Genomic DNA, 70,782 nt, shown 5'->3' on the forward strand with positions numbered 1-70,782 from the left:
TGTCACACAACCATCTGGAACTCCAGTCTCAGGATATCCAACATCCTCTTCTGACATCTGCATGCATGTAGTACACAAACTCACACAGACACACAGACCACATACACATAATAACTCTTTAAAAAGTAATAAATAAGAGAGGATACAAACACATGGGGGACAGTGGAGCTACTATTAGCTGTCTAGTATCTGCATACCAGCAGATTGTAGCATCTTCCAGTAAAACCAAAAGATTCTACTCAGACCCATGGGTTTGTATCAAGATCGTCACTGTCACTTGGGATTACAGTGTTGAGAAATGATGCCATGCCAGCTCCAAGCTTGTGCTTGCTTCTTGCCTTGCTTAGCCATACTGAGAACGAGCTGGGACAGCTTGTTACACAAGCAAACACATGAGGTAGTCAGCCTTTGTGTCCTAGGTGCCTCCAGCCAACTGTCAGCTGCATGAGTGTGACCTCTGCGAAAGCCCACCTTCGCCTGTCCTGCTATATGTGACCTCAGCAGGACCACTCAACTGGCAGGCTGACTCTGAGAAATACGAAGCACTGTTTCACTGTTTTGTTGCTGGGTTTGAGGGCAGCCTGGTACCCAGCAGTAGCTGAGTGATATGCCACTCAGCTTGGAGACTCAGGTCTGGATTTTGAGACTTCAGTTTGTGAGCCCTTTGAGTCCCCAAAGGCAAAGTGCTGGGCTTTTCTCTTTGGAAACTGGTGAGAAAAAGAATGGTTTTCTTGGCCAGGATTTCACAGAATGAATTTTACTGTTGGCAGCAGGAGATATATGACTTCTGTGGCTGGAGAGATGGCTCAGCAGGTAAGAGCACCTGCCACTCTCGCGGAGGACTTGGGTTAGGGTCCCAGCGCCCACATGGGAGCTCATAACAATCTGTAGCCCCAGTTCCAGGAGATCTGGTACCTTTCTCTGGAATCCATGGGCACCAGGCACACACTGAGTGCACTTACAATACATGTATGCAAACACTTACTGACCCAAATAAAATAAAAACATCTCAAAAGAAAGAAATACATGGCTTCTGATTTACATAAAAACATTTGTGATCAAATACATTTAAAAAATCCTTTGCTCTAATTACAAAAACTTATCTGGTGGCTGACTAATCAAAGGAAGGGGTTAGCTAAAGGCAACTGTAAAGACAGAGCATGAGACTATATGAAAAAAGAACACAGTAAACACTGTAAGAAAACGACAGCATGGATGACAGACCCTGGAAGCTGGCAAGGGGACTGTGGTGTTCATGTCCCTGGGCATTCTGCTAACATGTGTAGGAGGATTTACCATCTCTGCTACTAGAGCGGATGGCCAGCACAGAAGAGGACAAGCCTTTCTCTCCTGGGAGACCTCCCATTCTGACAGAGAAGAGGGAACACAAACTATTTATCAGATGGCATAGTGGGTGGAATCAAAACCTTTTGATGCCCTTACTGGGTGCCTGAACAGCCTTATAAGGACTGATCTTTCTTTGCAGATGTTCTCAGGTTATGATGACGTTGTTAGGACACGCCCAATCCAACATAACAGGTGTCGGAAGGAAAGAGACAGACGCAGGGTAAGAGTCATGCAGTGATGGAGACAGGTTAGTGCTGTGGCCAAACAAGCAGTGGCAAGGACTGCCAAGCACAGCAGACGCTTAGAGGAGGGCGGGAAGCAGGGCAAGTTTGCCTTGTGCAAACTGAAGACAACATCACGTCAAATGTCCAGTCTCCAGGACTGTGAAGGAACGGACTTGTTTTTTGGGCGCTGGACCGGTAAAATCAGGGCATGAAATGGGGGGGAAGCAGAGGACAAAGCTTTCAATGTAAGCAGAGCCCCCTGGAAGCTCTGAGGATGTGAAAGGGGGACAGAGCCAATGCCCCCACACATGCGGCTGGGGAAAGTGAGGATATGGGACTTAGGGGACGACCAGGGAGAAAAGATGTGAAAAGGAGGACGATGATGAAGTGGAGTCTGGCAGGTTAGCAAGGCTGGTACACTTTGATCAGCAAGAAAGCAAGCTCTGTAAGATTCTGAGGAGACAGATGAACTGATTTCTTAGAAGTAACAGCTTAAATATGTATGCATGCATGTGTGGACATATATGCAATTGAATCACTTAAGTAATCCACTGCTGTGGGGTTAAAAACTAAAGGGGGCAAGGATGGAATACGGGAAGCCACTTGGGAAATAAAATTATAAAATAGTTTGGCTTTGGATGCTCCAGGCACTAGTAGAGCCAAGAGGGCAGAGGGATGGAGAAGACAATGGCTTGAAGGATTTCACCCTGAACCATTTAAAATTGAGCTCCAAACATAAGGGCTGCTCCCCCACCCCCGCACTATTTAACGTAACACTCTCTTTCTTTGGGACAGGGTTTCTTTGTTTGACTCAGACTTGGTTGTACTGTTTGCAATCCTCCTGCCTCAGCTTCCCAAATGCTGGGATTACAGGTATGTAGGACCGACCGCACACAGTTTAAAGCACAGGCTCTCCTGATTGGCTGGTATCTCCATAGATACAGGTGGTCAGAAAACGCCACGGAGGAAGCATTCCTTCTTAACACCACAGTGCAAAGGCACTAAACTAAACGATACGCAGTATGGCCCTTCCACGTTGGTGCTGTATTAGAAGCGCCAAGTACACGGTGGTACATAGACTAGGAGGGGAGCTGCTCCCTCATGCTCAAAAAATAGCGGGGCCCGGGGCACAGCGGGCACCTGCCAGGCTCGCCCCGCACACCAAACGCACAGGACACCGGAGCCGCTCCCGACCTCTTTGGGCCCGTGGCGCATCCCAAACAAGGCGTACTGGCGGAGCGCTCAGGACAGCGGCGGGCCACGCGGATCTCGGAGGACATGCTCTGCCCCGTCACAGAACACGCGAGCAGACGGCCGGAGGGCGGCGGCTCCACCCGCAATCCAAACTCGGCGCAGTCGCAGCGGTTTCGTTTTCCCAGACGGCCGGGAAACCGCAGCTCGCCAGCCGGCGCGGAAACTTCCACCCGGAGCCCGCGCCCCCCCCGCCCGGTGTTTCTGCGCACGCGCGGCGCGGCCCCCACGGCGCGTGCCCGCCCCCCGCCCCCTTCGCGGCCCCGCCCTGTCTGTCTGGTCCGCAGGCAGCCGGGCAGCCGTCTCTCCTCCGCCGCCCGGAGCGCGTAGTGCGCAGGCGCGGTAACCAAGGCGGCGCTGTCTAGTGAGGATTTGAAATCCCCTGCGCGTGCGCAGTGCGGCGCGGCCCGCCAGGGAGGCCGCGCCTCCGCCCCCGCCCCTCATTGGAGCGGAGGCGGCAGCCCCCGTCCCTCCTTCCCTTCCTCCCTCCCTCCTTCCCTCCCTCCCTCCCTCCAGCGGCCCCCACCCCCCCGGCCGCCGCCGCCGCCGCCGCCGCGGAAACGCTGCCGCGCCGCAGGAGCGCCGTGACTGACTGACGGCCCGGCGCGCTGGGCCCGCCCCCTCAGCCGGTCGCCGCCCCTCCGATGGCCTCTCCCCGCCGTCCGCACGCAACGCCGCCGCCGCCGCGGCCCCCTCGCCCTCCCCACGCCGCCTGAGCCAGCCGGACCGCTGCTGCGCCCGCGCGCCCCCACCGAGCGCCACCCGCGCGCACCGGAGCGCGGCCCAGGCCCGTCCGTCCGTCCGTCCGTCCGTCCGCGCGGCCGGCCCGGGGCGCGGCGGGGGCGGGGCGGGGCGCGGCGGGCGGCGCGGGCCCCGCGGGGGCGGTGCGTGGATGGATCCGCGCGTGGCCTGGATCCAGCCCGAGCAGAAGGGGCCGGCCAATGCCCTGTGGATGCAGATCTGGGAGACCTCGCAGGGCGTGGGCCGCGGCGGCTCCGGCTTCGCGTCCTACTTCTGCCTCAACTCGCCGGCGCTGGACACGGCGGCCGCGCCCGGGGCGGCGGGGCGCGGAGCACCGGCAACGGGAGGCCCGGGCCCGGCGCCCGCCGCGTCGTCCCCGCCGCCCGCGCCCGGCCCCGCCGCGCTGCCGCCGGCTCTGCTGACCGCGCTGGGGCCCGCGGCGGCGGACGGCGCGCGGCGCCTGCACAAATCCCCGTCGCTTTCGTCGTCGTCCTCGTCGTCGTCGTCCAACGCCGAGTCGGGCACCGAGAGCCCCGGCTGCTCGTCGTCGTCCTCCGGCAGCACCTCGCTCGGCCGCGCGAACGGCGGCCGCACCTTCTTCGGCTTCGCCGACGGCGCGGCCCACGCGCACGCGGGCCCACGCGGCCCTACGCCCGCCGGCTCGCCGCCGCAGCACCAGTTCCACCCGGGCCGGCGGAAACGCGAGAACAAGGCCAGCACGTACGGCCTCAACTACCTGCTGTCCGGCAGCCGCGCGGCCACGCTGAACGGAGGGGGCGGCCCCGGGGCCCAGGCGGCGCGGCCGGGCACGCCGTGGAAGAGCCGCGCGTACAGCCCGGGCATCCAAGGGTGAGTGCGCCCCAACCCGCGGGCACTTAACAAACTCCGTTAGATGGAGACCTCCAGGCCTCCGCTTGACAGTTCGGGATGTATGCCTGGGGCTAGACTTGAAAGCGGTCCTTATCCTTCTTCCCCCTCAGGGCAGGGAAGCCAGGGCTGGGTGTCAGAATGGGAAGCGAAGCGTTTACGAGTTGTTACTTGTAAATTAAATCGTGTATTTTAGTGTAGACAGGTTGAAGGTAATTTTTTTTCTTCCATTTTTTTGAGACAGTAGGTTTTTGGTAGTGATACAATTTAACCATCAGGTGAGGTTTAGAAGTTGGTATTGTGTGTGTGTGTGTTTGAGGTTACCTAGTACGTTTTGATTCTGGGCAGACATTCACAGGAAGAGCATCACCTGGCATTTTTAAAAGCTACCTAACAGCACTCAGTCTTTTCTGTACACTCACAGGAAGGTGTCATTTTCATTTAAAAATTTTCCACACAGCCCAGAGGACCTTTAGAGCTTTAATGTCCCCAATGACAGCAAGGTGGGGGTGTTGGTCTAGAATTGCGCCAGGTGAGACTGCTCTGGTGTGAAGCTATTCATTCAACTCCATTGGCTTTTCTGAGCATCTGGAAACAAAATATTCGGTTATAGTTCAAGACTGATGAGCTTGGTTTGCCTCAGTTCCTGCAGATCTAAAAGGCATCGAAGCCGCCCCACCCCCACCCCCTCTCAGGGAGCTAGATCCCCAGTTGAAGTCTGCCCCCTAGGTTGCTAGGCCCCAGACTGCCTTGGACATAATTTCTTAGGGCGCTGTTTGCCATTTGAGGAACGTGAGGAACACTGATTCTCTTTAGGGTGAGTATGCGTTACATAGTAACAGTTGGCCACCCTGCAACTTGTTTCACCTGGGTCCAGTTGGGAGTCCTGAGCATGCACTACAGACCAAAGAGCAGGCTAATATCTTCTGCTGTTTCTCCATAGTGCGTGCTTGTAAAACTTTCTGAGGCAGGTGTTGAGGAACACAGATTTTGTGTGTGTGTGTGTAGCAGTAGACCTGAGGGAGGTTTCTAGACTGTTACATAACTGTAACGGACATGGTGTCTCTGTTGTGAGACAGGGCTTGACCCCCGACAGAGTTCCACTGTGTGCTTCTTAGCATCAGCAGCATTATCTGCCCCTCAGTTGTGGCTGTTGAAGTGGTCTCTCTGGTGGTTTGTAAGCTGGGCAGCTTCTGCGGTGTTCTACTGTGGCTTTTGTTAGTGTGTGTGCCCCTGGGGCAGAATTGGGGTGGATGGCATGTGGTCCTGTTGATCCCCCAAACCTGGAACTGCTTTTGCGTACCCTTTCCTGGTACACATAAGCGTTGCTACCTAGGCGCTCAGACTTGGCTCCTGTCACCCCTTCTAGCAAGTCTAGTCACTGATTAGATGCAGTCCCCAGGGCCTGGGCGTCTCGTCTCTTCATACTTCAGGTACATGGCTACTATCATCTCTGGTGGAGGCTACACAAGCATTGCAAGATGGGTGTCTTCTGTGCACTGTGGCCTGTGTCAGCACTGTCAGTGGGACAAGGTTCTACCAGCTCCCAACTCTCAGAAGACCCCCCCCCCATTGCCTTCCCCATCCTCCAAGAGAGAGGAAGGCTGAACTCAGAGGTGCTTGGGCTCTGTTACTCTGCTTGCCCTGAACCTCCCTGTTTAGCTCACCTTCGGCCACTGTGATGTAGGTCCTAAGAGGGCTCTGAAAACCAGTTGAGAAGTTGGCCTTGATCCTCGCGGGACCAGGAGATGCTGCCCACATCTTTTCCCTGTGCCTGGTGACTCTTCCTTGTCTTTCCAGGTGGCATGTGTCATGATTTTGTTGGAGGAGGGGCTTGCCTGGGAGGGCAGGGTACCTCAGTTTGGTTCCTACTGTGATTGACCTTTCAGCAGGGTTGGGGGAACTAGGAAACCAGGGCAGCAGGAGAGCTGTTAGGAGTGAAGGTGGCTCCAGTGACTGCTTGCATGTGGCTGGTTGGTCATGGGAACTGACCTTGGATGGCAAGAAAGAGACCTGTGTGAAGCTAGTCTCGGCCATCAGCTGGCCTGTGTGGGGCCAGCACCAAGCCTTCCTCGCGTTTAGTAAGAGACAGAAGTCAACAGTGAGGGGCCCGGTTAGAGAGAGGCTGCTGCCTTGGGGATGTGTTTTTCAGAGACACTCTGCAGACCTCAGGAGAGAATGGGTGGTTTTCTGGTAGTGTGGGAGTATGGAGGCCCTGCCGAACCCAGCTGTGGCTCTGCCGGGTGGACACGTGGCACCTGCACCATCCAGCCTTCTCTGGGAGGAGTCTGCCCTTGGAAACTGCCTCTTGGCCTGGGTCCTTGGGACTGCTAGGCTGCCTTCCACGGTAGGTAGAGTGAAGAAAAAGGAGGTGAAAGAGGACAGGGCTTAGTGCATGAGCTTGGAGAGCAGAGAAGGTGAGTCTTGGCGCGTGGGAGCTGTTCTGAGCACAGGTTTACGTTGAACTCTGAAAGCTTTGTTTAGGACATGGCATGCATAGTGCCAGGCCTGGCCAGGCTCCCTGGACCCTCCCTTTCCCTTTTTAACCGCCTCTGCCCTCTGAGGTCTCAACTCTGACCCACAGTAGGATTCTTTTGCCCAGGTCAGCCTCAGTGGTGTTAGAAGCTACCTCAGGTAAAGAAAAGTCCTTTGAAAGTGAGGGTGGGAGTGTGGACCTCATACATTCAGCCAAATCCTTACTGGTGTCTTCCAGCAGGAGTGCAGTTGGACATGGGAAGGCCCCAGCCCTTGCATACACCTGCAGCCCCATGACCTGATTGGCTTTGTGAAGGTTGTGTCCTTCCAGGTGTGCCTGCAGTGGGCATCAGCCATGTGCAGCTTCTCTGCAGGCCTCTTCACCATGGTTAGTGTTTTCATGTGCTCTCTGCCCTTGGTGATGGGAATCCCATTGTCTGTCTGAAGCCTGAGAAGCCTCTAGTGTCAGCAGTGACAGTGTGGCTGTGGACAGTAGCGCTGGCAGGGCTGTGGGGTGGGTCCCTCCCTCCCAGCTCCATGCTTGTTCTTCTTGCTGGTCTCTTGTGACGGGGTCAGAGCTTGATAGAGCGACCAGGTTCCCTTTCTCCCTGCATGGTTCCTGCCTGCTTTGACAGAAACAGTGGGCCTTTCCTCAGAACTTTCTTGGGAGGCTCTACTGGGAAGGCACAGGTGAGGGTCCAGTGGGGTGTACTGTGGAACACAGTAGGCACCGATGCGACCTCTTTCTTCCTCCTCGTTTTCCTGTGAGCCTCAGGATGTGTGGAGAGTTTAGGCACTGCCTGTGTAGGTACCATGGCGCAGGATCATGCTTTATGGATTTTGTTCACAGAGATCCTCATGTTTGAGGAGGGCGGTGAGAAGGTCACATCACACACATGCTTCTCGCCATACTGGCCGTTTCACCTCCTGTGCAACACGTCTCCAACTTCACAGCATCACTCTCTTGTCATGGTCCCATGGCCACTTCCACACAGACCTGGAAAAGCTAGTGTAGATGCTGCTGCTGCAGGCGGCTGAGGGAAAATGGCTGAGCCACGCTTGCTCAGGTTGGAAAGCTGACTCTAGAGAAGGCTGCCCAAGGAGGACAAGGCCAGTCTTCTTCTTGGACTAGAATATTAAACAGGCTGGCACAGTCCTTTGGAAAAATGAGAGGCCCTAGGGTTGGGGAGGCTTCTAACACCAAGGAGAAAAAGGGGAAAAAAAAAGGAGGAAAGAAAGAAAAAAGAAAAGACAAAAATAAAAATGGAGACCCTGAGTAATTTTGAAGAAAAAAATGCTAGTGCTTAGGCTGTGGAAGTTAGAGGGGTCTGGTATCTTGCTGCTGTGATCTTTGGGGGAAAAGCTATGCTCTATATTTATTTATTTTTGATTTTTGTGTATGTGCTTGTGAGAGTTTCTGTGCATCACATGTATGGGTGTCTACAGTTGCCAGAAGAGGGCATTGTATTCCTCTGGACCTGTAGGTACAGCTAGCTGTGAGTGTTGAGAACAGCCTAGATGCTCTGCATGAGCACTAAGTGCTCTTAACTGCTGGGCTGTCTATCTAGCGCCTTATGTAGACATTCAAAAAAAAAAATTCACAATTTTAAGACTTGTGCTTCAAAATCTTTGCTATTTTTGATCACATCTTGAAAGATTTCATACCTTTGGGAGCAGGGTACCAGTGCGCTGTGGACATAAGGGTGCTGTGCCTTAGTGAGGTGGGGTGGTTTGCGCTCAGAGTATGCGTAAGAAGGTTATCCAGGGTGCTCAAGTTCAGACATTTGTGTTGACACTGCAGCTGGAAGTCAAGCTGCAGGAGTGACTGCCTTTCCCGCCTTGCCATGGCCGATGTTGCCTGATGAGACCAGGTCAGATGTTGTGCCTGGCCTATCAGTATTTCTCTTCACTTAAGGAGAGCTGGATGGGATGCTAACCCCAGAAGGCTTCCCAGGAGAGTATGGCCTGCTCATGCTTTGTGTAGAGCATGCCTCTGAGTGGAGCAGCCTCGTCTTCTCCCCATTTGGCGTGTGCACTGATTTGGCAAGAGCACTGTGGTCTTGATTTTTCTCATTAGCTCTCATTTCTGTAGTCGGGTAGCAAAGTACTGTGAGCTGTGATTGGGAACAGGTATCTCCTCCGGCACATTCTTTGGGTCTCATTAGGATGGTTTGGGTGGGTTCTCCACTCAACAAGGCAGAGGTCTAAGTGTCTGCTGTTTGGTGTCACCAGGGCCTACCCTTAAGCACATTCCTGCAATTATAGCACTTGGGGAGACTCTCTCCTCTTCTGTCGGCTCCCTGTATTTTGGGCTTTTGGCCCTGGCCGTCTTCAAGCCTACAAGATGCCTTGACTATCTGTCTCTTGCCAGTTAGAGTAGACCCTTTACTTCCAAAGGCTCACACGAATATGTAGGCATTCAGATGGACTGTCTTCATGCCGCGCAATGCTATGTGACTCATGGACTGTTTTATCAGAACCATAGGTTTGGGCATGGCATGCTGCCTGCCACACACACAGGCAATGTTTAGTGGGAAGACAACACTGTTGTAGGAAGAGGAAGCCCACTCTGTCCTTTCTTGGACATCAGCCCATTGCAATGGCTCTTGCATATTTCCAGTTCTGTCCTCTGACTTGATTGTCACCCTTGAAGCTGGGGTAGGAGACAACAAGAACAGTGGGAACTTTTCTGTGCCTCTCACAGATGTACCATTCTTTAGTCTGCTAGTTTAAAAGAGTTTACAGAAGAACTACGAGATTGCACAGAAAAGTCCCAGCCATGAGGTGCCCTTCATCGATCAGATTGTCTTGGTGATCCACTCAAGTTGCCACTTGATAATTACAAAGCAGCCCATTATTGCTTTGTATAAGCTGTGGGCAACACCTAGTCTGCAAGCCAGGCTCATGGGAGTGGTGGCTTGTCTGTGGCCTCATTACAGAACATGTGTCGCCTCCTGGAGGAGCAAGACAATCCTCACCATTCTTGCAAAGTCTCTTTCTGAGCCTCTTACCCGAGTGCTAGTTCCTGTGGAGTTAGTGTCCACTTCCCCCGCCCCCACAGCACCAGATAGACTAAGAAAGATGCAAGTAGACTTCATGTACAGAAGTCAAGAAAACTTTAGTTGTTTGTCGTAGGCATTTTAAAGATTTGACTGAATTTTGCAGTGATTTTTTAAAAAATGCAAAACAGTAATTTAGTTTGTCTCGGAAAACATGGCTAAGGCTTGTAGTGCACACACAGGATGAAAACATGTAGAAAAGTCTTTTGTTGTGCATCTGAAAGGCACTCGTTTGGTTGTATCATTTTTCTTTTAAAAACTGAATACCAACAGAAAAGTTAGAAAACTTGTAAGTTTGAGACTGTCTGGGCCACTTGCTGTGTGTCCTTGGTCATCTGCTGTTTGCTGGCCTCCAGCATGTGCTGGGCTGTGTTGAGCTTGACATGGGGGTTCTGCAACTGAAGGGGGAGAGTTCAAAGGCAGGAGCAGCCTTTCTCTTGTGACTTGTGATACTCCATTGCCAGTTCATAGTTGCTGCTTTATACAACTCTTGAGTTTCCCAGTGCTTGTTCCCTGAGGAACAGCAGTGGCTATAGCCTTTGAGTTCTAGTCTGGGACCAGTTGGAGTTAGGTAAAGGAAGTACAAAGTTGAATTATTCCATCTTTGCCTCAGTTTGTTTCTCATATTGGGAGGCATGTGGGTGGCTTTGAGAATCTTCTGCTTCATTATTTCAGTCACATACTCAGGGCTCTGGTTCTGGCTGGTTTTACCTGGGTTCTAACTCCCACACCTCAGTTTTCCCACCTGAGATGTTGGGCCTGTGACATAACTCAGAACCAGTCTGTGAGTTGGTCGGCCTGTGTGACAAAGGCTGCTCCTTCCCCCTTTTCTCCCCTCAGGAAATGGAAACCAAAAATGGGCTTCTTGTTGCCAACAGGAAAAGCACCCCCATCCTTTAAATAGGCAAAACTTCAGACCCAAAGCTGCAAGTCTTAGAGAGGGAAGGGGCATGTGGGCTCAGCTGAGACCAGTGTTGAAACTGGGGAGTTCTAGAATACCCCTCCCTCGAAATCCTTCTATTTTAAATGCAGACAGCATCTTAGTGAGTTTGTTATGCACTGTGTGTGCATGTCTTGTAGTGTAGCTGGTTTAGGTTGGTTCTCGTTCTTTGTTTTTTCCCACACAGTGTTAGTAGATTTGGAGGGCAGACACAGCAGTGGGCTGGGGAGCACACAGCACCAGGTGGCAGAGTCCTGTGCAGAGGAGGGCATGTGGTGTCTGTTCTGTGTAGTGGCCAGTGTAGGTGAAAAACTGAGTTGAAATTTAATTTATTGATTTGTTTTGTGGTGTTGGTAATCAAACTGAGCACCTAGAGCGTGTCAGACAGACATCCTACCACTGAGCACCCTCCTGAGCCCTTATTTAATTCTAGTTAAAATTTAAGTGTCTCTGTATTTGGACAGTGCTGACTTTGTGCAACTTTTTGTTCTATTTGAAGTAGTTTGATTCAGTGAGTTGCTGAAATACATTGAAACTCAACAGCAGTAAAAACTGTGTTGCTCAGCAAGCTGCTATGGAGGAAGCACTGGAAATCATGTTTCTGAGTTTCCAATGCAAATCCTTATGAAAGGCTGATGTCTGCACGACTCAAGCAGCACGGAGCAGCTTTGAGGGTGGAGCATCTCTGGTCAGCATGCAGAAGATGCGCTGTCTGCTAATAGGTGAGCCTGGCTCCACTTTCCTCTTTGACTTCTTGGTTTAGAGCCACAAAGAAGCAATATTTCTTGTGTTTTACAGACACAAACCCAGTCTAAATTGGCTAAGTGGTCTGGCAAAGAGGTCTGCCCTTGTGCGTGCATGCCAGTGCTGTTGCTGAGGGAGATAGCTTCCAGCAGAGTAAAGACTTAGCAAGGCACTAGGGAAAGCTGAAGATAACTTAATAAGGGGCCTTTACGGTGCCAAGGATTCCCTTTGCTAATGAGAAAGTGTAGAGTCAGACCCTGCCTGTGCTTGCTCTGGTGTGGGTCCTTGGCTGCAGAGGGACGGAGGAACCCCTTTGGGACTGGATCTTGCTTTGCAGTCTGTCTAGAGGTTGAATTCTAGGAGAGGTGGAGAAGCTGTGAGGTGCTGCCCTGTAGACCCTTACGTGACTTCTGTGGGAAAAGCCAGGTATACCTGCAGCCCCCACAACAACTCATTTTAATGAGATGAAAGCCACTTTCAGGAGATGCTCAGATCTTGTCCAAGGGTCACTTAGGAAATGGTAGAACTGGGCTAGGATGCAGGCTTCTTGTTCGGCAAGTCCATGCACTCTACCATGCACGTCTTCCAGAGAGGGCATGGGGACATCTGACTGAGAGCCAGAAGGGTGCTTTGGTGAGATGGCAGAGACAGGAGGTGTGGTGAAGTGTAGTGAAGAGTATTCTGGTTGCGGGCATCTTCTTTAAATTTAAGTAGTATTTTAAAAAGTGAAAAGCTTTGATATGGAGTCCAAAAAAGTGAAAAGAACACTTGGCACGGCCAGGGAAATAAAAAGGAGTTCTGAGTATAGCTACCAGTTACCTTGTGAATGAGTCACCACAGACTAATGTGTGCGTAGAAGCAGGGTGGCTGCAAGGAAGTCCACAGAGCTGACATGACACTGAGCTACAGGGTGGGCTGGACACAGCAGGGTGTGAGGCGTGTGGCGAGTGGGCCTGTGTCTGGGAGGGAACTCACTACACAGGGCTTTCCTTAGCGTGTGTGCGCTGCGCCTTCCGCTCTGTTCCCATTTGGCTGCAGCCCTCTGTAATAGCCAGTTGGAACCATTCCTGGCCTGGCTGACCCACACCTGGGCCAGGCCCCTGTCTCTCATCCCTTTATTATGTGTTTCCCGCTGCTCTCCAGGATACTCCCTGGAGGCATGACACTAAGAGAAACAGTCCACAGCTGGTAGGGGCAGGGCTGTCAGTGGGGCTCAGGCCCTGTGATTCCCTGGCACACTTGTTAACTAGGAACAACACTGAGGAACTTGCCAGAGAGCTAAGGCTGATAGGAGCAATGCCTGTGAATCCCAGCTCTGGCTCCTTCAGAGAGAGAGGGGTGGGGGGTGGGGTGGGGAGGGGGAGGGGCTAGATGCCGCCATGACTCTTTGCCTGGTTTCTGAGGACAGGGCTTTGAATGTCCCCAAGGAATATGAGTGAAACTTCTCACAAATACAACAGCAGGAAGGACCTGGGGCTCTGTCCTAGCTAGAGAGCGGCTCTTTACATGGCTGGTGATGGTTTGCTGGAAAACGAACGCTGTGTCTCCTTCCTTGCTGCATACAGATGACTTTAGAGCATTTATTCCTGTTCGCCTACTCATTGATTTTTGAGATGGGGTAGCCCCTGCGAATGTCAAACTTGGAGCAGGACTCCTGCCTCCCAGATGCTGGGAGTATACATGTGAGCCATCATTTCTGGCACCAATTTTAGAATAATGATGTATTTGTGAAACCGGTTCATTTTCTTAAAAATGGAAGCTTTAAAGTAATTCAGCCCTATTCCAGAACTCTCCAGGATAATTAGGGGACTACACTGTGGATAGTATTCTCTGAGACACTATAGATATCATTTGGAGCCTTCAACAGACACTTCACTAGCCTCTTCAGTAAGAATTGTGCAGTTTTAGATAGAAATACAGCCTTCCAAGAGCTACTGCCGCAGCAAAGACTGTAAAGTGATGAAAACTTAAGTGCAGAAGATTTGCTCAGTGTATGGGTGAGAAGTCAGCCCTGCTGTCTTCCCTCCCTGACAGCACATAAGGCATTGATGAGAGTGTGCTATTTTGTTCTATAGTTGTGTTCACTAGCTTGTGGGGCCCCTCCTGAGAGGGCATCCCAGGCCCTGTTTTCAGGACTGCCTGTGTGGATTCTGGGCGGTTCCCCGAGGGCCATGCTGCTCCTCTGCTGTCTGGTGTGCTCTCATTAGCTCTGCTCCACCAGCCCTGCTTTCTCTGTCTTCTGGCTGGCTTCTGGCTTGCTCTGCTCTGTTCTGATCCTGAGGTGTGGCTTGGTGGTTTTTCATACTGCATAGCACTGCTGCCAGTACCTGTTTGTGCAGGGAGGGACTGAATAGGTCTGTCCTTGTGTAGTGGATATGGGCTACACTCCCTGAAGCCTGTTGTGCCCCCGCCCCCCAAATGGTTGCCTGGCTGGCTTCTTTCCATCTCAGAACAATGCCACCACCACCTGTCCAGGGTCTTGTCTCCACTGGTCTGAAGAGTGAGACTAATTGTCCACATGTGTAGACATCTCTGTCCAAGTGGTCCTTTCTGTGTGGCAGACTTTTCTGGACTTCAGATGCTTATGTACTGCAGGCTGAAGTTGGTTCTGCCATGTCCTTGCTCCTGGATTGTTGGCTTCACCTTCCTGGGGTGGATGCTGCTTGCCTTGGCTCTGTTGGTGACTTCCAGCAGCACCCTCCTGGCCCCTGGCTTCCCTGCGGTAGTGATGTGTTCTCTCTGATTTTCTTCTGTGGGACTGGCAGTGACATGGCTTTCTCTTTGACCTAAGTTTTCCCCTTCTGGGTTTATTGTTTTCATGACACACTGAGTTCCTAATGCCATCCCTCTTTCCCTACCTGTACACAGTATATTTCCCCCTCTGCTCTTTATGCTGACTTGCTGTGCATATCTTCCTATGGGAGCCGCCCACCCCCAATCCTTCTGCAGTTCTGAAAGTCTGCCTCTTCTCTGGGGATGTCCAGTCTGTGGCTTGCTGGTACCAGAGAGTGGGAGCAGAACACAGACTGAGCTGGCTGGGGAGCTTTGAGTTGTTTTAGCTTTCCAGGGCTCAGTGCTCTTGGCTTACCCTAGACTTCCTAGAAGGTCTGGTGGCCTCTCAAACAGTCAGCCCTGGGGACTGGAGTGAAGCTCCCTGGCTCCAGCACTGTGTGCTGCTGGGTAGGATGCTGCCTCCTTCCAGGGTGCTCTTGCCTGGAGCCTGCTGTTCCTATCTGGCTGCTGCTGGCTCTTCCTCAGCCTCAGCACCAGCTCCTTGGAAGGTGGTCCCTGACAACTTGTCCTGAGCCACATGGCACCAGTTCGAATTTTTTCACAGCTCTTGCTGTTTATTCATTTCTCCTCTCCCTGGGGAAGACCCTTTTAGTAGAGCAGAAGTGACAGCAAAGGCCTCATTTTTTCCCCTGTCTTGCTCACTGGGTTGTCCACAGTAGGTCCTTAGTGAGTAACTGGAGCATGCAGGTCACTTCTGCCCTCTGTACTGAAGTACTGGCAGAAGCCTTTGGGCCCTCTTCATTCCTGCCTTTTCTTTCCAGATTTTGGTAATTTTATCCTCTGTTAGGGTCCCTCTTTTCTTATAGGATAGGATACTTTTTGTCCTCTTGACTCTTGTGGATGAGGGCTGGAGGACAGGTACCAGTGCCCTGGCCCCAGTTTCTGTATGTGGGGCTGTATACAGAGAGGATGACAGTGTACCAGGAATCTCCTTGGTGACCTGTGTCACACAGGCCTGAGCAACTGTCATGCGCAGCCATGACTCTTTCTTTCTCCAGTCTGGATGCAGCTTCAGAGCTCTCTGCATGGACCCTGGGCTTGTGCCCCTAAGGAGACTGGGGGGCTGGGCTGCTGTGTGGAGCTTCCTCCCTTACCCAACTACCTGTTCAGGGCGTGGAGTTGTGGGATAGGTTTTTAGGGGCTCTGGCTTTACAAGTAGGGTGAGGATCATCCTGGAGATACTTCCTATAGAAGAGACCAAGTGATACTAGAACCAGAACCTCAGAACTAGGCCCAGGAGGTACCGAGTACCAAGGGCCCACACACAGACTGGCTGCCTAGCCAGCAGGAACCGTACCAGGTTAGTGCTAAGGCTGTGAGAGGCAGTGTTGACGGGGACTCAGGCCTAAGGGTGCCTGCTGCTTGACTTTGATGTGCCACTGGCAATAGCTGGTAAGGCTAGGGTTCTGCTAGTGTTTGAAGGGATCAAGATTATAAAAGCAGGAACTTACTGAAGAATGTTTAAGAGACTACCAAAAGACTGCCTTTGGCTCCCTGCTATTGACCTAAGTGTGTTTGTTTCTTTCTTTTTTTTATTTTTTATAGTGGCTTTACTCTTGTAACACATGCATCGCTCTGCACTTGCTCATTACAGTCTAGTCGTAGATAAGCTGTCATGTTGTCACAGTTGTACAGTGTTTATTTTCTAAATCACTGGGGCTGACACACCCTTTGTATGGAAGGGTTCCACTGAGGTGGTATTTCTAAGAAAGGGGAGTGTGTGTGTGTGTGTGTGTGTGTGTGTGTGTGTGTGTGTGTGTGTGTCACAGTAGTCCATGGCACAGAGTGGATCTGAGATGTGGCCCTTAAATTTAGTGTAGAGTGGCCCAGTCTGGTCCTGCTGAGAACATTCCGGTATGCTCAGTGCCTAAGTACTGGAGCTGGCTTCATCTGGTCGAGGGCATACTAGACTTCCCTCTGTAGAGATGAGGGGCTATAGCCATCCCTGCTTTTTTTTTTCCCCCAGCACTGTGGTAGGAAGTACAGCCCTTTCCATGAAATACTTTCTTCATGGTATACCCACTGTTGAGTTGTTGAGGCTCTGGCTTTGCCTTCTGAGAGAAAAAGAAGGTGCTGAATGACTCCAGGGCTTTTTCAGTGCCCTTAGGTTTGCTCTGTCTGAATGACAAGTCTTGAATCACTGAACACTTATATGGGGGCTCTTTTGTCGTCTTTCTGTTCAGAGTCCATGATCAGATTGGCCTGTGGGCATGGCATGTCTGTAGAGGCATGTTAATGAGAGGGAGAGGGACCCACCCTGTGGGACAACACCGTTCCCTAGGCAGGTGGTCATGGGCTGTAGAGAAGTCGGGCTAAGCATGAGTCTGCAGAACTGCAGGCACCATTCATTCCCCTGCATGTTTGCCGAGTCCCTGCTGTTTGATGTACTCAGTGATAGACTGGCCTGCAAGTGCAGGCCACATAGTGCTGGGTTGACTGTGACCTGGAAGTGTAGCCACATAAACCATTTCCTCTTCAACTTGCTTTTGCTCAGAGTGTTTTTATCACAGCAACACCTTTTTAACCCCAGCCTTCCGTGGCTGCCCCAGGGAGGAGCTGCTGCATAGAAACCTGCCTTCTCTCCTTGGCTTTCTCAGGGCTGCCCTTTCTTGGGCAGTATAGCTGCCATCTCTCTCCCTGCTTGTGTCTCTTTTAGAGCCTGGTGCTCTCCATTCCACTTAAGAGCTCTGTGTAGAAGGTAGGTACCAGAGAGGTTCTTGCAGCTAGTCAGAGAGCAGCTAGTCCTCCAAACACCTATGAACACAGTTCCAGGCTACGTCTCTCCACCTCTTTTGACTCTACATTTAAAAAACAAAAACAACCCCCCCAAACATTTGCTAGTCTGATTCAAGTTTTCCAATTTGTTCAGATACCAGTTGCCTTGTGCTATAATTAAATAAGAAGTGATTTATAATTAGTTCATTAGCTGTGTCAGTTCGCAGTGCTTTAAAGGTTACTACCCTCTGCATGTGGACACTGCACTCATCTTGAAAGTGCTGGTGCTTGTCACTTGCATAGAAGCCTATCCCTTTCTGCTTAGTGAAGAGCTAACTGCAGCTCGGTCTAGTGGGAAGTAAGTGTGTGTGTGTGTGTGTGTGTGTGTGTGTGTGTGTGTGTGTGTGTAAATTGTATCAGTTCCAAATATTTTTACCACGGCATTGTTTTCCTGAAAAAATAGTGCCTGAAGTGAGGGGTTCTGGTCTCTCAGGAACTACAGAGTTTAAAATTTTTTGAGATGTGGGAGGCAAGAAAAATGAATCTATGTGAGTTGAAGGCCAGCCTAGTTGACAACAGCGTGTTTCAGATCAGCTGGACTTACGCAGTAAAAACGTATCTGAAGCCAACAACAGTAAACCCCAAAACAAAGATTTTGAAGAAAAAGTTGGAGGAAAGGTGAGAAGAAATTGACAGTTGAGGACAGGTTTTTACTGTTTTATATTGGAAAAGACTGGAGGGAAATCAGTACTTGAAGTCAAGTCCAGGTCCTGCCTAACATCACTTTCCCATAGAATTGGGAGCTGATGAGATTAGGGGGTGATTTGTCTGCAGGTAAAGGAGGTGAGTGGAAACAGTTGCAGAGCTGTGGGCCTGGGACATGAGAGTTGTACCTAGACAGGTTGCGAAGCCAGAGTGCTAGCAGCTCACAGTTGGTGGATTAAATGCTGTGGCTACATCCAGGAAGGGTTACTCATTCTTTTTCTATCTTCATTGGTGTTTTGTCTATATGTACGTCTATGTGAGGGTGTCAGATCTTGGAGTTACAGAGAGTTCTGAGCTGCCATGTGGGTGCTGGGATTTGAACCCAGGTCCTCTGGAAGAGCAGTCAGTGTTCTTAACTTCTGAGCCATCTCTCCAGCCCCTCTTGATTTATTTTTTATTTTACATGTATGAGTGTTTTGCTGGCATGCATGTCTGTGCACCGTCTGAGATTCTGATGCTCTTGGGGTCCAGAAGAAGGCATTGGGTCTTCTGGAATTAGAGTACAAATGCTTAGGAACCTCCGTGTGTGTCCTGGGAACAGAACCTGAGTCCTCTGCAAAAGCAATAAGAACTCTTAACCTCTGAGCCATTTCTCCAGCCCCAACCCTCTTGTTCTTTCAGTAAAGCACTATGTGAAGCCTGCTGTCAGCACTTGGGTTCCTGTGGCTCTTGTCTGTAGGTCACCCTTGCAGCCAGCTGTGGTTCTGCCTCTTCCCTTTGTTCTTCACTCGATGCATTGCAGCTGCCAGCCTAGGGTTGAGAGCAAAGCTATCACCTTTGAACAGCTTACAAGTTGTGCTTGTTGGGGGTGGGGAGCCCAAGCCAGAAGGTCTGGGACTCCTGGGGTAGAGAAGGAGCCAGCTTTGCCCACACTGAACAGGAGGAAGGCATGGGAACCAGGAACCCGAGGCAGGCATTGGCTGCTTCAGGAGGCTTTGGTTCACCTGGGACCACACTTGGAAAGTGAAAGCCATCGGCCCAGGATAGCCATCTCTTCTCTTAGGAGCGGATTTGCTATGTGGTGATTGAGTTCGGCTTTGTATCTGTGGTCCTTTCAGAGATCCAGCTGTATGTCCTTGACTTGGGCATTAAGGACAGAAACGGATGGAACATACAGAAGGGAGAAAAATGTCTTCCCTCCTCCTCTGGTGATCTCAGATGGTCTCTTGTAGTCCAGGCTAGCTTCAACTCCCCATTCTCAAGCCTCCACTTTGAGGTGCTGGATTACAGACTGGGGCCACCACGCTCAGCCTGCTGTTCACCTTTGAATGGATTTGAGCTCCCAGGGAAGTGATTGTAGAAGAAAACTACCTTATTTTTCTATGAACTGCAATCTTTAGTAGAAAAATAATGCTGTAGTAGAAAATACAGTAGGAAAGCCACCTTTCTAGTAGTCTCATAATGAAAACTAAAATCTACCAACAAGCCTCTGTTCTGTCCATTTCCATCTTCTTAGAGTAGTCAACCATAGTGTTTAGCCCACCAACTGAGCTGCTCAACCTGCCTAGGTACAACTCTCATGCCCCCAGGCCCACAGCTCTGCCACTGTTTCCACTCACCTCCTTTACCTTCAGCGGACCCTTCCACCCCTTCATCTCTTCAGTTCCCAATTCTACTGGAAAGTGATTCTTAGGACCTGGACTTGACTTCAGGTACTCAGGCTGTTGGTATTTCAGACCGTGATGTTCAGTGCAGTCCCTGTTCTCCACGGAACTGGAGCTGTGCCTGGCCTGTGGGCCAGGAGCTTGCCTTGGTGTCTCAGAGGCAAGCCTGGGTCCCCTTAGTTACAGTGCTCTTCTACATTGTAGCAAGAGCAAATGGAATACAAAACTCAGGAGATGCTCAGGAGATTCAGTGCTGCCCTAGATGCTGATGATGAGGGTTGAGTACTGCTAGGCTGTTTGTCTGGGTCACTCAGCCTGGCAAGTGGAGAGTGGCTGACTCCAGTTTATAGAGACAAGTTCTGACACAGTGAACACACAGGCCTCTAGCACAACCTCTTTGTCGTCTTCTTCGCCTGCACTTGGTGGAGGCTCCAGGATCTCGGAAGCAACTGTTAGGGCTCCCACCAGGCTTCCAGGCCACTTGAAGCCAAGAGGTTTCTCAGCATTGTCCCTTAGCTGGCAGCTACCCACCTGCACAGCTTCACTGGACGAAGCTGACCGCTGGCCTGCAGCAAAGCATCAGGATCCTCATTGACTCTCACTAGCTGCAGGATGCTACCTCCTTGGCCCATGAGAGCTGCAACAGGAGGCAGCCGGTTCTGCCCTGACACTTCCTGGTTCCATGTCTGTTAACAGCTGTTGTCAGTCATCAGACTTTGTGTCTTCACTGACTCCTTTTAGTGGTGTCTTGGTAACCCTGCTTGCTTTCAGGAAAGGCCAGCAGGAGGCTTGGCTTTTTGACTAATCCCCTGTCTCAGGCATCAAGACAGTCCAGCGGCAGAGTCCTGTTCTGAGAACACAAAAGACGTGTCCTTGACTGAATTTTCCCCAGAGCAGTTGTTAATAGTTACATTCCATTTTTGTGATTTCAGACAGATAGTATGGCAGTCCTGCCTTACTGATAGGAACACAGTCCGATCAGGACACCACCACTTCTTGCTCTGGGCCCCTGGGTAAGCCAAGGGCTTACTTATCCCCAGAGGAATGCTAGCCACTCCCTTCTTGGCCCTAAGGGAGTGATCAGACATCAGATTGCACACTGTGTGTTTTACTGATGGAGTATTAGGGAAGGCCCTAAGGGTAAAAGCTGTACCTGAGGAAGGAAGCCCAGCAACATGTGAGGCCAGAGGAGTGGGAAGTGACTCTTCATGCTGTTGGTATTTCAGACATAGCTTAAAAGGTTGGCGGTGTGCACTGCTTTGCTGGTGAAGATCTTGAGTCATAGCATTGGGCGCTCTATGTAGCCAGGTGGAGCTATGCATGAGATTTTAGTGAGCTAGCCTCAGTGTCCTGTGATTTAGTTGATTATTTAACTGCTCTTTCTGTCTCTGATCTCTGCTGTGCTCATCCTGAGCTCCTGAACTCTGGACCTAGTGGACAGCCCGTGGGAGCTGCTGAGACCTGGCAGTGCTGTGCTCCTGTGGATGTGGGTGTGTTACCTGCCATGAGGCATCCAGTGAGGTGCCTGTGGGACTTAGGATGCCTTGGCTAGGGCTTGAACCTTTGGCTGGCTCCCGCACTGCACTGTGCTCATTGGAAGACATCTTTGTCATCAGTGTAGCTCTTGGACTGACATTGTTTTTGCATATTTAAAGGCTGGTCATAAATTCACTAATCTTTGGGGTTGACAAGAATTTATCTAGAGCTAGACCATACCATGAGATTTCATGTGCTCCAAAGTTTCATTTTCATAGAAAAGAAACTGTGGGCTGGAAAGATACCTCAACAATTAAGAACACTGGCTGTTCTTCCAGAGGACCTGGGCTTGATTCCCAGCATCCACATGACAGCTCACTGCTGTCTATAACTACTTCCAGGGAATCTGGTGCCCTCTTACGGCCTCTGAGGGTATTATGTGTGCAAGTGGTACAGGGACATACATGCAAGCAAAACTCCCATATGCAAAGGATAAATAATAATAATTAAATAAGCCATATTGTTTAAAAAATTATCATCTGTTTGGATGGTTGTTGCATATCTGTGCATCATGTATGTACAGTGCCTTCAGAGTCCTGAAGAGGGTATCAGGTCCTGTAGAAGTAGAGTTGCCACCATGTGGGTGCTGGGAATGGAACCTGGGGTCCCCTGGAAGAGTAGCAAGTGCTCTTCACTGAGACACCATTCCAGTCCCAGAATCTGGATTCTGAGTGGCTCCAAATATATTTTGATCTATAGGAAAAGGTAGGATTCTGCTTAATTGTAACTCTCTTGTTTTTCTCTTTTATCTGCCAGACTTCATGAGGAAATAATTGACTTTTATAACTTCATGTCCCCTTGTCCTGAAGAAGCTGCCATGAGAAGGGAGGTAGTGAAACGGATTGAAACTGTGGTGAAAGACCTCTGGCCAACAGCTGATGTGGGTATCTTTTGTGTCACCTCACACACACCAGTCAGTGTGAATGCCCTATGGTAGTTGTGTCACCTCATCCACACGCACCATGCTTCCTATTGCTCAGCGGTGTCGCTCTCCAGACGTCGTCCTGGGCAGCATCACCTGGGAGCTGCTTAGAAAAGCACTCCATTCTACACTGCTGTATCAAACCCTGTGTGGTCCAGCCATTGGTCAGCTCACCAGTGTCCAGCTGGGAGAAGACCATTAGTCTAAGACATTCATTCATATGTATAGTCTCACGTTTACCCATTTAGTCTCCCCTTTCCTTTCATTCTTGTTTTAAAATCACTTCAAGGGCCCAGGGGTCCCGCTCAAACTAAGGCACCAGCCAAGGACAATACAGGCGGTAAACCTTAAACCCCTACCCAGATCTAGCCAATGGTCAGAACATTCTCCACAGTAGAATGGAGAGTGGGATATGACTTTCTCACATACTCTGATGCCTCACCTTTGACCATGTCCCCTGGAGGGGGAGACCTGGTGGCACTCAGAGGAAGGACAGCAGGTTACCAAGAAGAGACTTGATACCCTATGAGCATAGACAGGGGGAGGTAATCCCCCTCAGGAACAGTCATAGGGGAGGGGAGTAAGGGGAAAATGGGAGGGAGGGAAGAATGGGAGGATACAAGGGATGGGATAACCATTGAGATGTAACAAGAATAAATTAATAAATAAAGGAAAAAAACCTGCATTAGGATCCCAAAAAAATAAAAATAAAAATAATAAAATAAAATCACTTCAAAGTTAGAAGTCTCACTCCTTTCGCACCCCAGCTTGCAGTCCCAGTACTTCACAGCATGTAACATGTTTGTTTCATTAGAATTGCATGTCCAAGCAGCAGGATGGTACACATGCCCAGCACTCGGGAGGCAGAGGTGTGAGTTCCAGCCTCACCTGGGCCATATTGTTCCAGGACAGCTAGAGTTACATAGGGAGAGACCCTCTCTCAAAACACCAAACCAGAATTGCAAGTGTTTCCCTACTGCACTGTCACATGGATGAATACAAACACTTGGGTATTTGTAGTACTTGGTGCAGGCAGCCTGAGGTAATCAAGCCAACCAGGTACCTAATCCCCTGGCCTGAACTGTTGTAAATGTACAAGGAATTTTCTATTTGGTTGCAACATTTCACCTGCTCCCTCCCCTAATGTCCATGCTGGTTTTGTTGTTACTCATGTTTTGCAAGGCATAATGGGAACCTGTTGATTTGAACTATGGGACATTTTTTTTTCAGGTGCAGATATTTGGCAGCTTTAGTACAGGTCTCTATCTTCCAACAAGGTGAGTGCCGCTTCCAACAGGGTAGATGGTGTCTGCATCTGAGGCTTGAACAGCCAGCTAAGGAGAAGGATTGTGGAGCACGGGGAAGATAGGCAGAAAGTAAAACTTAGTTTAGCATTAAGGAAACACATTGCTTGACAAGCATTTTTCTTCTTGCAAACAGAAATGTTGGGCATTTAGACAGGACCACTGGGTGCTGCCACAGTCTCCTGCTTCTGTGATGGAGTAGCACAGGTGGCGGGCCAAGGTGGAAACCATAGGCGCATATTTGGCTCTCAGTTCTGGGGACTGAAAATCTAAGATTCAGAGGCCACAGTTGGGTTACACCTTCCTCTTTATAACTAGCCCACCCCTGTAGCAGTCAGTGCCTCCAGAACCTCCTCACTGCAGCAGGTGGAAAGGCCTGTGCTGTCTGTTGGTGGCCAGCCACATTTCAGGGGGGAGTCTTTAGGGGAAGGGTGGACATTGATTTTACAGTAAGCACCTGGGGATGCAGTAGTGAATAGAGTTTTAACTAACATTCAAGCACAATTCTGTTTGAACAAGAAGTGTCAGCTTTACATCCTAAAATTGTCTTCTGGGTTCATAATTTCATGTGCGTACTATGTATACAGTTTTTGTTGTACATGCTAGTTAGCATTTGGAGGCTAACGTGGATGTCAGACCTCAGGGCCCAGCATGGGCATGGGCTCTAGAAGCCAAGCAGATTAAAAGTCCTCAGGGATCCCTGGGTCACGAATCGAGAACCAGTACTGACGCGTAGATAGCTGGGAAATGTCATGTCCATTTTACCCTATTAATCTCGGGGACTTTGCGGACATTTACACTCTGGCTTTCCATATACTTCAGTGGCCCAAAAGCTGCATTTAATGGACCTTGTGGGTATAGAGGCAGTGTGCTGTGATGCTGGCCTCCCACATGGGAGGTTGCCTCCTGGTGAGGTGTGTTGTGACTGATGTCTGTTTCTCTTCTGTCCAGTGACATCGATCTCGTTGTCTTTGGAAAGTGGGAACGTCCTCCATTACAGCTGTTGGAACAAGCTCTACGGAAGCACAACGTGGCTGAGCCATGCTCCATCAAGGTTCTTGACAAAGCTACAGTGAGTATTGGGGGCCTGGCACCTCTTCCTGAGTGGGTGTCCCCACATGGTGCCAGCATCCTCTGCTCTTGCTCACAGTGGTTACTGCTCACATCTTAAAGACTGTCCTCTTGTGGTGTAAACATGCATGTTACCAGCTGAGAGCCTGTTCAGGGTCACCATGAGACCATCACTCTTGGCCCCATGACAGACTTGTATCCTGTCTGACCCAGGAGAAGGCAAGGAAGAGGATTGCTAAGTAGACACGAGCATTTCTTGTGCTGTTGTCCTGGAGTGCCGCTTAGGGATCAGTGAGGCTGCGCGGTTTTCTGTGGAAAGACAGCATGCTAGCTTACATTGCAGGAGGAGTGCCTAGAGGTAGGTCCCTTTGTTGCCTAGGGCTTTGTCGGCACAGAAAGGGCCCAGTCTCAAGAGAAGCTGGAAGATGAGACTGCTTCTTAGTTCATTGCAGTGGTTCAGGTTAGACAGCTGATGACCTTAGTCCCTGACTGGTGTGTGCCAGTTGTCAGCTCTGCCCCATAGACTGGTGTATTACCTCATCTGCAAAATTTTCGTGGGCAAAGTGTAAGCTTCAGTCCAGTGCCTGCCTGTGCTGTTGGTCCTTTTGTGTGTGCTGGGTGAGTGTTTAGAGAGTAAGCATGCTCACCGAGGAGAGCAGGTCTTCACAAAGTGCCTGCACTGCTCCTTCCCACACTGCCTTCTCAGCGCCTGCTCTGCTGAGACACGAGAAGGGCCTCAGGCAGGCAGGAAGGCATTGTTACCTTTTGCATTTGACACCGGAGGAAACACCCATAGTGAATAGCAAGGGGTGTTGGCTGAGCTCCAGGAGATTTGTAGCCTCATCATCTTTTCCTTGTTCATCCCCTTTTGTCCTTCTTTCCTCATCCAGGGAGACATCTAGCCATCTCAGGCACCCTGGCCCTCTCCTTTTTGGTCCACTCAAGTTTGTGCAGTTGAACAGGGGGTCCTTTGACAGGGAGTGAGAGTAGAGGGACTTTCTGCTGGTTTTGTTGTTTAGATGTAGAAGAGGTGGGTGGTTCCTGAGTCCTTGACAGGCAGAACCTTTGAGTGATGTTGGGTGTGTCTGCTTAGGCTTCCTAGTCTCCCTGCTGCTGCATGCTGAGCGCTGTGTACCCTGTCCCTTGGTCACTTGATGGTGGCCCGTCCAGCTGCTGAGGGAGTATGTGTTCTCTACTGAGCTTCCTTCATGACATCCATGGACTTGGATCTTGGCATGCAAGAGGCCTGTGTGTGGTGCAGCCTGTCTCTTGGCAACAAAACAAGAATGGTAGTACTGCTGCTTACTTCGCAGTGTGTGAAACTCTCCCTCTGAGGCTGCTGAGCAGAAGTAGGGCCCACGTTTGGGCAAGTGTGGTGTGGCTTCATAGGTTGCATATGCAGGTCAGGCCTTCCCACCTGAGTCTTCTTTCTCAGGTGTCATTCCCCTCTCGCTGTCCCGCCTCAGAGCCAGCCTGCAGGAGCAGGGAGAGTTGGAGTTGACATCATGTGGGTCTGCAGTGACCATGGAGATTAACTCCTGACAGGGCCCTGCTCTTTAAAACTGACCTTCATGACTGCTAATTTCCTTTTGTGAAGAGAGGAAGAAGGTGAATGGCTGTCTGGAGAATGTTGACTTCAAAGCAGTTTCTAAACTCCATCTCCACAGGTGCCAATCATAAAGCTCACAGATCAGGAGACTGAAGTTAAAGTCGACATTAGCTTTAACATGGAGACTGGTGTCCGGGCGGCAGAGTTCATCAAGAATTACATGAAGGTACTGTTATTGCAAGGCTGCTGCACAGACAGGGTGTGAGATCTTGTTATTCATTTTTCTCATGAATGTTAAAAACCGTGGGAAGGGGAGTAGTTAGCAATACAGACGTCATCGGGTTTCTGGAGCTGTTTTTCAGATTTACTTTGGGTGACTGACGGCTTCCTAACATTGAGCCTTATTTTAGAGAGCTCTGGGGAAATGTTTTTTCTGTTAGTGCACAGCCTTGCTCCAGGCTTAAGTTTAGGTCAGTGTTGATTCTCACTGGCCTAAGTCAGTCTATAGGTCTGTTCAGTTTGGAGGCCTCAGTGCTGGTGAGCATGAGAAAGGGCTGGTGCCTGAGCTGATGCCTTCTGGAGCTTTGAGTGTTGGTACTCAGGCAGATGGTTCCCTGTAAACAGAGCCCAGACACACACAGCCCTGGGGTCTTCCACGTCATGCTTCCCTCCTCTCCTTTGTCATCTGATCTGCAGGAGCATTTGCACCAGAGACTGCTGTGATCAGCCCTCCCCTTGTCCTGTGTCCCTGTTTACCCCTTTTCTGCTCAGGGGGATGAGCACCTGTTAACTGAGTCCTGGGGATTCTTGTGGCAGGGTGCTCCTGTGTCCCACTGACCGAATCACTACTTGGGCTGACAGGTTACCCCTGAATCCTTAAGCCTAAAATTGAAGACAGTGTTTTTGGGGGTTGGGGAGCGGGCAGAAGGATGGATGAGCAGTTTTTTCATGTGAACCTTGCTCTCTAGCGTCCCTTTAAAAGTGCGTCAGCTGACCTGTATGCCTTTTCTTGGGTTTACAGAAGTACTCGCTACTGCCGTACTTGATTTTAGTGTTGAAACAGTTCCTCCTGCAGAGGGACCTAAATGAAGTCTTCACGGGTGGGATCAGCTCCTACAGCCTTATCTTGATGGCCATCAGCTTTCTGCAGGTGAGCGCGCCTTCTCCGCACTTGGCCCTTATCACTGGCCGAACACCTTCCCCTTCCTGCTTCTCTTCTGGCTCAAGTCATCACACTGTCTTGGTCAGCATCCCTCCTGCAGCTTGCTTCTGTAGCTGGCTTCCTGTCTGGGTACAGGTATCAGAAGTCAGGTATTGTCTGTCTGAGCTCCAGGAGGCTCAGACTTCTGTGTTGTGAAAGTGTGGATTGTTCATTGGAGTGACAATTCCTACTATATAAATCATAAAAGCCTTTTCTGTTGGTGCTTATCTGTAGTTTATCCCCAGACACTCAATGAATATGAATAAAAAGGTGGGTACCAACATGGGGAAGAGATGAAGAAAGTTGCTTGTTGAGATAAACTCAGTTTAGTCCTAGATGGCCTGGAACTCACCGTGTAGCCTAAGCCGGCCTTTAACTAGTAGCAATTCTACTGCCTCAGGCTCCTGAATACTGACATTAAAAACACGAGCGCTAATACCTGCTGGCTCTTTCACATATATAAAATAGTACCCAAGTTAATTAAAAATTTATTCCATTTACATTTACTTGAGAAAAAAATATGCCCTGTGTATTTTAGCCACCCAAGCATATGTCCCCATGTATATGACTGATTTTCCTTGTGTTGTGCTTGCTGAGGGTTTGTTACTTCCCATACATTGCTAGCCTGCCAGTCAGACTGCAGCCCTGAACTCTGACTGTGTGTGAGCTTTGGCTCTAGGCTTGTTGCTCCTGAGGCACCTTGCTGAGGTGACAGCTCAGAGGCTTTCAGTGCTGAGCCGAGAGCTTCTTGCAGTTTGTCCCATTCTACTATGCTGGTGCAGCGTCACAGCACACCATAGCGTGTGACATTGCTGTGAGCAAACGGCCCTTTGTTTTTATTTCTTGAGTGCCCCTGACTTGAGGTAACTCATTTCAGTTGTCTTTAAGGACGGTGGTGTTACCTTGAGTGGGGGTTTCCAAGGCCTCCTGGTGTGCTTGTTACTGAGGTCCTGGTGGCTGTCAGACTTCACAGGGCCATATAGACAAGATAGCCCTCCACTTTCTACACCGGTGTGGGAGCCCACCCGCCTCAGGCTGGACCTGATGTAGCATCCTGCTCATCTCATGGCTGCCTGAGGGAACGAGACCAGGCCCTGGCCTGGGCAGGCTTGAGTATTTGATTTGACTCCCAGGCAAGGAAATAAAGGCTCAGCAAAAGGACTGCCCTGTTCTTTTGGAGAGGGCAGATCCAAGAACCCAGAACTCTGATGTGGTGAGGGATCTTTCTTGGAGGGGCCATGCTTCAAGCTTCAGCCACTGTGCTGCCAGGACTTGTACATTAGTGAGAATTGATCATCACATCTAGAGTTGGGCAAAGGAGAGAGTTCTCTGTGTGACCTAGGAGGCTAGTAGCCATATGCCCCACTCTTGAGTGCTTGCAGTGAGACAACAGGTGCTGTTTAAGCTCATTCCGTAGTGGGCAGCACAGGTCTGTGAGGTCACGGAAGAATGGGCGAGGGTCAGAATGAGGCTCTGGCTTGCTTGAAGAAAGTGTGGTGTGAATTAGGCCTGACAGTGATGTGTACAAAAGCAAAATATGAGTTAAGCTTAGGCCGCCCACACTCTGGTTCACAGGACGAGTGATACTACTCAGTGTTATCCTGCCACCTATTGGTGGCGTTTCAGGATGATGAGATTAATAAGAACTGTGCATCCACATCCAAATGACAGTTGTACAGAATATGGAAACCGTACTGACCATTGGACAGTGTGACGATAGTTAGATGTCTGTGTTTGGACATCATGCTCCAAGTGGGCATTGAGATGTCTTCTCTCTTTCAGTCCCCTGCTGACAGACGCTGTCCTGGTGGGTGGGGCCTCCTGGCTGCTGCTTATACTCTTCTCAGGTGCTGTTGAGTGCAGACATTGCTAGGTGAGTGTCTTTAGAATGTAACTTGAATTCACACACCTTATGGTCTGTCGCTTTTACAGTTACATCCAAGAATTGATGCCCGGAGAGCTGACGAAAACCTTGGAATGCTTCTTGTAGAATTTTTTGAACTTTATGGAAGGAATTTTAATTACTTGAAAACTGGTATTAGAATTAAAGAAGGAGGTGCCTATATCGCCAAAGAAGAGATCATGAAAGCCATGACTAGTGGGTACCGACCGTCAATGCTGTGCATTGAGGACCCGTTACTGCCTGGTGAGCTTACACTCTCTGCTGGGACCATGGTGCTGGGGTGTGCACCTGCTGACCACAGTGCTAAGACTCTCAGGGGTCTGTTCTGACTGTAAACGCAGAGCTAGGAGGGGTGAGCCAGTGCAGCCTGAGAAACCATCCACTGCTGGAAAGCGACAGGAAAGCTGCTCCTGCAGCTGTCTCTCCTGCTGCCTTACGTGGTGGCTAAGCTAGGACTCTTCCAGGCTCACTCCTTTTGGCATGTGTAAGGCTGCTCGTCTCACTGTGGCAACAGGTGCCCTTTAAGTCTGCTGGTCTGCTAAGACTGCTGCAGCTTCTTACTCTGCTCCTTTCTGGCGGTTGCTTTTCACTTCTGTACATGCCTGTGGAACATGTCAGTGCTCATGATAGAACTAGTGAAGGGCAGCTGCCTGAGGATGGCAGTGATGGCTGCGGTCCCTGCTGCTTTGTCTCTCTCATGGACATGCATGTGCTGCAGCTGTGGTCTCCTGAGCTGGCTGCTCACTGGTTTTCTATGTTAGGGAACCTGTCCCATACTCACACACCCCAGTTTCTGGCTTCCTTTGTACTCTGTCCTTGTTGATTATTTATTTACTTTACTATCCTCACATTTAATGGCCATTTTTTTTTGTTTTTTTATTTTAATAGTGTTTCATTGCTTCTAGGGTTAGATTACTATTATTTTTTAAATCTGTTGAAAGAAAATGCACAGACAGTTCTACTCAGCTATCTTTAAGTGTCACAACAGATTTATAGGGGAAGGTGGCATTCTCCTGGGAGCATGCGAACAGTGTTTGTCACTCACCTGCATGTCTGTTGGACCAGTGCTCTGGAGATGTCCCCATGTCTTCAGCTTTTTGTTTCAATGTGCTTGCATTACTGCTGGGCTACAGCTGAATCTTGGAAAGTGAAATTCCAATATCTTCCTTAAAAAGTCCATACCTAACCTGACTGAGGAAAGAGTGTTTGGGGGAATTACAGTTCCTTGTGATTCTAGTGGTATCTTCATATGTATTACTCTGTGAGTTTATGTCCGTAGCACACTTCCCTTAAAGGGCTCCCTCCTTTTCTTTCTCCCTTCCTTCCCCCTTTCCCCTTTGCCTCCCTCCCTTTTTCTCTCCCTTCCTCCCTTCCCCCTCCTCCCCCTACCCGCTCCCTCCCTCCCTCCCTCCCTCTCTCCAGTTTTGATACTGTGTTCAGAGTGACCTCCCCCTTGCCCTGCGGTCACCTACAGGGCCATCACTCTGAGGTTATTGATGATGCCAGGTCCACGATGCTGGTTGGTGTTCAGGATGTCTTGCGTTTCCTTGTGGTCTAGGGTTTCCTTCTTTTTCCCTCTGTGACCTGGGGACTTAGACCTCACGAACTGTCAGACAGACATCTGTGACTTCCCCCTTTCCACTGATGGTAGTAGACTGATCATATGGTCTGACGCACACTGAGCCTGTAGCATTTACGTACCACGTGCTATGTACTGCAGTCAGGAGCAACTCAGTGCAACGTTCACATACCTGTTGTGCGAGCTGCTGAAGTTGGGAGGTATTTAGTGGTGAGGCCCCCCATTCATGGTTCCTTGTATGAGAGACAGGTGCTTCTGTATTGCAGGAAATGATGTTGGGCGGAGTTCCTATGGGGCCATGCAGGTGAAGCAGGTGTTTGACTACGCTTACATCGTGCTTAGCCATGCTGTGTCACCGCTCGCCAGGTCATACCCCAACAGAGATTCTGAAAGGTAATGGGTCTTACCTGGGTTCTGGTCTCCTCTTTCCTGTGTAAAGGCAGGAGCACTTGTTTCTAGTCATGTGCTTATGTGTCATTGATGGGTACTCCATCGTACTTGAGTAGACCTTGATAGTAAGGAAAGCCTTTCTGGGGATCAGGGTGGCTTTGGGGTATCCTGTGGTCTAGGGCTGAGCATTTCTTAGTGGGGTGGTATTTACTCATGGTGTTCTGACGTACAGAACCTTGGGATGGTGCTTGTCCAGCAGCTGTCAGGTGTGAGTGCATTCAGATCTGAGCACACTGCTCTGCTCTAGTCCTAGTATTTAGTTGTCCCTCAGTGTATACTTTTGGTGGTCAGACATGCTGCTCATCTTTGACTCCAGGGGAGCTGCTATAGTATGCGGGGGTGGGGAGCAGAGGTCTGGCAGGGAGAAGGGATGGGTGTGGAAGGGAAGAAATGGACTGTGTAGACTTGTGTCAGCAATGTGCTTATGTCCCCTCTGGGTGGACTGTCTCAGGAAACTGTTAAGACTGAGGCCGTGGGTTTATGTGGCCGTACAGTGTTGGAGGCCAGCACCTAGCCCTGTGATGGGCACTTGGGGTCTCTCTCCTTACCTGTACAGTGGGAAATGTGAATAGGGTCTGGGCTCCCTTACATGGGATTGAAGCCATCATCTTTTGTAGACAGGTCTTGATTAAGGACTTGTGTATAGTGGACCTGCCTTTGTCTGTACCGTGATCTCCTTGAACACTTGAGTGTAAACTTGTCAGAACCCTAAATATTTTGTAATGTTCACTCAGCTTGCTTTCCTTGTCCTTAATGAGCCTCACACCTGACTCCGGGTGTCTGTCCAACCTTGCTCTTTGCAGTACTTTAGGAAGAATCATCAAAGTCACCCAGGAAGTGATTGACTACCGGAGGTGGATCAAAGAAAAATGGGGTAGCAGAATCCTCCCATCTCCAGACCTGGGTGAGAGCCTGATACAGTGTGAGGCCTGGTCCTCTGCCCATAGCCCAAAAGTATCTCTTACCCTCTTGCTTGAGCTGTGGAAGTAGTTCCTTTCCTACTTTCTCTGATAGGCCATCCACTCTGCAAGCCCTGAGCCTAATAGGCGAGCAGTAGCAGCTGCAGTAGCATGTGGGAAGGGCAGGTGCAGGTAGTTGCTCATGTTGCATGATTAAGATACTCACATTCGAACACACAATGGCAGGAAATCATTGAGGTGCATGTATTTTATGTTCCAAATCTTAGAAATCCGGTGTATATTTTGTTTCAGAATTCCACATTTCTATTGGGAATACTTGGTTTGTGTTTATAGTTTATAAAAGCTACAGATAAGACCTATCCACCAGCATTGGACAAATATTTTAATCTTCTCTGATAACTAGTTTAATACACACTTAAAATTAGATTAGCTCAGATGTAAGGTTTGGTTTGTTAGTCACACACGTGTATTCCACAGCTCGGCAGCCATGCTGCTGGCACACTGCACTAGTCACTGACCCAAGCTTTGCTTTCCTGCCCCAGACAACAGGATGAAGATAAAGGAGAGAATCACCACATGCAATGGCGAGCAGATGCAGAGCCGGGAGCCCAGCTCCCCTTACAGCCAGCGCCTGACTCTGTCCCTGTCCAGTCCCCAACTGCTGTCTTCAGGCTCCTCTGCCTCCTCAGTGTCCTCGCTTTCTGGAAGTGACATTGTGAGTGGGCTTTTGTTCTTGGCTGTGCCCCTCGTTCGTGGGTGGCTGGTGCCCTTGGTACCTCTAGCAGGGTGTTCAGACCTATTCCTCCATCGTCCTTGCTGGTGTGTATGTGTGTGTGTGTGTGTCTTTGTGTGTTTATCTGTATGTCTGTGTGTTTGTGTGTGTGTGTGTTTGTGTGTGTATCTGTATCTGTATGTCTGTGTGTGTGTGTTTGCTTGTGTCTTCGTGTGTGTGTGTGTGTGTGTGTGTGTGTGTGTGTGTGTGTGTGTGTGTATCTGTATGTCTGTGTGTCTGTCTGTGTCTGTGTGTCAAAGTCCATGCTTAGTGTTCTTTGGCATAGGCCTTAGGAACCACAGGCTGTGTTGCTCATATGACCCAGTGACCAAAGTAGTAATAGCACTCAGCCAAGCTGTGAACTTTTCTGAATGGTTTCTGGAAAACTGGTTTAGAGATTTACAAATTAAGGTCCACGTGTCTTATCTGTATTTCTGTGGCCTAGTCTTTCTCTGTTTTGAAATGACTGAGGAATGGGGCTAGATTTGGACTGCCTGATGCTCAGTGAGGCTTGCTCTAATTACCTTTCCTAGCTTGCCTCCCTGAAGGTGCAGGCCTCAGAAACATATGTGCTGACAGCTCCCCTTGTGTTTGTGCTGGGCTCTAGGACTCGGACACACCACCGTGCACCACGCCCAGTGTTTATCAGTTCAGCCTACAAGCACCCACCACCCTGATGGCCAGCTTGCCCACAGCCTTGCCAATGCCCAGCAGCAAGCCTCAGCCCGCTGCTTCCCGAACATTGATCATGACAACGAACAATCAGGTACAGGCTCCCTTCTCAGGGACAGCATCCAAGCCAAGCAGTACACTAGAAGAGGTCAATGTTGTAAACTGGATCTAGTTTGGGCACATTTGTCTCCTAGGAATTGTCATGTTTTAGTGGCAATAGAACACACCTCTGCCCATTCTGTAGACAGTCTTTGACTAAGTACTGAATGCCTCTGGCAGGTGCTCTTGGTACCCTGCCCACAGCAGGGCCAGGTCACCCATTGCTGGCTATAGTAGACTGTTGCTTCCTCTTCTCCAGAAACTCAGTGCACAGCCCAAGTATTAGCATGCTTTTGGACTCTCTCTGCTAATTAGGTATTATTTGGGACTTTTTTTCTTCTTAATAATTATATTAAATCAACTTAAAGACTTGTTATAAATACTCAATATTGTATGTATACCCCAATTATCTATCAGCTGGATTTGTATATACTCAGTACATTATGAACTTGAAAGTTAAAGCAGTTTTCACAATGGGGGTGAGTGTAAAACAGTACAGAAACATACAGATGTCTTTCCTGGAGTCCTCTGGTCTGCTGAGGTCCATTCCCACAGAGCTGTTTGGAGGTTGTAAGTTGCTTAATCACATGGTTCCAGTGTTGGTGAGCATTTGACACAGTTCACCCAAACTGTGTAGCCCAGACTACAAACCTAGCTACTGCACACAGAAACTTTCTGAGGCAGATAGTTAAGCTATTAAATTCTGTCCCAGTTGAACTTGATTTTCTATCTGCTGGTAAGGGTGATGGCCCCCACCCCACCCCCACTCTGGGGCCCTTTATGTAACTCTTTAGTTTGTGCACTGAGGTTATAGGTTCCAATTAGTTGTTACGTTCACATCCATCTCCTGTGTGAGTGTGAGCCAAGCTGAGCTGCGCAGACAAGACTGAAGCCACGTGACTTGCAACAGGGTAGTTAAATGAAAGTCCTATCTTAAAGCATAGGTACTGTCTTTTCAAGTGCAGCTTACAAAATGATGGCCACCCTTAGGGACAAGATTTCCTATTCTGACAGGGACGAATGAGGTTGGAGGCCATAGGTAGACATTAAGCTGGTGGAGTGAAGTGGGGTGCAGCTTGCTTTTTTGGTAACTTACTTCTCTGGAGAGGGAAACCGGAGTTTGTGGGATGGGTCCGGAGCAGGGTGTTGGCATGAGATTCTCCACTGTGCGCTTTCAACAAAGCATAGCCAACCCCTGCTGCCTCTGCCTGCCGCTGTTGTCTCCCCTCTGGAGCTTTACCTGCAAGCGGTAGCGCCTTCTGTAGTTACACCCTCTGGAAGCTTTGGTAGAACAGTGATGTCCACCTGAGGTGGAGCCATAGTCGGTAGGCTAAGAAGGGCTCGCCGCCAGCTTTCCTTTGCAGTGTGAGGGACAGAGAACGTAGAAGCAAAAGCAGCGACCAGAAAGCACTGCCCTCTCTGACCCTTCCCCGTGATACTGTTCATCTGGGTGGGAAGGGTGCTCACCCTGGCACTCAAATCTAGGCATCGAAATGACAGTTGCTCTTCTGATGGCTCTAATTGTTTTGAACTTGGTTTTATCTTTGGAGAATGTTTTTATGACAAAGTGACTTGCATTACTTGGTATTCTAATTGCTGTTTGAGAAGATGAGGTGTTTTTAATTCCAAGGCCTCAGTGTTGTTAGGTCACAACGGAAGACGGACTCTATGGAGATGTGTGTGGTGGGCTGTCCACAGGCGGACCCACCCTGCTTCAGCTTGTTGTGAAGCTTTCACTGTGGGACGCTACATGTTTCTCTTTTCCTTCTAGACCAGGTTTACTATCCCTCCGCCGACCCTCGGAGTTGCTGCTGTTCCTTGCAGGCAGGCTGGTGTTGAAGGAACCACATCTTTGAAAGCTGTGCACAGTGTAACCTCCCCAGCCATTCCCTCAGCATCCCCCAACTCACTGTCAAGTCCTCATCTTTATCACAAGGTGAGTGTTGTCTGCTATAGTACTACCTGTGCTCCTTTGAAGAGAATTCCAGAGTGTTTTTTAAAGGGGGCTTTGTGTCCTGGTCATGCTGGCTCCTGTTTGTTTTTCTTTTGTAAATAGCATTTAAAATGCTTGTTCACCTAGTGTGATTGCTTAAGTTAACACACCACAGTTCCTCAGTACCACTGCTGCCACTGTGTGACACAGAGCAAGGCTAAATGTTGAAGCCTTACTTGATTTTTAATGTGCTCAAGTTCTGCTTACCATATACTTTAGTTTCTAAAATCAAAAGGTAAAGTCAAGCCTTCCATTTACCACAGCCTATGTGACTTGTGTTATCCAATCTACCTAGTCGCTGGCTTCCCTGCCAGGAGGGGAGCTCTGGGCCGTCACTGTCCTGTGTGTAGGACTGTGATCCACACAGGACTGGCTGTTACTACCCAGGACTCAGTGCTATTTGGGCAGCACTGGGTATTGGCAGGTCTCACTCTGAATAGCTCCGCTTTGCTTATCCTATCCCAGTTTGCCACTAGAGTTTTTGTTTTCAAACTTGCCTCTTTGGCATTGTCATTAATTCCTGACTCCGGGTTTGCTGGCACCAGGTAGTGACTAACAGGACTGGAGAACAGCTGTCAAGAGGGACAGCAGCCCTGAGCACTGCTGCCTTTGCTTTCCTTCTCGGCCTCCTCTACCTGCTGGGTCTGCCTGACTTGGAGAAGGCAGTTCGTGCTTCGATGGCTGTCCACTCTGCAGTTGCTTAGGGAACAGCCCAAAGCTGTGCTGCTGCATGTAAAGGTGCTGAGGACTAGATAGGCATGCACGACTCTAGTAAGGTTCCAGGCCCCAGGCTTCAGGATTGCAGGGACCATCCATCTCTTACCTGTGAGGAAGCAGAACAGATCACAAGTCTGTACAACACGGAGTGAAGTGCTGTTCTTGTCAGAGTGAAGCCTTCCCTGTGCCTACTGCATGTCACAGCAGGGATAACATGGCTGTGGGTCCTTGCACATGTGTCTCTTTTTCCTGATGTCTTGTCACCTCATGGTCTGTGTGTTGCCCTCCAGCCCTGCTTTCTCTCTTGTCTTTCCAGCAGCACAATGGCATGAAACTGTCCATGAAAGGCTCCCACAACCACGCTCAGGGTGGCGGCTACAGCTCTGTGGGCAGTGGAGCTGTGAGGCCTCCTGTTGGCAACCGAGGACACCACCAGTACAACCGCACTGGCTGGAGGAGGAAAAAGCACGCACACACCAGGGACAGCCTGCCTGTGAGTCTCAGCAGATAATGGCTCCTGGCTACTCCCACCCCCTTCTGCCCATCGGCCTCGGGCACCACAGGGGAACCGAGACCAGCACCCAGCACCTCCACGTGGGCTGCCCAGTGCCGCCCACCCCCGGCCGCTCTGCATGTTTGTGTGCTGGCCGCATCCATCTTGCAGAACAGCTCCTTGTGCTCATCTGTGAAGCCTTACTGATGTGGATGTGCGTCTGCCTGCCTGGAAGGCTTCATCTGTGCCCAGCAGGGCAGGCTCAGGAGTGGCAGGGACTAGATATGCGGTTTTGCAGCCGGGTCTGCTACGTGGCAGTTTGGGGTTCTCATCCATGCCTGTCACAGAGGCAGAGAAGTCAAGCCCTGCTCCATGTCTTTCGGACGGAGTGTGCAGGCTGCTGTTTTACTGCCCTCGTGTCTTGTTTGAAACTTTGGGACTGTTTTTCTATGTAAATATTGAAAACTTATGATTTGTGCAATAACTCAGATATTTTTTATTTAATTTCATATTTTCACATAAGTTATATTTAAGGGAGGAGGGAATTTTTTTTAAAACACCCTTAGATCCTTTCCCAATTTACATTTTCTAAGTTGGGTTCCTCGTGTTGGCTGGTTGTCTGATAGCGTCATTACACGAACACCGTGAGGAGGGGCTTGTGGGCTTTATTTTTCACGTCTTTTCTTTTGGTCAGATGCAGTGAAGGAGCCAAGTTACCCTGCTGGTTTTGTGAGGTGATGAGCTCCCAGGCCTCCAGTGTGAGCCTGACAGCCTTGCTGTAAGCCTTGGCTGTTGTCCTGCTCTGACCACCAGTTCTGACATTTTGGTTTGGGTTTTTAAACACTAGAGGGAAAATCCAGCATTTAAAGTGCCAGAAGTGAAGAGACCTCTAAGGGGAGAAGAGGTTGTCACGTCACACACGTCGTAAAGCGTCATGACCGTGGGTGTACTGTGGTTCGTTAAGTGACGTGGTCTAGAGCCATGGGCCTGGTGAGTATCCTTACAGACAATGGCACCCAGATTTAGGAATGTGGAGAAAGGAATTTTGTTGATTCCATTGAGGAATCTGCATAGGTATGCACTCGTTCTGTTAAGAGCAAATATCTGAAAAGTACCTCCGCTGTTCAGGGCATGTGGGGAGTATTTTAATGTATCACAGGAGAGCACAGCCCGGTGTGGGCCCGGGAGCGGCTGGTGCCTGGCGTCAGAAGCATACAGGTGTACTATGCAAGTGTATTCTGCCACAACAACCACTGTCTTTGTTACTTTTTTGAACAAGAATATATCCATCACCTAACCCCGAGTCCCTGGAGTGCTTGTATCTCGTAGGCCCTCTGACTTCCACTTCTAAAATGGGGGTTCTGGCCCTGTTGAACACTACAGGTAGGTCAGTCTTTTAGTCCACTAGTAGAGAAATGTCAAGACAAGACGCTCATTGTGTGACATCTGATTGACATGCAGCAGCAGTGGGAATTGTAAACGAGTGTCTGAATGTGACGGACACCTTGCCAAGGACAAGTTGTGTGTGTCTGGGTCTTCCTCTCGCTGCTGTGGTGGGGCCGCTGACTCTGGGAGTCATTCCAGAGCAGAGTAGCACATGGGTCTGCAGCTCATGACGATTTAAATCATCCAAAATATTTAAAACTATTTAAATTGTGAAACCTGTTGCTGAAGAATATTTATGAACATTGGTCCATAGGCCTGTACTAATTTACACATTAGCAATACTGACTGTATCTGCACTAAGGAGCCACCGTGGGGCCGTGCGAGTGACCCGCAGATGTGCATTTTAAAGTTCGATCATCCACAGGCACAGGCATGTGTCCATCCCCGCATTGGTGAACCAGATGAATTGGCCTGGCTACCACTGTGGCCATATGCTACAGTTTGACAAAAAGATATCATGTTTCAATTTTCTGTGTGGACAACAATGTGGACACTAAAATTGACATATTTTTATGTAAAGTTTTTCTATTCTTTGATTTTTAATAAACTTTAGAAACCAGCTTTGTGTTGACTGGGTGCTTTTCTAGTAGGGTGCTTTCTGTGTTAACTGCTTGCTGGGGCTAAATACAATCCTAAGGTTGTCCCTGTGGCCAGGGTGGTGATGGGCCATTTTGTCATAAGTTAATTACATGAGGTTGTGTCCCTGTCACTAGCAGGAGGCTCAGCCCCTCATGTGGGTCTCTGAAGACTGCTGACCATACTGTGCCATGCTCTATACATAGGTGTTCCAGTGAAACGTGTGTGCAAGGCAACGGTGTCATACTCCATGCTCCCGAATACGATGGACCTTGAGTCTGTGGTTTGTAGCAGTTTGATAAGCATGCCAGTAAGTGACAGGACACTTGGCTGCGCAGCCCCTTCAGTGTGTGTGCCTTACCTTGTCCATTCTGATACAACAGTCTTTGCTCCAGTGGCTGGATCAGTCTCAGAGAAGGACCAGTTCATGACTTCAGAAGCCTCAGTGGGTTCCAGGCAAGATCAGCAACCCCCTACTAGGCTGTTTTTTCCTGGAAGCAAGTGTGGAGGCTTGCATTTCTTCTGCCCTCAGGAGCCTGACCATGCAGCGTGGGCTGTTTGCAGTTTTGGAAAGAAATATGTCCCTCTTATTCTTGACATTTGCCCTGTATGTTGTCAAGTCCCGACTGTATGTGCAGGCAGAGGGTGTAGATGTGAGCTCCTACCTCAACTCAGTTGGCTCAGGAAGGGAGACGCCTTAGAGATGAGCTAGAGCTGCTCAGCCACAAAGGTGAGAAGTGGGCTCGATGCTGTGGTGACGCTGCTGCGTTTCAGGGCCACGTGGCTGGTGGGAACGGAGCCACAGGCCTGCTCCATGCACACAGCCCTTTCTCCGGTGGCAGCGACTGCTTTACATTAGGACAGAGCTCCTCTGTCCTCTGAGTTACCTGTGCCCCTGCTTTGCTGTCCATGCAGTCATGTGCTGACAGTCTGGGTTGAAGTGTTGAAGAACTGCCAGTGAAACTACTGGTTCACAGAGGGCCCCGAGGCTGGAGCTTCTCTCCCTTCTGGAGACCTTTCCAGCAAAGCCTGCTTTGACCGTGTTAAACAGGCTGATTCCTACCTCGGGTCCGTCAGCTTGTGCCTTCCTGTGCTGCCAGGGGCCTATGTGTGTGTGCCATGGCCAGCACTGCTGTCCTGCACCTCTGCACCTGCAATCCTTTCTCATCAGGTTTGCCCAGCTTTGAGGACACGGGTTCAGTGTCTGACTTAGGTGTTCTCTTGATAAAACAGGCTGGGTCATCTGCCAGCCGCCTCAGCTCTGTGCTCAGGAAATGGAATGCCACGGAGTTACTTGAGATACAGATAAATAGCAGTCCCCTCCAGTAAATGTCAGGGGAGCCCTTCAGCTCTCAGCCTCCCCCCCCCCCCCCCCCCCCAGTCTACCAGGCAGCCTTGGCAGCCTTTCCCCTTCAGTGACAGCTTGCTTTGGCCTGGCCTTTGCTGTCTGCCCCACCAGCCCTGATCTTAATATTCCGGAAGGCCGCTCCCCTCCTGAGGCTGCCTGCTTCCCTCCTTCAGTCTTTACCCAGAGTCTGCATCCTTCCCCACCACCTCCCAACTCCAGTTGACTCCAGCTGGCCCATCGAAGTTCACTGCAGTGCTTGTGCTCCGCCCAGTTCAGCCTTTGCAAACCCCCTTTCTTGGGCTTTCTCCACACAGTCTCTCCATGAGCAGCTCTAGCTTGGGCCTGTCTTCTGGACATACAACCTGCACGGTTTCTGTACAGGTGTGCCCCAAGCTGCCAGCTCAGTGGGCCTCCAAGCACACCTCCTCTTCCTCCTGCAGCCCCCAGCTCTGGGTGGAACTTCCTGCTCAGACAGTGGCCGTGAGCATCCTCAGTCAGCAGGTTGCCAGCCTCCTTTGGTTGACTCTTTGGGACTGCATTCCTTTACCAATGAGAAGCGTCCATTTCCCGCGTGTTCCCACTGGCTCCCTTTTTGGTTTCAGATGCCTCTTCACCGGCCTGCATTCATTCCTCCAGCCCTTTCTCCCACATCACTGACAGCTGCAGTGATGCAGATAACCCTCTCGTTGCCTGGGATCCTCAGCATAGTATTGCAAACCTCAGGTGCTAGCTTTTCCCTTCACAGTGTTCACTATTGCCTTGGATGCCTGGTTGCTCTCGACGTAACCATAGACAAGTTCACTGTATGGGATCCTCTTAGACAGAGCTGGGGAGAGGAGTCCAAGAGTGCTTGTTTGACTAGCGTGAGGGCCTCAGCCGAACGGATCACTAACTGTGCAAAAAGCAATGATTTTGAGGGCAGTAGGGTCCCTAATTGGTGAGCTCTAGATCACATGCATGTGCACGTACACACACACACACACACACACACACACACACACACACACACACACCCTCTCGTAGTGTGGGCAGTCCTTGATGGTTGACAAAGTACAGTCCAACGGGGGACCCGTGCACAGGCCAGAGGGTGATTAAGTAGAGCTGTCGGGGATCAAGAGCCGTCAAAAAGGGACTGCGTTTCCTTTAGAAGGACAGAGCTCTTAATGCGTTCTGTTGGTGAAGTGTCTGTCCATGCAGCCATCAGGGCCACCTACCCAGGTTCCTGTTTGTCAGTCTTCTACCCCCAGGTGACCTCTCTGCCACACATTTCCTTAAGGTATGAACTGAATCCTTGTATGCAGAGAAAGCTTGGGACTGTCAAATGCAGAGAGGCCCCTGATCAGCATAAACATGTCAGGCCTGAAGGGGTCGCTGCATTGAACTGAGGCGTCAGTGTAAAGGGTCTTATTTGTGGGAGGAATTAATTTTTAATAACAGGCCAGAGAGAACCATTTTGATGTGCCGCTCTCTTTCTTACATTTAATCTTAGTGTTGTTTCATACCTAGGGTTCTTAGGGTCCTGGGTAATTTGGAAGGAAAGTTACTTAGTGTGGTTTTTAAAAGGTCATCTGACATTCTGATGTAGCAGTTTATGAATTGTTTTCGCATAGCATAGTAGACACTGCCAGTTACCTAATAGCTATTTTCTTTGATCACTTGATAGGTTTACCAGTTTAAAGTGCAAGCCTCAAACTTAAATGGAAAGGGAATGATTTTTGGTGTGTTTTCCAGGTATCAGATGAATAGTGTCATTGAGTGCCCTGTATTATGTTGAGCTCAGTTTTGCTTGGGGGAAGTCAAATCCACAGTAAATGTCTTTGTACCCAAGGCTAGCTATGAAGATGCACCTGCTTAGCGAGTTACAGTCTGAACCGAAGGTCATCCTGATTTCCTCATGCTTCTCCATCCGTTCTGCATAGAAGTAGACTGTTTTGTGGCAGGGCAGGGCCCTTCTCTCTCCAGTGCACCCTGTCCCGGCTCCTCAAGGCACTTCATCCAGACTTCTGCCTCCTGCTGCCACCTCCTGGCACCCAGCCCCTGCTGAGGGGACAGCTTCATGGGGCCTACTTGCCTAGCCATATTGAAGCCACCCTGACACAAACCGTGGGTGTGTGCCACGACGGCCATCTCTCCAAGCATGACCCATGGAACTATGCCTGCTCACTAGTAACCCATCGGTTAGAATTCTCAGTGGGAACTGTATTTGATATTCTCAGGGCCCAAGGACGGTGTTGGCTGGCAGGTCCTTCTCTCTCTCTCCATAGTCCTGGTGTGCTGTTGCTGTCCCTGCGTGTGGCTTCTAGGCAGGCTGGATCTTGCCGAGGGTCCAGGCACTAAACTCTCATTTCCGTCTTTGTCTCCTCATCACTGACGTGGTGCTGGGCACCTCAAAGATCCTAAACCACCGCAGGGGTGTTTTCTTCTGACAGAACGTTTGCTAGGAGACACTCCCTTGCTTTCTTCCTCTTGTCTCTCAGTGGAGTTTGAATGTAAAGCTGGGAGGTGGGAGGCTGGCTCCAACCACAGACCTGCGCAGTGGAACTTGACTGAGGACAAATGCAGGAAGGCTCTGGCGCTCCAAGAGGTGCTGGGGCCTCTTTGTAGGCACAGATGGAACATTTACAAGCAGACCGGACCTGTGCCTGGCATTCTGGCCTCGCAGCTGAACAGAATTTTAACTGAGGTGGATATAAAAACATCTGAAATACATGCTTATGTATTTCATAAGCTGTAGGACGTGCTCTTGGTTGCGGGGACAGTTTCATTTGCTCAAAGTCCTGCCTGACCTTCCTTCTGGGTTTTGGCGCGTTGTGTGTGTGTGTGTGTGTGTGTGTGTGTGTGTGTGTGTGTGTGTGCGCGCGTGCATACCCCATGAATGAAGTTCCTAGCAGCCAGTGGGACAAAAACAGCAGACCAAACATTTACCTCTAACTTCCATTTTCTTTGTTTTTGTTTTGTTTTGTTTTGTTTTGTTTTGTTTTGTTTTTTTTCACACAGGGTTTCTCTGTGTAACCTTGCCTGTCCTGGATTCACTTTTTAGGCCAGGCTGGCCTTGAACTCACAGTGATCCGTCTGCCTCTGCTTCTCTAGTGCTGGGATTACTGGCATGCGCCACCATGCCTGGCTAAACTTACATTTTTTAAAGGAATCATTTGGTTTGGGTTAAGGAAGGAGACTTTCACCAATACTTTGCATCTTGGCCTGGGAAGGGGCCTGCACACCTGGACTATCTAGAGCAGGATAAAGCCCTGTTCATCCTGCTTTTATATCTGCCTCCTAACTAGCGATCTCAGTCAGGGCACTCTCCCTCTGCCTATTCAGGGCTGGTTTCTCTGCTTTGCCCTCTACAAAGCCTGAGCATGTGACCAGCAACCAAGGGGCTACTGCACGTGGAGCGCCTTGGGCTGCCGTGCCTTCAGGGTCCTTTGGCTCCCCCTACAGGTAGAAATCCTCCTACGCAGGCATTCAGAGCCTTTGCTTTGTTCCTGCTTTGGAAGCAGTGCCCCCTAGAGAGGACAGAGGGCGCCCTTGTTCCAATCGTGCATATGCTCCGCTCTGTCGGGAACTTTGGAGTGCCCACTCTTACCAAGCTGCTCTGCTGGCCATGTGACCTTTCATGTCCAGGCAAAGTGTCCCCTGTGCTGGGAAGGCTGGGTTCTCATTTAATAGACCATTCAGGGAATGCAGGATTTCAAAGTCCCTAGGGAATGGGGCTGCATTTTTTTCTCCATTGAGGAACAGAAAGGTCTGTGACATCGTAACAGTGACAATGAAGGGAGCCTGGGCATGCTGCCTCTTGGGAACCATGAGGCCTTCCCTGCTGCCCCGGGGGGTGGTGGTGGTGGTGGTTCCACATTGTCCATCAAATGTATCTCCACTCCAGAGCCTGCTGTGGAATTCTCACTCTGAATTCTGGTATGGCCAGGGGACTGGTGGCCTTCTGGTCATCATGGTCCCCCATGTGCTGGGAGGGAACCCTGGCTAGTCCCCATGCCATGGTGTGCCACTTTGTGTTTCTGAGGAGGATGGCTTCTTCACACTCAGGGGCCCTAAGGACTGTGAGGAGGAGCAGGGACTACATGGAGCTGAGGGCAGTATCCCAAATCCCTGCCCTGCTGCTCATGGCTGTGACCTCTGGCAGAGGACCCTCTGCCCTTTGACCTGGGTTGAGATGAGGCAGCCTATTGTCTGGGTGCGTGAGAGAAGGGCATGTGTGCAAAGCATCCTGCAGACAGTACCACGCACAGCCTTCCCACCGGACACGTACATGGCCTTCACGTGTGTCTCCTCATCCTTGCCTCTTTTTCTCTCTGGTGCTCTCGGTGCCAGCTGCCTTGACACAGGCTTTCTGGAAGGCCCCGTGGCCTATACAAGCACCACTCTCAGTTTTCACGTGAGGTTGGGGAAGGGTGACTGAGGCTCCAGGCTCTGGCTTGGGCCTGAAGCCAACAGAGGGTGGGATAGCTCGGTCCTGTGTGGGACCTTAGGGGTGAGCAGCACATGGAATGCCACAGAGCTGAACCCCTCTTGATGGAGAGAAGCCTTTTCAGCCACAGAAGCACTGCAGTGGTTAGGCACTATGAGCAGGGCCTGATCCAGAAAGGGATTCTGGGTACTGGCTGTTTTGGTGAATATGCTTATGGCCACATTAAGGAACTAGTGACTTGGGAAATGGCCTGTAAACAGACACAGCCAAAGCTGGCGAAGATTAACTATTCCATATTTCACCAATGAATCATCTTCACATGTGCTTTCATGTCCCATCCTGGAGGCACATGAAGGTCTGAACAGGTGACCTCTCCTCTTCACCAGCCTGGAAGACACCATCACAGGGTGACGCAGGGGTCACAGTTAGGTCCGTGTCCTTCACGGTTCTGGAAGCTGCCTCTCCTCTCCAGCAAGTATGGCCCATGCCGCCCCTATGAGGGCTGTGTAAAGTTCAGAAGGCATACAACCCACATGCCTAACCTGTGGCTCATGGGCCACATTTACCCCAGGGCATCTATGAGTGCAGCCCGACACAAAGCAGGAACTTACTTAAACATTATAATGGTCTTCGGCTTTATTTATTTATTTTTGTAACTCGATTGCACTGTTTTCTAATGAGAACCTTTTAGATGCCACCATGGCATGATGTCAAAACATTGGACAAACCTCAGGCCAAATGACCATGGGTGACATCTCGCTCCATTTGCAGCTTCTCCTTGCTCTTAGGGACGATATCAAGTCACAAGTCCTATGCTCCTAGTTACCCATCTCCTCCCCCCCCCCCCCCCCCCGCCTTTCTTTTCCCTTTGTTCAGCGCGAGGAAGCTCAAGTAAGTGACTCAACTCCAAAGGGTGACTCCAGGATAAGAGCACTGCAGAGGCTGGGGGTGGGGTACAGCTCAATACCTACCTGTTCTATAGGTAGGACAGGACAGGACAGGACAGGACAGGTTACCCAGGTAACATATTGGGATAGCCAGGAAGCATAACACGGAAGTCTGGTCTGCACTGAAACTTGCCTTGCAGGAGTGTGGTCAGGTGAAGGAGGCAACTCCAGGACTCTGTCACCGTTGGTGGGACAGTCTAGGCAGGCGATGTCAGTCAGAAAGTTGGATGGCTAATTTGCGTGTGGGAGGTGAGCTACACCCCAGCTGCCTCGCAGCAGGGACAGCACATGGAGGTCAATAGTTCGTCTTGTGATTAATGGAGGCCAAGTATGCAGCATAGACAGACAGACAGACAACAGAAGGCTGTTTGGACAGGAGGAGGCCTTCCCTTTTAAGGAAGTTGGGGCTGATGAGAGACTTTGATGGGGGGATGCAGTCTGAGTCCCCATATGTGGGGAAGCATGCGTACCCTGATACTGTTGCTTTTAAGCGCCTTGAGGGAGCTAGAGGACACTGCTCCCGTGGCCTGGGATGCCCAGGCACTTGGACATTCATCTCACTGGCAGATTCCCCAACAGGATGGAGTCTGGCCTGATGCCTTGGAGTTGTGTGTGCCCAAAAGAGGACAACAGAGGCTGAATGTCTATCTGTATACCACATGCATGCAGTACCGACAGGAGCCAGAAGGTGGCGGTAGCTTTCCCCTGGAAATGGAGTTACAGTGTTGAGCTGGCATGTAGGTGCTGCAATTAAATTCAGGTCCTGTGGAAGAAGATCCAGTGCTATTTGCCACTGAGCCTTCTCTTCAGCATTCTTCCATCAAACTTCTTTTCCTGCCCCTAGCTCCTCAGTCTGGATGCTTGGCATTGCCTGTAGGTAGAGGACCCTTAGCTCTTGTACTGGCTGAGGTGTCACACAGGGAAGGGGAGAGAGCCATGTTATGCATTCCCAGGGGAACTTTTGCCCCTTGAATAGCTCTTAGTCTTTGAAATGGTTTCATGAGCATCATGGGTGGGCGTGGACTTATCTGGCAACATCGGTGTTTCTCCACGCATTTCCACGGGACTCTCGCTCCCATTGGTTTCTCTGCTGGGAACAGGCAGATCTGCTCTATTGGCCTCCCTTTCACAGAGACTGCAGAGGTCAGCAGGGCAGCTTCTTGCAACAGCGCGGGGCTATGCTTCTACCTGCAGGGTCTCAGCACTGAGAGCTGAAAGACTTGGAACAAGGGGCCTGACCTCGGATCATTCAACGTGGATTTGGATAGAGCTTTTAGCCACACCAAACATGAATCCTGGATTCGCAGCTGGCATGTATCTTGCACACTTGATATTTTCTTTGAGGTATGTTGAAATCATTGGCTTTGTGACTGTATTAGGGCTCCAGAGATCACCCCAACTTTCAGCAGTTTTCTCAGAGGATCCACGATATGATGCATAGCCATGCACTCCTGTTTGTCACGGTGAAAGGAGACACATACACATGGCAAGGAGCTGGGAAACTATAGTGAGCTTCTGGAAGCATCAAGTCACTGGAAGGGAAGGTGAGGGTACAGAGGACACATCCTTCATGAAGAATAAAGGAACAGAAGAGCATTGTCGGAGGCTGGCAGAGCTGTCACTTACATTGATCTCTCTCAGGGAGAGTGTAGTGGAAGTTTTGGTTTCTTTAAAAACTCAGTTATGTTATATAAATATGTTTTTTCTTTTAATCCCAAGTATGGGATATGGGGCTGCTTTTAGTTTGTCCACAGCTGTTAACTATGATTGCCTTGTGCGGGCTCGGAGAGGGGGCGGGATCTTTGCCAGCTGCAGATAGTTTAATTCTGAAGACTCTGAGAGCGCTGAGAGGAAAAGGAGTCCGAGGAGGAAGAAGGCTGCTGCTGCAGTTGCTGTTTACTGGTTTGCTGAACTGCTGGGTATACTGACCACGAAGATTGGAATTGTCCCCAAAGGAACTAAGTCTAAACAGACCTATGTCCCCTCTCCCCTCTAACCTTCTTTCTCTCCTACCTAGGGTTGGGGAGTTGGAAGGAAGGTAGAGGTATAAGAACCCCCCAGAAAAGTTGATACAAGTATGCCAACAGGGAGAGGTTTTGCCTCACCACCTCTCTGTGTGAGTCAATCCGCCAGCACCAGTGCAGATCAGAGGTACAGAGAGTTCTTAACTCCACACACTACAGAGCACTTGGTGTGCTTGACTCCTCAAGGCTGCACCGGGGCGTAGCGCTCTCTGCTGCTTTGGATTAAACGATTCTGATTCTCCCCAGCGGACAAGGAAGATGAAATGCACGCAGCGAAGGACAGCAACTCAGTAAGCGAACTGCTCCACAGACTGCTTGAGCGCCACGTGGGAGACGACATCAGACCTTTTCCTCTTGTGCTTTTTAAGTTAGCAGATAAAAATCTGTGTTGCTGGCTGCAGGGAAGGCCGTGGGGGAGAGTGGGGGAGGGGAATTTGACCAGAATGACTTTTCTGAGATGTGTTCCTGGTCTGCCTCAGGGAGCTGCTTTCTCTCAGAGCATGTAGGGGCTGTAATTTCCTGTTGCTCCTGGAATCTGCCAGAACTCTCTAGAGACCTTTTGCTCAGTGTCACCAACTTCTGCAACTTCTTATTTGGAAACAGAATGCTATCGAAGTGTCCAAGCTTTTGCTATGACCATTATCTACATCCATGGCCATCCTAGGATTCATATACTCGGTAGGACGCTGCTTAGACACACTGCCTGGATATGCTGAATAGTTGTGCTCTCCCATGATTTTTGCACTAAACCCCAGCACTCCTCCTACCAGACACATTTAGGAGGGGAGGACTTTGGGAGGGCAAAGCTTCACGAAGAGGGCTGGCACCCTGTTAGAAGAGGCCTGACAGAGCGCCAGGACTGTACCATACCAAAATGCTGGACATGCCAGCCGCAAGTACTACGAAGACAGTTTCGGTGTGTATTTATTTTCCTCCTTGCCCTCTTCTTGAATATGTGTGTGTGTGGGGGGGGGGTTTGGGGAGGTGAATATACATGTGTGTGGGTGAGCGTGCATGTGTGCAGGTGAGCATGCTTGTATGTGGGTGCATATGTGTGGGTGCATGTGTGTGTGTGAGCATGGGTACATGTGGGTACATAGGTGTGGGTGCACACAATCCATAGTGGTGGGGAAGGCATGGCCGGAGCCGAGTTCTGCATGGTCACACTGCATTCATACTCAGGAAGCAGAGTGGAAGCAGGAAGTGGGGCCAAGCTATAGAGCCTCAAGGCCCTCTCACCGTGACTCTTTTTCTCCAGTAAGGTTCCGTTCCCCCAGAGATTCCACAACCTTCTCAAGGACCACATGTTCGGACAGGTGGACCTATGAGGCACGGTTTGAATGACAGGTGGCCTCTGTAGGCCCATATATTTAAACGCTTGGTTGTCAGTTAGTGGATTAGAGGATGCGACCATGCTGGGGGTGGTGTGTCACTGGGGGTGGCCTTTGAGGTTTCAAAAGCCCATAGCAGTCCCGGTATCTCTCTCAGCCAGCAGCTTGTAGATCCTCTCAGCCACTTCTCTGGTGTGGGACTTTCTTCGCACTCTGCTCTCACACTTGCCACTTTGGGCTAGACAGACAGCTCTTCCGCGTGGGGCTGAGCTGTGCACTGCCGGCTGCTCATCCTTGGACTCTACCTACTAGATGTCACTAGTGCCCCACAGCCTCCTGCTGTGGATATAAGGAGTCAAAAGGGTGTGTTCTGGTGGCTGGAGTGTACCTGCCCACCAGGCCTTTCTGGGCAGGGCTCTTACACGCCCAGAAGCAGTCCCCAAGAACGTCTCCTGCATGCTGTTGGCTTCACAGGTGGCTGGAGCAGAGAGTCTCATCGTAAGTGCACTGTTTAGCACCTAAACATCTTTCGTTCGCTGTACGCTACTCATCCAGATTCTGTTTTTCTATACTTTGAAAAAGATGTATTTTCAGCTTTAATGGCCACATAGTAATTTCATGTGTCTATAGGGTACAACATGACATTTCAGTACACGCACTCAATGTGTATTGATCACATCAGGGAACCTAGCTACTTGCCTGGAATCAAAATCGTAATTGTTTCCTTTGGTCAGTCATATAAATCCCAGCCTGATGAGCCGGAGTCCATGTCCGGACCGGCTGAGTACACAGTAGCCAGTAGAGGGCGCTCCACCTGGGCCCTGCAGAAGGACTGATGTCTCCGCTTCACACTCCTCCTCTGTAAAACGAAAGGGCTAGACTATAGGGCCAGGGTATTTCTAGATTCACAAAAGCCCCAGTGATTCTCATCCCGGGGGGCTAGCTAACCTTTTCTGTAGAGGACTAGATAGCTCACGGCTGAGGCTTTTCGCTGCAGCCTCTTGCGCTGTAGTCCAAAGCAGCTGGGGCCCATGCGCGAATGAACGAAACTAGCTTCCTTCAAATAAAGCCATTTCCAAGTCAATGCCCTCTGTATTTGTCGTGATCTTCTGCTCTCATTAGCGAGCAGTGGGCACGGGGTGCACTGGGCAGAGGGTATAGCTTCTAATACTTGTCAGAGCAGCAGGATAACTTTGGCCAATGAAAATTAATTGAATATTTCAAAATATGCATAGAGATTGTTTTGAATTTTCCCAACACCAGAAGATGCTGTACATGGGCAATGTCATATGCCAGTTAGAAAGAAGAAAAGAAAAAAAAAGTGAAAAAAAAAAAAGAGATGCAATGCTTTGCTACACAGTAAGGTCGTGCAAGGTGAAGGATGCATAGAGGTGCCAACTGAGGAAGACAGTAAACTGATTATTTCTGCTGTGCCTTGTACTCCTGTGTCTCAGGTAGAAATCAATGTCACCAAGGGTGACAACAGATGAGAACCTGACAGTGAGGGGTTGACCAGGGAAGGGTCCCCAGACAATGACGAGCTATCCTAGGAAGAGGCCCCCAGACAGTGACGAGCTATCCTAGGGAGGGTCCCCCAGACAGTGACGAGCTATCCTAGGGAGGGTCCCCCAGACAGTGATGAACTGGTCAGTGAAGGGTCCCCCAGACAGTGACGAGCTATCCTAGGAAGGGTCCCCAGACAGTGACGAGCTATCCTAGGAAGGGTCCCCGGACAGCGACGAGCTATCCTAGGGAGGGTCCCCAGACAGTGACGAGCTATCCTAGGAAGGGTCCCCGGACAGCGACGAGCTATCCTAGGGAGGGTCCCCAGACAGTGACAAGCTATCCTAGGAAGAGCCCCCCAGACAGTGATGAGCTATCCTAGGAAGGGTCCCCAGACAGTGATGAGCTATCCTAGGAAGGGTCCCCAGACAGTGATGAGCTATCCTAGGGAGGGTCCCCAGACAGTGACAAGCTATCCTAGGAAGAGCCCCCCAGACAGTGATGAGCTATCCTAGGAAGGGTCCCCAGACAGTGATGAGCTATCCTAGGAAGGGTCCCCAGACAGTGACGAGCTATCCTAGGAAGGGTCCCCAGACAGCGATGAGCTATCCTAGGAAGAGCCCCCAGACAGTGATGAACTATCCTAGGAAGGGTCCCCAGACAGCGATGAGCTATCCTAGGAAGGGTCCCCAGACAGTGACGAGCTTATCCTAGGAAGGGTCCCCAGACAGTGATGAGCTATCCTAGGAAGAGTCCCCCAGACAGTGACGAGCTATCCTAGGAAGGGTCCCCAGACAGCGATGAGCTATCCTAGGAAGAGCCCCCAGACAGTGACGAGCTATCCTAGGAAGGGTCCCCAGACAGCGATGAGCTATCCTAGGAAGGGTCCCCAGACAGTGATGAGCTATCCTAGGAGAGCCCCCAGACAGTGACGAGCTATCCTAGGAAGGGTCCCCAGACAGCGATGAGCTATCCTAGGAAGGGTCCCCAGACAGTGATGAGCTATCCTAGGAAGGGTCCCCAGACAGTGACGAGCTATCCTAGGAAGGGTCCCCAGACAGTGATGAGCTATCCTAGGAAGGGTCCCCAGACAGCGACGAGCTATCCTAGGAAGGGTCCCCAGACAGTGACGAGCTATCCTAGGAAGGGTCCCCAGACAGTGATGAGCTATCCTAGGAAGAGCCCCCCAGACAGTGATGAACTGGTCAGTGAAGGGTCCCCCAGACAGTGATGAGCTATCCTAGGGAGGGTCCCCCAGACAGTGGTGAGCTATCCTAGGGAGGGCCCCCCAGACAGTGATGAACTGGTCAGTGAAGGGTCCCCCAGACAGTCGTGAGCTGGTCAGGGAAGGGTCCCCTAGACAGGCAGTTCATCCAGGGAGGAAAAGGTGTGTTTAGAGACTTGCCCCACCGTTCTTTTGTCTATTTGACTAGACCTGCCTGTGTCTGCCTTGCCCAGGGTAGCCCTACTTTTTAAACAACAGGTGCTCCCTATTGAATTGATGAACCAAAGTGGGGTCTAATTGCTTAAAGAGATGGGTATATGAAATGGCTTGATGTATCTCCTCCAAAACCTACATACTGTAGCTGCATTGACACACTATAGAGTTTGGGGTTTGTCACATGAATGGGTCGTGGGAGAGCTTCTCCCTGCCATCCTATGAAGCCACAGCATCGTCCCTCTTTTTCCCTCTGCCCTCATCCATGCAAAGATGCTGCTGAGAGAAGCAGCCATGAACAACACACCACAGGCCCTCACTCACCACGTACTGAGCCTTGATCATGGGACTTCATAACCTTACAGCTACAGGAAGTTAAATTTTCTGTTGTCTATTAATTCTCCAGCCTGGAGGAATTTGCTATAGTAGCACAAATGCCACTGCTTTTGAGCTGGACAGTAAACACCTTGACAGTTCAATCCAACACGCTGTCAAAGAAATGGGCCTAATTTTCAGCAAGAAGGCATTCTAGCGAAAGACAAGGAAGGACCCTTCCCTGGAAGCACACCATCCCTCAGAGGGGTCATTGAACACATGATCCCTGACCCTTGTTTAATTTAAAGCAACCTGGGTTAGGTAGAGGCGCATGGAAAACTCATTCAACTTCTTATCGCCATTTCTTGCTGGCACAGTGGCGATGTAAGATGACATTAAATATTAGTCTTCTTTATCAAACACTGTACAACATTTGTTCTTGACAAGGACTTAAAATGTATGTACCTTCTCTAGTTTGTAAACCCTTTATGCAAATGTTTTAACCTTCTACATGGCATAAACATGCTTGTCTACATAAAGGTCCTGTTGCCTTGTTAGAACCTAAGCTGGTTAAGTGACCTACTCCTTCCCACTTTCCTTAATTTCCTTTACACTTAGTAATTTAAAACTAGCCAGACTCGAAAGACTATGAGGTCAGACCCCAGTCTTCGCAACCGTGTCCCCCTCTGTGCCTCCCCCCCCACACTCCTGTTAGCAGTAGGATAAAAACCAGCTGCCAGGGCTGGAGAGATGGCTCAGAGGTTAAGGGCACTGTTTGTTCTTCCAGAAGTCCTGAGTTCAATTCCCAGCAACCATATGGTGGCTCACAACCATCTATAATGAGATCTGGGGCCCTCTTCTGGTGTGCAGGGACACATGGGGGCAGAATACTGTATAAATAATCAATCAATTAAAAAAAAAAAACAGCTGCCCTTCCTGGCCTAGCATGCCTGCTCTTCTCTGTGGAGTGTACCAACTTGACAAAGAGTAAAGTTTTGCCTTCTTGAGACACTTTAGTTGGAATGGCTCTCCCTCTGCAGCTCTACATTTATTTCTGACGGCGACAAGAGGCATTTTTATCCAGGTCATTATGCAGCCGCACCATGAAGACGTCTGTGTTTCACATTCCGGTCTGCTGGTGAGGGCCAGGTGTCAAGCTGTCTGCCAATCAGAGTGACATGCGTCTTATACAGTTGTTGGATTTGTTCTGGAACTCTCCCTTGAGAATACTCCTCAACTTGCTACGCCCATCTTGTGCACAGGAATATCAAAGTGACAAGAGCCATTAAGATGCTGGCTGGTGCTGGCGAGTGACATTTGTGTGGCAGAAAAATGTGCTGGAGGAGGGCAGGCAGCATGGCTCAGTGCAGCTAGAGGCATTTGCTGCCAGGTCAGATGATCTGAGCTTGATTCCCAGGAACCTACATAAAGCAGAGAATTAAGCCATCCCTTGGTTTCTGCATGCGTGTCTCGGCATGAGTGCCCACGCTTACACAGTTATAAACCCAGGGACTGCTTCCCTTTAAACTCCTTCATTCCCATTAAGGTCAGGCATTCCAATCTCCCCCCCAACCCCCAAAGCCCTAAATGTAAGGAGCGTTTTCTGTCCCAGCGCCTCCTCCACCCACGAGTAGTGAGCATAAACAAATAAAGGGTTCTTCATATGAAATCTGCCTCAGCACATCTCTCTACTGCACATAATTTTTATTAGTTTACAAAAGAAAAAGAAAAGAGAGGAGCTCGAAGGTGGTGCGTGCGCGAGATGCATTTTTCCCAGGGGAGTGAGAATGGCCCGGATCCCGCCTAAATTTGCTTTTTGTCTGAGAGGACTATTTAGTTGCATATGCAGCCTTGGAATGCTGGGAGTTTTGCACAGCACAGAGGAGCCAGAGTGTGCCTCTGCCGACAGACCTGAGAGCCTCTCTAAATTTATACCATTTCCTGCTGTGCTAGATCCAATTTGACTTTGAACTTTAAGAAAAACAGCTCTTCGTTGTGCGTTACGCAACTGGCAGCACTGCGGATGTAAGCCGGGAGGAGGTGACAGGCGCTCTTATGAAAAGAAGGGAAAAGGTTTCTCTTGCTCCATGGCAGGTGGTGCTGTCGACTGCTAGGCAGGATAGAGGGGTGGGTGGCGCCTTCCCTCCCCTAGCTTCTCTTTGAGCCAGGATTAATCTGGAATTAATTTAAGATGTGAGCGCTTTAAGGGTTTGCTCCATGCTTCCAGCTCACCTGGGAGCTTCTGGAAATAAAGACATAGGGTCCCATTGCAGAGATTCGGGTTTAATTAGGCTGGGTGAAAAATAGCTTTCAAAGCTCACTCTTGCCAGTTTTGATTTACGGCTAGGTCTGTGTTCAGCTTTATTGAAGGTATTGCTTTCCCAGGGAGCATTTCATGACAAAAGGAAACCCCGTGGCTCCCTTCCAACTCTGGAAACCCAGAGGTATGCTTTTCAACACCTTCAAATCCTGGAGGTGCAGTGCATCATGGTCCAGGCGTCCTTGTGCCCTCAGGTCACTGACTGACTGGTACAGATGCTTCCAAAATGACTATAGCTCTGCGCTATGTTCAAACCCAAACAGGACTCCTTCAGTACAGTTTCTGCATCCCTGATAAAGTCACTTGTTTCTTATTTGCCTGCTTGTTGAATGCGTTTACCTGGAAAATGGGGTTTCCCTTTTGGTTTCATAATCTTACTAGTAAAAGAATTAGAAACAGATTTGGGAGGAGGCTCAGGGACAATTAGCCCTGGAGAGAATCCATCAAGCAATCAAGCAGCTGCAGCAGCTACTGGGAGCAGCAAAGCAGGAGAGAGAGAGAGAGAGAGAGAGAGAGAGAGAGAGAGAGAGAGAGAGAGAGCGAGAGCGAGCACCACACTGTAAACAGCCACATGGTGGATGTCATAGTAGTTCAGCTGTTAACTGGGTAGGCCTCTCAACTGAAGAACTGGTCAGTTCAAATTGGCCTGTGGGCATGCCTGTGAGGCCTTTTCTTGATTGCTAATTGATGCACTAGGGCCTGACCCACTGTGGTGGTACCATCCTTAGGCAGGTGGGCCTGGGCTGAACAAACATGGTAGTAGACTGTGAATATGGGAGCAAGCTAGTAAGCAGCATTCTTCTGTGGTTTCTGGTTCAAGCGACAGCCCTTGGTTCTTGATTTTGATTTCCTTGGTGATGGACTCCAATTTGTAACCTGAAGTAAACTCTTTTCTCACTAAGTTGCTTTTAGTCACTGTCTGGTCACAACAGAAAGCAAACTAGAGCAATGGGCAGGCAGCCACATGGTGGAAGGTGAAATATGCAACACAACATGCATGGTATAAGATTTATTGTAGAAACGTGGGAGAGGGGGAAATGGGAAAGGGCCACCACAGGGGAACAGGGGGACAGAAGGATGGAGAGAGAGACAGAGAGAGAGGGAAAGAAAGAGAGAAAGAGAGAGAGAAAGAAAGAGAAAGAGAGAAAGAAAGAGAGAAAGAAAGAGAGGGAGAGAAAGAAAGAGAAAGAGAGAGAAAGAGAAGGAGTAACACACACACATACACACACACACACACACACACACACACACACACACACACGCACACACGCACACACGCACACACACACACACGGTGGATTTGCCCTTTTATATTGTGGGCAGAGGCACACACCTGTCGTGACGTCACAGGTTGCTAGGCAGCCTGGAGACAGGTGTGCTAACAGTGAGTGCAAAAGACAGTATGCCCAGGCTTTGGCCAGTGTCTGAAAGAAAAATAAACAGAAAGAAGGAGAAAGCGAGTTTACAGGTTTCTGAGTTACTTAGACAAGTAGAAGATTCTAGTACCACACGGTAGGAGCTCTGCAAGTGGCTCTTAGGAAGAGCAAGTACTTTTTCTCCCTAAGGGGATAATTATTCCCCCATCCCCTTAGCACAGCTCTAGATAAAGCATCTTCCCTGAGGAAGGTGGACTCCTGGCCAGGTGACTGACAAGCCCACTTAGATTTACTCTTCTCTTTGGAACAGATGTTGTCTCTATCCAAGGCAAGAGGTTTTTCCATACTTTCTGACCAGGAGGACTAAGGAGTGGCAGAGCTGACGCTTACCTTGGTAAACTTAATTGATAACTTGGCACAAATGGGATGAGGGAGCTCAGTTGAGGGGCTTCCATGGCCTGTGGGCTTGTTTGTGAGACATCTTCTTAGTTGGTAACTGCTGTCCTGTTAATGCCATTGGGGGAGAATGAGACCACTACCACAATTTTCACCCAATTTTGAAGTAAGCTTTATTATATACTGGCCAGGATGATGGACACTGGCCAGGTGCATGCCCAGGATTCCCAGAGAATGGCTGCAAATTATGTTAGTTCAGTACTTATAAAGACAAAACATGCAAGGCTATGTTCTTCCTCCTTCATCCAAAAAGGGACAAGCATACTTCCTGCATATATACCTGTTGCCCACGTGTGATCAAACACATCCTGTGCAGTTGCGACAACCAAGCTTCTTTACAAAAGTGAAACTGTGTGACTTCTTATCTTACATGAACAACAGCCCCTGGAATTCCAGAATGTCATCTTTTCTTGGGAAAATGGGCCTCACAGGTTAGAGGCACTTTCTTTCTTTCTTTCTTTCTTTCTTTCTTTCTTTCTTTCTTTCTCTCTTTTTTAATAGATCTCTTAACCACAGTAATTAAAACTTAAAACATAACTTTATCCCTCACATTTCTTCCTTGAATTGTATTTGGAGTCAAATCCTTGACTCTGTGATGGGTACCTTCTATTTGGGGATCTAATAACCATGAGCTTTATGGCACTCAGATGGGAATTTATGTATCTAGTTAAGGCATTAATGCTGTAAGGGCTGACAGTAATTAGCAGGAACAGAAGGGCCAAGTGCTTCGTGATGGCTGACATCAGACTTATTATGAGAATGGGAATTAGTCATTCATTTTATCTTGGGTCCCTGCCTGCTTTTTTGGGGGTGGGGGGTACACACAAACTATCTCTAATGATTCCCTAGTGGTTTTGTACAGAAACAACAATATTTTCTTAAAGCCATCCAATAACCTCCTTGTTCTATATAAAGCAGGTTAAGTGCCCTATCATATTGTAGAACTACTTCAGCTAATGAATCTACAAGCTGACAGATCTGGGCCTATTTGGTTTTAGAAGGTACCTTTCCTGGTATGCCAACAGGCACTATACGTAGCCACTTTGTCCCCTATGCCAGGGAGTTTCCTTTTACCTAACATTCCAGCCTGTTGGGGACAAGGGATGACATGCTCTCTTCTGTAACTACTTCCTGCTGAAACCAGGGTCCTGGGAGTCTGGAGTGCCAGTCAAAGGCTGGGAGAGGATTTAGGCAATGGAGCTTTCATCAGAAGCATCTGGTTAGCCAACCCAGATGGAGAGGGAGCAAGCATACCTGATGTACTGGTTCACATGAGCTTTCAGCAAGTCCAGGGCTCACAGCCATTTGGAGCAGTTTGTAGTCCACAGCTGATTCCTGGGTGGTGTCTGTCAGCAAAGTGGAAATCTGCTGAGGCAGATATAGATTAGGGACAGAAGTTAAAGTTTAGGAACTTGAAGGAAAATCTTACATTTGGAACTTTCAGGACCATTATCTTGGTAGTTGGGGGAAGGGAGGAGTCCCAAGACATGGGAGAGAGAGAGCAATCACACCCTCAGGAACAGGCAGGTGGGGAAACTTATGTTGTACTTATCTGGATTTTTTCGACTCATGAAAGGTAGATCCAAGTCTTACTCCCTCAACTTCCTGAAACTTATATAATTTTTTCATTTTGCAAAAAGAGATAAAAGTTTTAGATATATCAGATTACTTCTGTTTGTAATCTGTAGTACAATCTACATTGTTGAAAAAGCAACTAGCCAGGAAGTGGTGGCACACACCTTTAATCCCAGCACTCAGGATGCAGAGGCAGGTGGATTACTGTGAGTTTGAGGCCAGCCTTGGCTACACAGAGACCCCCTGTCTTGAAAAACCAAAAACAAACAAACAAACCAAAAAAAAAAAAAAAAGAAAAAAGAAAAAAAAAAAAGAAAAGAAAAAAGAAAGAAAAGAAAAAGAAAAAGCAGCTAACAGGTATCTGTAAAAGAACTGGGGCATAGTCACTCCTTTGAGTCATATAGTAAAAGATATGGATTTGGGTTAAAAAGCATGTATATATATTTATGACAGAGATGTTTTTAGCCCAATAAGAAGCATCTGAAGAAGAAGAAGAAGAAGAAGAAGAAGAAGAAGAAGAAGAAGAAGAAGAAGAAGAAGAAGCAGCAGCAGCAGAAGCATCTTTAAGTCTATACTTAGAAAACAACCAGAGCAGATTGAAATCTTGAGCTTGTGACTGGTAGTAGCGGTTAGCGCTTCACCAGTTTATTAGAACTCCACCGATAAATGCTGAAACTCTGAACCTGTGAAATCTTAGTATAACAACAACATAGGGAGGGCAAAGAAATCTGAAACATCTTTATTACCTTAAATCACTTTCTTATACCTTTACAACTTACTTTTACATACTTGAAATCACTTCCACACCCTTTTTCAAAACCTTCCCGAGCCCCCATCTAATCATTTGCCAGGGGCACAAGTAGTTATTACTGAGAGCAGTCATTGCCAAACAAGTTCTTTTAAATAAAGGAACAGTAAAAAGTTATATCTGAACCCTCTTTATCCTTTAACATGAGTCCTGTTAGCAAGGCAAACCTGTTGGCCTTTCTCAGCAGGAGACCTAGCAGCTCTAGAAAAAGCAACACCTGAATTTTTACACATGAAATAAACTAGCAAGGTGGCTGTATCCTTGAGGAAGGAACTGGCTGCCTGCTGCTGCTAAACTGACAAATCTACAGTTAGCCACCAAGGCCATCCGAGATCTGAGAAGGATAAATTATAGCAGGAAGTGTAATCCAAATGGCCTCTGTATTAATTGAAATGGCAGAGACTTAGCCATTACTTAGCTGGCTGCTCTAGGCTCCCATGGTCTTGACGGCTTTTTGGGGGCCAGTGGTCTGTCTTGGCTGTTACACAGGGTAGCATTTGCTCGTCAGCTGCCACAGAGAGCAGCACTGGCTTTTGGCTGCCAGAGCCAGGTCTGAGAGATTTTCCTCCTGTGGAGAAGTAACTTAGGGACTGACCCTACTTTGACCAGACAGACTAGAGCAGTCAACCCAGCTGTGTCCTTAGCTTGGGCAGAGTCCTGGAGGCAGGCGAGGCATGGGGCAGCTTTTCTCAGTGATTAGTGTTACCAGCATCCAGGTGGAGTAGTTGGTGCCCCATGGTCTTCTTCAGAAACCTTAGAGAAACCTCTAGGAGCTGGCATTTGTTTGTTTGTTTGTTTGTTTGTTTGCTTTGTAGACCAGGCTGTCCTCGAACTCACAATGATCTGCCTGCCTCTGCCTCCCGAGTGCTGGGATTAAAGGCGTGCACCACTACACCCAGCTGGAGCTGGCATTCCTATCAGAGGAAGCTTTTCTGGTAAACATTTTAAATGCCATATTCAGCAGATGTCTGAAGAGTTTGAGAACAATAATCCCTTAGGCATATCTGATTTAGTTACTTGCTCTGGGCTTAACCTTGGAAACACATACAGAAGGCTAAATAGAGCTTGCCACTGTAAATGAATTACATTTGAACTTAGCATGGCTACAAGCTTAGTTCTGAGAACATTAAAGGATTTGTTTGATCCTTTATGAGGTGACTGCGGATTAGCTTGCTTGTCTTAATTCTCTATAATAATTTACAGTAAGTTAGTAGCTTTTGTAAGATTAGGGCTTTATTTCTGTTAAGTTCGAGCCTTAAAAAAAAACACAAAACAACAGTTTCTGAATTGAAGCTCTTTTAGTATCAAAATAAAACATTAAATCATAAATCCAACCCATAGGGAGACTGGCAGCTAACTTTTCTTCCCTGGTCCTTTTATGGTGCATCATTACAGAATATCACAGTTCTTTGTATGACACAGTTTATCAAAATATCTAAAGCTTAAGAGAGTTATCAAAGACAAAAGGGTTAGACATCCTGGTTTAAGCCAGGCTCTCGTAGCCTGAATAGACCTTAGGAAGGGGTCAGTTCTATGACTAAGAGACCTTCTATGGGCTCTTTGCTGGGCTGGGTAGATCATTGTCTTGCTGCATGGTAAGATAGGAATATGCCAGTTCCTGGTGTTTAAAGTTTGGTGCTCATGGCTGTGGCCCTAACTGGTTAGACTTTTATTCATTTTTAAAATTGCATATTCATAAAGACATCATAATATGAAATATTTTATAAACTTAAAATGCCCTATAGCTTTATAAATTTAAATGTTCTAAAAGCTGTTCCTTGAAACAATATCCAGATTTTTTTAACTTAAAATTCCTGCAAAACTCCAAAACCTTTAAAAAAAAAATTAAAAGCTTTCAACTGTGGACTCCTTCAATATAAAAAATAAAGTGCCCCTTCTTACTTTGAGAGGGAAGAAACAGGGGACAGCCACAATCTAGACAGAGCAAATGCAAACTCCAGTGGTGCGAACAACTCACAATCTTCTGGGCTTCCCCAAGGAGCTCAAGTCACCTCTCTGGCTCCACTCTTGGCAGCACATACAGCCTGTTTTCCAGTCCCAAGCCTGCTCCATTTCATTGTGCCTGGTGTTCTGGTGACTCTCACATAATACTCAGCATCTTCAAACTGCAGGGGTCTCCCATTGCAACTCCCATCAGCTGCTCTCCATGGCCCTTTCATGACTTTAACACTAATACCACCTGGGTGACTCTTACATTACAAAGTTAAGCTGCCAATATGAAGTACATTCTTGTTTATGAATGCATGTAGGTACAGCTTTAGTGCCTTATTAAACAAGCATGGTTTTTAAACCCTATCTTTCATAAACCTTGTTTTTATGACTTTGTTTTTGGGAGATGAATTATTATACAAAAATCCAACTTAATACAAAAATATCTTGAAGACTTGTTCCCTCCTTAGTTGATTTATACCACTGGTCACCTTTAATAAAGATGCTGGTGAAGTCACATGACATCTACCCTTTACATCCCTAGCAAAGATAGCTGCCAGCCATGTGGGGCAGGGACTAAGACAGCAGCAAGCCTCATGTTGGTTACATCTCAAGATGCCGTCATGCCACATGCTTCCTTTAAGATTGCCTGTTAGTGTTCAGGCACCTCCAGGGATGGGCAGCTCCAGGGACTTGGTGTCAACTGGACACGTCATCACCAGTTGCCAAGATGTGAGACACTTCCACTGTCACCACGAGCTGTATACCTTTCCTTGCACACATGCTCCATCACCTTATAAAAGGATCTGTTCCCTTTGTTCTTCTCTCTTTTCCCACCAACCCTCATCCAGAAGCAGCCTCTGTGTCCCCTCCCTTAATAAACCTCCCATGTGAGACCTGTTGCATGATGTGACTTTATGGATTCTGCTGTGTGTAGTTCTGCCTCCCAAATCCCAACATTATGTATGTATAGATTCTTAACTGTCAACCCTCTGTGTTACAAGTTTTAAGTTAACTTTTTTTTTTGTTTTAGATTTTACAGATTTTTAACTATACCCAATAAACTTACAAATCTTGAGGTATAGAAAGTTCACATAATAAAAGTCTTAAAATTTTTGAGAAAAGGTTTATTTATATCTTAACAAAAGTTTTAGTCAACGAAATGGAACAAATAGTTGTTTTGGGGGTGCTATTTTGCTTTGCTCTCTTTTCCCTATCACAAAGTCCAGGTGGCTCACATACAGGACATGGAGGAAGCTTTTAAATAATCATGCTGGGGTCTAGAGAAGAGAAAGCCACACCCAACTCTAGATCCAGACTCTCCATAAAGTAGAACAGTACAACAATCCTAGCAGTATCCACATCCAGAAGACATTTGGATCCCTGCTAAACTGGATCTAGTGACCAGAAAGCCCTGAGATAAATTCTGAACCTTGGTCATCAAAGCAGCTATAGCAAGTGGCATTAGTGGTGGTGGCTGGGAGCTCGCAGCAGCAGATATAGCAAAACCAGAACCAATAAACACTGAACGTGGAAAGCTCACACAATCAAAGGAGACTAGTCAGAAACAAAGCATGTGGTTCTCTCATCGTTCGTACATTCAACCGAGCCTGATCTATATCCCTCTCAGCTCCCAAGTTTTCGATACAACTTATAGACACGCCTGAAAACACAGACCCATGCACACACAAAAGGCAGACAGACAAAACTTTCCAAACAGCCAGATCCAAGTGGGTGGGTGATGTCTGGCTTCTTTCCCTGGATGGTAGAGCATTTGGGTCCCATTAAACCTACCCGTGTTTCAGACTGGGATCCTACAGAACACAATCAGACTATGACTTGCCAGGGGAGGCCTCTGTAAATGCTTGCTACTTTTCTCTGTTTGGTAGTGCACTCTGATAATCTGAGAAACCAAAAGCATGCCTAGGAGCCTTGCAATGTCTCAAGGTGTACACCTCCTGAGGTGGCTCTTCAACCCCAGAGTCCCAGGCTAAGTAAGAGCCAGGCTTTAGAATTTGGATTAAGAGGTCTGATTTCTCCGGGGCCTCCAGAAAATGCCAATCTAACTGGGTGAGAATAAGACCACTATCAAAACTTTTAATTGAAAATTTAAGCAAGCTTTACTAAGTACTGGCCAGGACAGCGGACACTGGCCAGCTCCATACCCAGGATTCCCAGAGAATGACCGCAAATGATGTTAGTCCGGTCCTTATAAAAGCTAGCCCCACAAGGCTATGTACTTTGCACATTTGTTCAACCAGGGGTGAGCATACAACCTGATGCTCTTCTTGCCTACATACCTCCTACCCACATGTGACCAAGCACATCCTGTGCAGTTGAGGCAATTGGCTTTGTCTACAAAAATGAAAACACTTGGCTCAGTATCTTTGATGAGCAACAGCCCCCAGCATTCCAGGAAGTTATCGGTCCTTGGGCACGTGGGACTTACGGGTTAGAAACATTTCTGTTTTATTGATCTCTTAAACACAGTAATTAAAACTTAAAACCTAGCTTTAGTCATCACAATAGGAAGGCGCAGTCCAGTGTGGGTAGGAGTACCATCTCTAGGCTGCTGGGTGGGTGCTGTGTAAGACGGGTGGCTGAGGAAGCCAGAGAAAGCAAGCCAGTGAATGACGTTCCCCCATAATCTCTGCTTCAGTTCCCACCTCAAGGCTCCTGCCTTGGTCTTCTTCAGTGATGGACATAGACTGTAAGATATAATAAACCATTTCCTTCCCAAGTTGCTTTTGGTTATGGTGTTTATTACAACACTAGAAAGAAAACGAGGACATTTGTGTTTCTAGTCTTGTTACTATGGAAACAGGAGGTTGGGGCCCATCCTCAATGTCCTTTGAGGCTACTAATCCCTATCTAGCTATCTGTATATCCCCCTCCCAAGAGTTCAGATCCTAAAATCATTTGGGAAAATGGATGAAATTAGGGAGTAGATAATGACCCATCTCCACCAGGAAAACCCAGATCTGATTCCAAAGCTGTTCACCAAAAGGGACTGGAATTTCAGACACTCCCTCACATGTAGCTTCTAGGAAGGGGTTCTCCTTTAGAAGCCAAGAGAGAATAACCAGAGTTCCCTCCTGGTTTTCTTGCCCTCTGGTCAAGGCAGAACCAAGGACATTTACCGCAACTGGCCAAGGATAAGTGTGAAAGTGCTGCTTTTGGGGTCTTTGCCCTACACTGCCAGGTGAGCTTCTACCTCCCATTCTTCCCAACTGTAGGAGTATGCCAGATGGTGGGTCTCCTCTCACTCAGGTGAATGTGGTTGTTTCCATTCTGGGATTGCCTTAAAGTCACCAAGAGCATTCTTTTATTTGCGTCCAGTTTATAGCAAATACTGTTAATTTGTTTCCTCCAGTCCTCTGAAATACAGAGCGTTTAAGAGCATTGCACAGGGCATAGGGTCACTGGAGGTCCATTTGGCTTTGATGCAACTTGTAGAATAATGAAAAAAAAAAAGATTATTTCACTTGTTTTCAACTGAACTGTTTGGTTTTAAAAGTTATGCATAACCACCGTTGAACTTGCTGAAGAAAAACGGATACATGGAATTAGTACTGGGCGAGATCTGCCAGCATTCTTGAGCTTTATTCTGGTCCTCATGTCCTGGGAGATGGGAGTCGGGGCAGAAGTGAAGTACCTAATGAGATGGAGGCAGAATTGGGCTCCTCTGTTGGAAGTCGAGTGGACTAAGGGTGCATGCTTCATATTAACAAGGCCCACTCTGCATGCTCTTAGCAACCTGAGCAGACCTAATTTATTTTTTGAAAAAAATTTTTTAATGGTTTCTGGAAACCATATAGCTAAAGCCATTTCTTACACTCTCCAAGTTTTTCTAGGATTATGGATGCATTGAGAAGAGCGGAGAGGCTTGGATCCTAAAGCTAAACTTGGCCATATATCCAGAGCCGAACGTATGGAAGTCTCATATGACAGCTAGGCCATACTCTGGGCTCCCTGTCACACACACATCTTTAAGAGTATTCTATTTAGAACCAGGGCCAATTGGTTTCGTTTGTTACATTATGTTCCTAGCCTCAGTTAAGAGAGAGCCACTGCCTTATCTGCTGGTTTGAGTGAGAAATGTCTACCGCAGGCTCGCGTAGTTGAGCATTTGGTACCCAGGGGTGGCGCTGTTTGGGGGATTATAGAACTTTTAGGAGGTGGAGCCTCACTGGAGGAAGTAGCCACTGGGGGAGGGACTTAAAGCCTTGTCACTTCCTGCCTTTTTCTGCTTTCTACATGTGGATGGAAATGTGAGCATCCTACTCCTGCAGGCATGCCGTGCCTTACCCACTATTGTAGATTCTCCCTGTGGCACTGTGAGCCACAATAAACTCTTTCTTCCTTCAGTTTATTTTTGCCTATTGTGTTTTATCACAACCATAGAAAAGTAATGAACACATCTCTCATGTTTTAAGGACAATTTGTTAAAAGAGAAGGAATTACCTTGTAGATTGTTTTATACTTTAGATTTTTCTGACCAGTTTTTCCTCCTTTCTTCCTTCCTTCTTTCTTCCTTCCTACTTTCCTTTCTTTCTTTTTCTTTCTTTCTCCTTCCCCCTCCTTTCTCCTTTTCTTTTGAAAAACAGGATTCTCTATGTAGCCCTCTCTCTCTCTCTCTCTCTCTCTCTCTCTCTCTCTCTCTCTCTCCCTCCCTCCCTCCCTTCCTCCCCCCTCTGTCTCTCTCTGTCTCTGTCTCTCTTTCTCTCTCTCTCTCTGTAGACCAGGCTGGCATCTAATATGTAAATTTGTAGAGATCCACCTGCCTCTGCCTCTGCCTGCAGAGTGCTGGGATTAAAGGTGTGCCCCATCACCACCTGGCTTCCTTTGTTTCTTAACATATTTTTCTTTATGTATTGCCTGCAAGTTGGAAGTTAGTTTTGATTAGAATCAAATACAAGATTCTTGGCAGGAACACTTGGAGAGTATCTTCTCCCATCACTGTGTGATGCACAGTGCTAGGTGATGCTGTTTTGGGGTCACTAAATATGAGTGTTCATGGTCTGTTCTCACTACAGAAGAGTTGTGTTTTTCACACTGTACTAACTGAGAGGTTATTGATAAATGTCATTATTCAGTTATCTTGTTCCTCTGTTTCTTTGGCCATTCTATTTTTAGTATACCCTGATGGCCTTAGCTTAAGTCAATGATTTCTTTCTATCCAAATGTCTATTAATTTATACTTGGCAAACAAGAGTCAGACATGTTCCCAAGTCAATTAGGTGCCATTCTGACATGCTTTTCCTTGACATTTATTGATGCTTTCTTCCTCCTCCTCCTTTCTTCAGAATTTATTATTGTTTTTGAGCCTTTCATACTTGAGTATTGTATTTGTATTTCTACCCCTTTCTGCTCCTCCTTTGACTCCTTCCATGTCTCCCACTCCCTCCCAAATTAATGACTACTTCTTTATTGTTATTATTATTATATTAATATTACATATTATATTATTAATAATAATAATTTGTATATGTGTAGCACTGACTGCTTGGGGTTAGATAAACTACTAAGGGACTCATCTCTAGAGTAAACAGATTCTTCTTGTCATAGCAGTCCTGTAGCTTTTCATGGACCTAGTGAAATGCTCTCCATCCTTGTTGGCACGACAAATGGTGTAGTCTCTTCAGGTCTAGTTTAGGCAACTATGTTGTTGACATTTCATGGGTTCAACTTCCCTTTGGTGTCTGGAAGATGCTGTCCAGTAGCAGGCATCCTGGTCCTCTCGCTCTGAGGATCTTTCTGCTCCGTATCCTGCATTTTCCTGAGCGTTAGGTGTAGGATTACTCTGTAGATGTATCAGTTGGGGCCAGGCACACCATTGTCATTTAGTCTCTATCTTTGACTGGCTGTGAATTTTTGTAACACTGCAAAAAGAAGCTTCTTCAATGAAGGGTGAGACCAAAACTTATCTATTTGTATGAGGATAAATATTTAGAATACAGCTTTGAATTTAGAATACAATTTAGAAATTATATTGGCTTAAGTTAATGGCAGTGGTAGGTTCTCCTCTTGGTCCATAACCTTCTTAGCCACAGGTGGTTGGTTAGATATGTAGTACCAGGCAGGATCTCTTCCTAACTAGTGAGCCTTAGGTTCAATCAGGCAGTTGTTAATCCCTCCCCATCCCCACCTCATCCCAAGATAAAAGTGCCACTATTGCACCACTGAGGAGATCTTGACAGGCTGGTCACTGTGGTTCCCAGGCTTTACAGCTGGATGGGGCATTTGACTGCTTTTCTCTATTGCTCTAATTGTAACTGTCCACATTAGTGAAAATGTCATCTGTTTGGGGCTAAAGTTTTGAGGGGGCAAGGAGTTAGTGTGAATGTGGCTCTGCACTCACATTTCCTGAGCCTAAATGCTTATGTTTGATTCTGCTACCTAGATCTACTGTTGGTTAAGTCCTCCCATCTGCAAAATGTGGTGATCCTGGTTATAACTTCTGTGAGTTTCTAGTTGTTTAAGCTTGAATGCTCGCTACAAAGGCTTGGTAACACTGACTAGGCACCAGTGCTGGCTGCTACGCTTCTTCTGCTTTAATTGATTTAACCCACAGAAGACACTTAGAACACATGATGCTTCAAGCAAAGAACATCACAGTGGCTCATCTGCTTGCTTCCTAAGGCATTAGGGAGGTCAAGGGGGACATCATTAATGGAAAGGAACAGAGTCAAGGAGGACTTGGAAATGATGGCATGGGTTGAAAGCCATGTGGAACGTATGCAGGGACTGACGGCTCCAGTCTGAGACTCTAGCAGGGCGGGTGCCCCACTTAAAGACTGGATGCTGGTTTCCTGAGTTAAGTGTAGAGGAACTCTCAGGAAGGAAAGGAGGGGCCTAGAAGCTGGGAGTCGTTGTATGGTCTTGCGATGGGAGTTAACTACCAAAGCACCTGCCGTGATAGTTCCAGGTTCACTTCTGTTGCTGTGATAAAAGACAGTGAGAAAGAGTAATGTAGGGGAGAAAGAATTTATTCAGATTACAGTTTCTGGTTACGGTCCATATTTCTGGAGAAGTCAATATAGTGGAAACTCGAAGCAAGCTGCGCATGTCACAAACACAGTCAAGAACAGAGAGGAATGAATACATGCATGCCTGTGCTCAGCCTGACTTCTCCGCTCTCGTACAGCTCAAGACCCAAATCTAGGGAATGGTGTTGCCCTCAGTGGACTTCTTTTTATCAGTTAACACAACTAAGGGAAGAATCCCTTATAGGCAAGCTCACAGACTAACCTGATCTAGACAGTCCCTCAGTGAGATGTCAAGTTAACAATTGTGTGGAGGCACTGGACTTCTGCTTTGCCTATTTAGGGCTAGGGTACTGTTGGGCTGCCTTTGTGGAACTGGTGACTCCAGTGTGGCCTCTCTAAGGCTACTCTTGCCATCTGAACCTTGGACATCAGCCCTTGATTGATCCAGTAAAGAGGGTGATCTGGTCCTTCCATAGAGGGCAGCGACTCCGAGGGCCAAAGGGTCAAGCCTGGTTGTCATGATAGCAACACAGCTTTGTCCATTGCTGCACTGGCATGGGCTGGTTTTCCTCTTGCTGGAACTCAAGGAACAGATGCTGGGCAGTGAATGTCATTGTGAATGAAACTTGATTAGTGAGGATGTGTTTTTTATCTTGTAGTCACAGGACACGATATCACCATAGTCCAGGGCCCTTTAAACAAGAAGTTACTTAAAAAGTCCTTTTGATAGATGTATAGTTGGGAAATGTTTATAATGTATTTATAAGATTCATGACCTTTTTGTTTTGTTTTGTTTTGTTTTGTTTTGTTTTGTGTGAGATGGGGGTCTCTCTGTGCTGCCTTGGCTGTCCTGGACTCGCTTTGTAGACCATGGCTTCTAACTCACAGTGATCCACCTGCCTCTGCTTCCCAAGTGCTGGGATTAAAGGTGTGCACCACCATGCCTGGCTTAGATTCAGGGCCTTTTTATGTACAAAAATTTTTATCAACTTTTCTTTGTTGTTTTTCTGTAATGGACTATTTTTGGAACCAATTAAGTTGTTCTGGGAAAAAAGTACATAAATTAGTGAGAATTAAAAATAAAAACAGAAAAGCAAGAATCTAATTATTGTGACTTAATTGCAGTTTTTGGAAGATTATGCATAGATCTTTGAACTTTAAATATTTTGTATTTTCCCCGAACTAATAACTTATTGAACTTCTGGAATAAAGACAAATAGTGAATATATTGGGGGAAGAAACCTTGCTTGGTTGATGTTGCTTGGCTTCTCTTTCTTTCATGATGTGAGAGTCAGTAATTCAGACAGCTGTGACTGGATGAGAGAAGATACTGGCTTGTAGGACATGTACCAAAGAGAGATTTCCCCATTACCTTCATTATTATTGTTGTTGCTAGGGTTTTCTTCAGTGTCTTATACAGCCCAGCCTGCGACCCATTATGTTGGCTCTGGTTCCTTAACAATTAAACTTTATTATGAATTTATTAAACAAAGGTATCTTCCTTACAACTCGACTATCTTAAACAGGAGGGAAAAGAGATTAAGGAGGACAAGAACGAAACCTTCTGGGTATCAGTTCCGCAGGGCAAATCCCTTAGCCTAATTCTCCGGGAATCTCGCAGATCCTCTACCTGACAGAAGAAAGCCACATGGCCTCATGGCCCGAATTTACAGCCTTCTCTTGTGCTCCCTGCAGCCTGCTCTCTCCTCTGGTTCCCTCCTCCTATTGCAATATAACAGGGCAGCTAAAGTCTGTGGTCCTTGTCCTTAGGCCCAAATGGGTCCTCTCAGCCTATCACAAATGTTTATCTCAGTGGGGTATCAGTGTGGTCTCAATGAGGTCAAGCCACCCAATTCTGCTTTCACCTTGGGCCCAGGCTAAGGCAAGGTCACATTCCTTCCACACCATTATTCTCCTGCCTGAGCGCTGAGATTAGGGGCATGTGCCACCATGCCTTGATTTTTACTCATTTGGCTCACTTTAGGGTGAAAGTATGACACTTTGGGGACAATTCCCTTGAAGAGGGATATTGTCAGACTATGTGAGCCAGAGTGGAACATCCAGGCAGAGCAGGCAGTTATGAGACATGATGTGGAAGGAACATTTAGAAATGTTTCTTGTGGCAATCATAGGTTAGTCCTCCAATGTTGGACTGTGTTCTTTCCAGAAGGGAGTCTTGGCCAGGAGTGTGAAAGCATGCAGAGCTGTGTACCTAAGGGTGTACATATGTTGTACCATGGGTGTGTCAGAGGTGTGAAGAAACAGGCTCATGTGTCACATGAGTCTCGTATCCTGAGAAATCCCCAAGACCCAAAGCCTCCTTTCACTTCCCAGGACCTGAAACAGCCACCTTTGGAATGACACACATTTCTGCTGAGAGACAGAGCCAATACAAAGATGAACCATACAAAGTCCATTTCTGTGGCCCAAGTGGTGGAGCTTCAGCCAGGGGAGGCCTCCCAAGACCTTCTGCAGGCAGCTTTGCTGCTTAGAGTGATTCCTTGGGCCTCCCTGATGGCTCTTTATATGGAGGAAAAGCCATGTCCCTTTACACTGAGCACACACTATATTCTGAGGTCGCTTCTGTATGTTTCTGGGTCATCTCTCGAGATGAGTGATGGCCTCGAACTGCCTGGCCAGGTTGATTCTGCAACTGTTTTACTTTTTTGTTTGTTTGTTTTTGTTTTTTTTTAATATCAAGTTCAGCCAAGATATGTTCAAATGCTACTTTTTAGAATGAAGATGTACTCGTTACCTTTTGGCTCTAGCTAAAGTTCCCATGAGATAACACAGCCACACCAGACTTGAATAAGTAAAGAAGAGCTGTCTATCCAAGCCATGCTCCTGGCTGTGCTTTCCTCAGTCAGCTTTCTGTTGGAGCACAGTCCAAGAATGGAGTTGTGTGAGAATTCTGAGTGCTTGTGAGAAAAGTCACAGAGAACAAGAGTCTTGTGACCCCGGTTTCTTTGAAAACATAATTTTTCTTGGAATGTATTTTGTGCTTCTCCTAAATGTGGCAGATAGGAGTGAATTTATTTCAGCTGTAATTATTCATATGCCTCTACAGAAAAACATGTTTTTGCTACATGTGGCTTGTCCTTGTGATTGAACACCTTACCCGGGTGACTCTTCTTAACTCTCTGAGTATAAACTGCCTGGTGCTCTGATTAAAGTTGACTATTGAATGAGACTTTACTCTGATTCATTTTTAGGCTCCACTCTCCTAGGTTCATGGAGGTAAATAGAGC

General features: G+C 48.5%; 1 protein-coding gene across 2 annotated transcripts; it reads left to right on the forward strand.

Annotated features, from left to right (window-relative positions):
- The first annotated feature begins 3,646 nt into the window (after window positions 1-3,646).
- Window positions 3,647-38,711, forward strand: TENT4A (terminal nucleotidyltransferase 4A). Of its 2 annotated transcripts, none has more exons than XM_084782588.1 (13): window positions 3,647-4,412; window positions 21,818-21,941; window positions 23,214-23,260; window positions 24,239-24,359; window positions 26,026-26,133; window positions 26,929-27,057; window positions 29,041-29,254; window positions 30,857-30,983; window positions 31,844-31,944; window positions 32,503-32,675; window positions 33,340-33,498; window positions 35,275-35,439; window positions 36,533-38,711. In XM_084782588.1, the coding sequence occupies exons 1-13, from the start codon at window positions 3,715-3,717 to the stop codon at window positions 36,722-36,724; spliced, it is 2,358 nt and encodes a 785-aa protein (XP_084638714.1). In that variant the 5' UTR covers window positions 3,647-3,714; the 3' UTR covers window positions 36,725-38,711. The 2 variants fall into 2 exon arrangements, with proteins under 2 accessions (XP_084638714.1, XP_084638713.1); XM_084782587.1 differs by having other exon boundaries at window positions 3,652-4,412; window positions 36,530-38,711.
- The last annotated feature ends 32,071 nt before the right edge of the window (window positions 38,712-70,782 follow it).

The sequence above is a fragment of the Acomys minous genome, assembly GCF_964271855.1.
Source record: "Acomys minous genome assembly, chromosome: 5".
Taxonomy (NCBI): Eukaryota; Metazoa; Chordata; class Mammalia; order Rodentia; family Muridae; genus Acomys; species Acomys minous.

Coding starts and splice junctions, on each gene's coding strand:
- TENT4A (XM_084782587.1), top strand. CDS start 3,715: ATGGATCCGCGCGTGGCCTGGATCCAGCCCGAGCAGAAGGGGCCGGCC. Junction 26,134..26,928: donor TCATCAAGAATTACATGAAG/GTACTGTTATTG, acceptor TTGGGTTTACAG/AAGTACTCGCTACTGCCGTA. Junction 33,499..35,274: donor TCATGACAACGAACAATCAG/GTACAGGCTCCC, acceptor TTTTCCTTCTAG/ACCAGGTTTACTATCCCTCC.